This window comes from Amblyomma mixtum, chromosome 2 (assembly GCF_055824585.1).
Source record: "Amblyomma mixtum isolate Tamu chromosome 2, ASM5582458v1, whole genome shotgun sequence".
Lineage (NCBI taxonomy): Eukaryota > Metazoa > Arthropoda > Arachnida > Ixodida > Ixodidae > Amblyomma > Amblyomma mixtum.
The window spans coordinates 187554341-187626429 of record NC_143013.1 but is presented as its reverse complement, the minus strand read 5'-3'; positions in this window follow the sequence as shown (position 1 = coordinate 187626429).

Genomic DNA, 72089 nt, shown 5'->3' with positions numbered 1-72089 from the left:
GGCTATTCGTTAACCAAAGGTGGCAGAAAAGTCGCAGGACACGCACGCATGCAGATATCCGTGACTCACTGCTAGCCAGCCTTCCTGGATAAAGAAAACGTTATGAGGAGGTAGCAGCAATTGTAATCCTTATCTGACGTGACATTTTGGACATCCGATTTCCGGAAATCTTTCCGTGGTTCTCTTATTGGGCAAAACCGGACACACCCCTTTCCCTCATTCGCACTGAAAAACCGGGCGCGTTCCCTAACGCTCATTCGCTCTGGTGAAGGCCGTGGTGCTTGCTTTGCGTTTGTGCTGCTCCAGTGAACCACCATTTCCTAGCCATGGACGCCGACGCCCGCCAAGTCCTGGCTGCTTCCTGCAGGAAGCTGAACGGGATGCGATCGCGCCGAAGAGACGTGAGGCTCATCGTGGAGATTTTCGTTCAACTTATGGTGTGGAAAGCCGAGAGTCTTTAGAAGATGCAGTCCGGGGACGACTCCTGCAGTGATTCCGATGATGACGACATTGTTGTACTCGTGGGACAACGATACTGTGCGACCTCGCGAATATGCGCGGATGTAGCCTAGCAGCTATTGAGGGCGGATAAGAACACCGCTTCTTCTAGTAGAAGTACAGGTCCAGTTTGAATGCACTCCGTGGAACAGAGTGACACAAGGGCGAAATGACATGCAGCAGCGTCCATAGAAAGCTTTGTAACCACTCATGAAAACGAGTGCTTATACCGACACGCCATATTGTACAAAATTGAATAAACTAATAAATCATGAACGAAGGATTCATTTTTTTTATTCCAAATTCTCCGCCCGAAGATATCGCACCATATACAGAAATATCACGACACTGGAAATACAGGAGAATAGAAACAATTCAGGCAATTAGCATCCAACGCGGGGCAGATTGGGTGCCAAATGTTTCGGTCATTTGGAGACAGCTTTAAATAAACCAGAAATCTAGCTTAACGAATAGCGGAAACAGAATTATTAATCATAGGAACTTCACTAAAGCAGTCTAAACTTAAACGCTCCAAGACGAAGAAAACGAATAGGATCATCAAATAAAAACTAGGGAAAGGCACAAATATGTTCAAGATCATTTTAACAAATGCGAGGCCAAAAGGTAAAAAACAAATTGCAGATTGTACACTACTGAAATTTAAAATTAAAGCAACGCCGTCAAAGAGTTTTTGAAAACCATTAAGCCAAGGAAGGCAACCGTGGCGCGTTATGAACTGCAAACAACGTAGGTCAACTATATGGATTACTACTTGCGGGCATCTAAGTAGCGAGGTAACTTCGTGGACAATTTTGTATCCCGTAGCCAGAGGTTTGGATTTTATATTTCCCGCAGTCTGTTAATGCAGTGCAGTTTAAGAAAAGTATTTCATCATAATTATACATACTCTCAGTTTTTTTTGAAACCTTCAATTCTAATTGCTGGTGTCATTAATTTTTCGGAGTGCAGCGTGGCGCGTACGAGGTTTTTACATGCCAACGCAAAGCTCCTTAGCAGTCCCTGTCACGAATTCACCTCACCGAAATTTCCAGAAACCGCCTCACACAACCGGCTATTTCGTTAACCAAAGGTGGCAGAAAAGTCGCAGGACACGCACGCATGCAGATATCCGTGACTCAGTGCTAGCCAGCCTTCCTGGATAAGGAAAACGTTAACAGGAGGGTGCAGCAATTGTAATCCTTATCTGAGCTGACATTTTGGACATCCCATTTCCGGAAATCTTTCCGAGGTTCTCTTATTGGACAAAACCGGACACACCCCTTTCCCTCATTCGCACTGAAAAACCGGGCGCGTTCCCTAAAGCTCATTCGCTCTGGTGAAGGCCGTGGTGCTTGCTTTGCGTTTGTGCTGCTCCAGTGACCACCATTTCCTAGCCATGGACGCCGACGCCCACCAAGTCCTGGCTGCTTCCTGCAGGAAGCTGAACGGGATGCGATCGCGCCGAAGAGACTTGAGGCTCATCGTGGAGATTTTCGTTCAACTTATGGTGCGGAAAGCCGAGAGTCTTTTGAAAATGCAGTCCGGGGACGACTCCTGCAGGGATTCCGATGATGACGACATTGTTGTACTCGTGTGACAACGATACTGTGCGACCTCGCGAATATGCGCGGATGTAGCCTAGCAGCTATTGAGGGCGGATAAGAACACCGCTTCATCTAGTAGAAGTACAGGTCCAGTTTGAATGCACTCCGTGGAACAGAGTGACACAAGGGCGAAATGTCATGCTGCAGCGTCCATAGAAAGCTTTGTAACCACTCATGAAAAGGAGTGATTATACCGACACGCCATATTGTACAAAATTGAATAAACTAATAAATCACGAACGTAGGATTCATTTTTTTTTATTCCAAATTTTCCGCCCGAAGATATCGCACGCATATACACAAATATCACGACACTGGGAATACAGCAGATTAGAAACAATTGAGGCAATTGGCAACCAACGCGGGGCAGATTGGGTGCAAAATGTTTCGGTCATTTGGAGACAGCTTTAAATAAACCAGAAATCTAGCTTAACGAATAGCGGAAACTGAATTATTAATCATAGGAACTTCACTGAAGCAGTCTAAACTTAAACGCTCCAAGACGAAGAAAACGAATAGGATCATCAAATAAAAACTAGGGAAAGGCACAAATATGTTCAAGATCATTTAAACAAATGCGAAACCAAAAGGTAAAAAACAAATTGCATATAGCACACTACTGATATTTAAAATTAAAGCAACGCCGTCAAGGAGTTTTTGAAAACCATTAAGCCAAGGAAGGCAACCGTTGCGTCTTCTGAACTGCAAACAACGTAGGTCAACTATATGGATTACTACTTGCGGGCATCTAAGAAGCGAGGTAACTTCGTGGACAATTTTGTATCCCGTAGCCAGAGGTTTGGATTTTATATTTGACGCAGTCTGTTAATGCAGCGCAGTTTAAGAAAAGTATTTGATCATAACTATACATTCTCTCAGTTTTTTTTAAACCTTCAATTCTAATTGCTGGTGTCATTAATTTTTCGGAGTGCAGCGTGGCGCGTACGAGGCTTTTACGTGCCAACGCAAAGCTCCTTACCAGTCCCTGTCACGAATTCACCTCATCGAAATTTCCAGAAGCCGCCCCACACAACCGGCTATTCGTTAACCAAAGGTGGCAGAAAAGTCGCAGGACACGCACGCATGCAGATATCCGTGACTCACTGCTAGCCAGCCTTCCTGGATAAAGAAAACGTTATGAGGAGGTAGCAGCAATTGTAATCCTTATCTGACGTGACATTTTGGACATCCGATTTCCGGAAATCTTTCCGTGGTTCTCTTATTGGGCAAAACCGGACACACCCCTTTCCCTCATTCGCACTGAAAAACCGGGCGCGTTCCCTAACGCTCATTCGCTCTGGTGAAGGCCGTGGTGCTTGCTTTGCGTTTGTGCTGCTCCAGTGAACCACCATTTCCTAGCCATGGACGCCGACGCCCGCCAAGTCCTGGCTGCTTCCTGCAGGAAGCTGAACTGGATGCGATCGCGCCGAAGAGACGTGAGGCTCATCGTGGAGATTTTTGTTCAACTTATGGTGCGGAAAGCCGAGAGTCTTTTGAAGATGCAGTCCGGGGACGACTCCTGCAGTGATTCCGATGATGACGACATTGTTGTACTCGTGGGACAACGATACTGTGCGACCTCGCGAATATGCGCGGATGTAGCCTAGCGGCTATTGAGGGCGGATAAGAACACCGCTTCTTCTAGTAGAAGTACAGGTCCAGTTTGAATGCACTCCGTGGAACAGAGTGACACAAGGGCGAAATGACATGCAGCAGCGTCCATAGAAAGCTTTGTAACCACTCATGAAAACGAGTGCTTATACCGACACGCCATATTGTACAAAATTGAATAAACTAATAAATCATGAACGAAGGATTCATTTTTTTTATTCCAAATTCTCCGCCCGAAGATATCGCACGCATATACAAAAATATCACGACACTGGAAATACAGGAGAATAGAAACAATTCAGGCAATTAGCATCCAACGCGGGGCAGATTGGGTGCCAAATGTTTCGGTCATTTGGAGACAGCTTTAATTAAACCAGAAATCTAGCTGAACGATTAGCGGAAACAGAATTATTAATCATAGGAACTTCACTGAAGCAGTCTAAACTTAAACGCTCGAAGACGAAGATAACGAATAGGATCATCAAATAAAAACTAGGGAAAGGCACAAATATGTTCAAGACACGCACGCATGCAGATATCCGTGACTCACTGCTAGCCAGCCTTCCTGGATAAGGAAAACGTTATCAGGAGGGTGCAGCAATTGTAATCCTTATGTGACGTGACATTTTAGACATCCCATTTCTTGAAATCTTTCCGCAGTTCTCTTATTGGACAAAACCGGACACACCCCTTTCCCTCATTCGCACTGAAAAACCGGGCGCGTTCCCTGAAGCTCATTCGCTCTGGTGAAGGCCGTGGTGCTTGCTTTGCGTTTGTGCTGCTCCAGTGAACCACCACTTCCTAGCCATGGACGCCGACGCCCGCCAAGTCCTGGCTGCTTCCTGCAGGAAGCTGAACGGGATGCGATCGCGCCGAAGAGACGTGAGGCTCATCGTGAAGATTTTCGTTCAACTTATGGTGCGGAAAGCCGAGAATCTTTTCAAGATGCAGTCCGGGGACGACTCCTGCAGTGATTCCGATGATGACGACATTGTTGTACTCGTGTGACAACGATACTGTGCGACCTCGCGAATATGCGCGGATGTAGCCTAGCAGCTATTGAGGGCGGATAAGAACACCGCTTCTTCTAGTAGAAGTACAGGTCCACTTTGAATGCACTCCGTGGAACAAAGTGACACTAGGGCGAAATGACATGCAGCAGCGTCCATAGAAAGCTTTGTAACCACTCATGAAAACGAGTGCTTATACCGACACGCCATATTGTACAAAATTGAATAAACTATAAATCATGAACGTAGGATTCATTTTTTTATTCCAAATTTTCCGCCCGAAGATATCGCACCATATACAGAAATATCACGACACTGGAAATACAGGAGAATAGAAACAATTCAGGCAATTAGCATCCAACGCGGGGCAGATTGGGTGCCAAATGTTTCGGTCATTTGGAGACAGCTTTAAATAAACCAGAAATCTAGCTTAACGAATAGCGGAAACAGAATTATTAATCATAGGAACTTCACTAAAGCAGTCTAAACTTAAACGCTCCTAGACGAAGAAAACGAATAGGATCATCAAATAAAAACTAGGGAAAGGCACAAATATGTTCAAGATCATTTAAACAAATGCGAGGCCAAAGGTAAAAAACAAATTGCAGATTGTACACTACTGATATTTAAAATTAAAGCAACGCCGTCAAGGAGTTTTTGAAAACCATTAAGCCAAGGAAGGCAACCGTGGCGTGTTATGAACTGCAAACAACGTAGGTCAACTATATGGATTACTACTTGCGGGCATCTAAGTAGCGAGGTAACTTCGTGGACAATTTTGTATCCCGTAGCCAAAGGTATGGATTTTATTTTGCCGCAGTCTGTTAATGCAGCGCAGTTTAAGAAAAGTATTTCATCATAATTATACATACTCTCAGTTTTTTTTGAAACCTTCAATTCTAATTGCTGGTGTCATTAATTTTTCGGAGTGCAGCGTGGCGCGTACGAGGCTTTTACGTGCCAACGCAAAGCTCCTTAGCAGTCCCTGTCACGAATTCACCTCATCGAAATTTCCAGAAGCCGCCCCACACAACCAGCTATTCGTTAACCAAAGGTGGCAGAAAAGTCGCAGGACACGCACGCATGCAGATATCCGTGACTAACTGCTAGCCAGCCTTCCTGGATAAGGAAAACGTTATCAGGAGGGTGCAGCAATTGTAATCCTTATCTGACGTGACATTTTGGACATCCCATTTCCGGAAATCTTGCCGCGGTTCTCTTATTGGACAAAACCGGACACACCCCTTTCCCTCATTCGCACTGAAAAACCGGGCGCGTTCCCTAAAGCTCATTCGCTCTGGTGAAGGCCGTGGTGCTTGCTTTGCGTTTGTGCTGCTCCAGTGAACCACCATTTCCTGCCCTTGGACGCCGACGCCCGCCAAGTCCTGGCTGCTTCCTGCAGGAAGCTGAACGGGATGCGATCGCGCCGAAGAGACGTGAGGCTCATCGTGGAGATTTTCGTTCAACTTATGGTGTGGAAAGCCGAGAGTCTTTTGAAGATGCAGTCCGGGGACGACTCCTGCAGTGATTCCGATGATGACGACATTGTTGTACTCGTGTGACAACGATACTGTGCGACCTCGCGAATATGCGCGGATGTAGCCTAGCAGCTATTGAGGGCGGATAAGAACACCGCTTCTTCTAGTAGAAGTACAGGTCCAGTTTGAATGCACTCCGTGGAACAGAGTGACACAAGGGCGAAATGACATGCAGCAGCGTCCATAGAAAGCTTTGTAACCACTCATGAAAACGAGTGCTTATACCGAAACGCCATATTGTACAAAATTGAATAAACTAATAAATCATGAACGTAGAATTCATTTTTTTATTCCAAATTTTCCGCCCGAAGATATCGCCCCATATACAGAAATATCGCGACACTGGAAATACAGGAGAATAGAAACAATTCAGGCAATTAGCATCCAACGCGGGGCAGATTGGGTGCCAAATGTTTCGGTCATTTGGAGACAGCTTTAATTAAACCATAAATCTAGCTGAACGATTAGCGGAAACAGAATTAATTAATCAAAAGAACTTCACTGACGCAGTCTAAACTTAAACGCTCCAAGACGAAGAAAACGAATAGGATCATCAAATAAAAACTAGGGAAAGGCACAAATATGTTCAAGATCATTTTAACAAATGCGAGGCCAAAAGGTAAAAAACAAATTGCAGATTGTACACTACTGAAATTTAAAATTAAAGCAACGCCGTCAAAGAGTTTTTGAAAACCATTAAGCCAAGGAAGGCAACCGTGGCGCGTTATGAACTGCAAACAACGTAGGTCAACTATATGGATTACTACTTGCGGGCATCTAAGTAGCGAGGTAACTTCGTGGACAATTTTGTATCCCGTAGCCAGAGGTTTGGATTTTATATTTCCCGCAGTCTGTTAATGCAGTGCAGTTTAAGAAAAGTATTTCATCATAATTATACATACTCTCAGTTTTTTTTGAAACCTTCAATTCTAATTGCTGGTGTCATTAATTTTTCGGAGTGCAGCGTGGCGCGTACGAGGTTTTTACATGCCAACGCAAAGCTCCTTAGCAGTCCCTGTCACGAATTCACCTCACCGAAATTTCCAGAAACCGCCTCACACAACCGGCTATTTCGTTAACCAAAGGTGGCAGAAAAGTCGCAGGACACGCACGCATGCAGATATCCGTGACTCAGTGCTAGCCAGCCTTCCTGGATAAGGAAAACGTTAACAGGAGGGTGCAGCAATTGTAATCCTTATCTGAGCTGACATTTTGGACATCCCATTTCCGGAAATCTTTCCGAGGTTCTCTTATTGGACAAAACCGGACACACCCCTTTCCCTCATTCGCACTGAAAAACCGGGCGCGTTCCCTAAAGCTCATTCGCTCTGGTGAAGGCCGTGGTGCTTGCTTTGCGTTTGTGCTGCTCCAGTGACCACCATTTCCTAGCCATGGACGCCGACGCCCACCAAGTCCTGGCTGCTTCCTGCAGGAAGCTGAACGGGATGCGATCGCGCCGAAGAGACTTGAGGCTCATCGTGGAGATTTTCGTTCAACTTATGGTGCGGAAAGCCGAGAGTCTTTTGAAAATGCAGTCCGGGGACGACTCCTGCAGTGATTCCGATGATGACGACATTGTTGTACTCGTGTGACAACGATACTGTGCGACCTCGCGAATATGCGCGGATGTAGCCTAGCAGCTATTGAGGGCGGATAAGAACACCGCTTCATCTAGTAGAAGTACAGGTCCAGTTTGAATGCACTCCGTGGAACAGAGTGACACAAGGGCGAAATGTCATGCTGCAGCGTCCATAGAAAGCTTTGTAACCACTCATGAAAAGGAGTGATTATACCGACACGCCATATTGTACAAAATTGAATAAACTAATAAATCACGAACGTAGGATTCATTTTTTTTTTATTCCAAATTTTCCGCCCGAAGATATCGCACGCATATACACAAATATCACGACACTGGGAATACAGCAGATTAGAAACAATTGAGGCAATTGGCAACCAACGCGGGGCAGATTGGGTGCAAAATGTTTCGGTCATTTGGAGACAGCTTTAAATAAACCAGAAATCTAGCTTAACGAATAGCGGAAACTGAATTATTAATCATAGGAACTTCACTGAAGCAGTCTAAACTTAAACGCTCCAAGACGAAGAAAACGAATAGGATCATCAAATAAAAACTAGGGAAAGGCACAAATATGTTCAAGATCATTTAAACAAATGCGAAACCAAAAGGTAAAAAACAAATTGCATATAGCACACTACTGATATTTAAAATTAAAGCAACGCCGTCAAGGAGTTTTTGAAAACCATTAAGCCAAGGAAGGCAACCGTTGCGTCTTCTGAACTGCAAACAACGTAGGTCAACTATATGGATTACTACTTGCGGGCATCTAAGTAGCGAGGTAACTTCGTGGACAATTTTGTATCCCGTAGCCAGAGGTTTGGATTTTATATTTGACGCAGTCTGTTAATGCAGCGCAGTTTAAGAAAAGTATTTGATCATAACTATACATTCTCTCAGTTTTTTTTTAAACCTTCAATTCTAATTGCTGGTGTCATTAATTTTTCGGAGTGCAGCGTGGCGCGTACGAGGCTTTTACGTGCCAACGCAAAGCTCCTTACCAGTCCCTGTCACGAATTCACCTCATCGAAATTTCCAGAAGCCGCCCCACACAACCGGCTATTCGTTAACCAAAGGTGGCAGAAAAGTCGCAGGACACGCACGCATGCAGATATCCGTGACTCACTGCTAGCCAGCCTTCCTGGATAAAGAAAACGTTATGAGGAGGTAGCAGCAATTGTAATCCTTATCTGACGTGACATTTTGGACATCCGATTTCCGGAAATCTTTCCGTGGTTCTCTTATTGGGCAAAACCGGACACACCCCTTTCCCTCATTCGCACTGAAAAACCGGGCGCGTTCCCTAACGCTCATTCGCTCTGGTGAAGGCCGTGGTGCTTGCTTTGCGTTTGTGCTGCACCAGTAAACCACCATTTCCTAGCCATGGACGCCGACGCCCGCCAAGTCCTGGCTGCTTCCTGCAGGAAGCTGAACGGGATGCGATCGCGCCGAAGAGACGTGAGGCTCATCGTGGAGATTTTCGTTCAACTTATGGTGCGGAAAGCCGAGAGTCTTTTGAAGATGCAGTCCGGGGACGACTCCTGCACTGATTCCGATGATGACGACATTGTTGTACTCGTGGGACAACGATACTGTGCGACCTCGCGAATATGCGCGGATGTAGCCTAGCAGCTATTGAGGGCGGATAAGAACACCGCTTCTTCTAGTAGAAGTACAGGTCCAGTTTGAATGCACTCCGTGGAACAGAGTGACACAAGGGCGAAATGACATACAGCAGCGTCCATAGAAAGCTTTGTAACCACTCATGAAAACGAGTGCTTATACCGACACGCCATATTGTACAAAATTGAATAAACTAATAAATCATGAACGAAGGATTCATTTTTTTTATTCCAAATTCTCCGCCCGAAGATATCGCACGCATATACAAAAATATCACGACACTGGAAATACAGGAGAATAGAAACAATTCAGGCAATTAGCATCCAACGCGGGGCAGATTGGGTGCCAAATGTTTCGGTCATTTGGAGACAGCTTTAATTAAACCAGAAATCTAGCTGAACGATTAGCGGAAACAGAATTATTAATCATAGGAACTTCACTGAAGCAGTCTAAACTTAAACGCTCCAAGACGAAGATAACGAATAGGATCATCAAATAAAAACTAGGGAAAGGCACAAATATGTTCAAGACACGCACGCATGCAGATATCCGTGACTCACTGCTAGCCAGCCTTCCTGGATAAGGAAAACGTTATCAGGAGGGTGCAGCAATTGTAATCCTTATGTGACGTGACATTTTAGACATCCCATTTCTTGAAATCTTTCCGCAGTTCTCTTATTGGACAAAACCGGACACACCCCTTTCCCTCATTCGCACTGAAAAACCGGGCGCGTTCCCTGAAGCTCATTCGCTCTGGTGAAGGCCGTGGTGCTTGCTTTGCGTTTGTGCTGCTCCAGTGAACCACCACTTCCTAGCCATGGACGCCGACGCCCGCCAAGTCCTGGCTGCTTCCTGCAGGAAGCTGAACGGGATGCGATCGCGCCGAAGAGACGTGAGGCTCATCGTGAAGATTTTCGTTCAACTTATGGTGCGGAAAGCCGAGAATCTTTTCAAGATGCAGTCCGGGGACGACTCCTGCAGTGATTCCGATGATGACGACATTGTTGTACTCGTGTGACAACGATACTGTGCGACCTCGCGAATATGCGCGGATGTAGCCTAGCAGCTATTGAGGGCGGATAAGAACACCGCTTCTTCTAGTAGAAGTACAGGTCCAGTTTGAATGCACTCCGTGGAACAGAGTGACACTAGGGCGAAATGACATGCAGCAGCGTCCATAGAAAGCTTTGTAACCACTCATGAAAACGAGTGCTTATACCGACACGCCATATTGTACAAAATTGAATAAACTATAAATCATGAACGTAGGATTCATTTTTTTATTCCAAATTTTCCGCCCGAAGATATCGCCCCATATACAGAAATATCGCGACACTGGAAATACAGGAGAATAGAAACAATTCAGGCAATTAGCATCCAACGCGGGGCAGATTGGGTGCCAAATGTTTCGGTCATTTGGAGACAGCTTTAATTAAACCATAAATCTAGCTGAACGATTAGCGGAAACAGAATTAATTAATCAAAAGAACTTCACTGAAGCAGTCTAAACTTAAACGCTCCAAGACGAAGAAAACGAATAGGATCATCAAATAAAAACTAGGGAAAGGCACAAATATGTTCAAGATCATTTTAACAAATGCGAGGCCAAAAGGTAAAAAACAAATTGCAGATTGTACACTACTGAAATTTAAAATTAAAGCAACGCCGTCAAAGAGTTTTTGAAAACCATTAAGCCAAGGAAGGCAACCGTGGCGCGTTATGAACTGCAAACAACGTAGGTCAACTATATGGATTACTACTTGCGGGCATCTAAGTAGCGAGGTAACTTCGTGGACAATTTTGTATCCCGTAGCCAGAGGTTTGGATTTTATATTTCCCGCAGTCTGTTAATGCAGTGCAGTTTAAGAAAAGTATTTCATCATAATTATACATACTCTCAGTTTTTTTTGAAACCTTCAATTCTAATTGCTGGTGTCATTAATTTTTCGGAGTGCAGCGTGGCGCGTACGAGGTTTTTACATGCCAACGCAAAGCTCCTTAGCAGTCCCTGTCACGAATTCACCTCACCGAAATTTCCAGAAACCGCCTCACACAACCGGCTATTTCGTTAACCAAAGGTGGCAGAAAAGTCGCAGGACACGCACGCATGCAGATATCCGTGACTCAGTGCTAGCCAGCCTTCCTGGATAAGGAAAACGTTAACAGGAGGGTGCAGCAATTGTAATCCTTATCTGAGCTGACATTTTGGACATCCCATTTCCGGAAATCTTTCCGAGGTTCTCTTATTGGACAAAACCGGACACACCCCTTTCCCTCATTCGCACTGAAAAACCGGGCGCGTTCCCTAAAGCTCATTCGCTCTGGTGAAGGCCGTGGTGCTTGCTTTGCGTTTGTGCTGCTCCAGTGACCACCATTTCCTAGCCATGGACGCCGACGCCCACCAAGTCCTGGCTGCTTCCTGCAGGAAGCTGAACGGGATGCGATCGCGCCGAAGAGACTTGAGGCTCATCGTGGAGATTTTCGTTCAACTTATGGTGCGGAAAGCCGAGAGTCTTTTGAAAATGCAGTCCGGGGACGACTCCTGCAGTGATTCCGATGATGACGACATTGTTGTACTCGTGTGACAACGATACTGTGCGACCTCGCGAATATGCGCGGATGTAGCCTAGCAGCTATTGAGGGCGGATAAGAACACCGCTTCATCTAGTAGAAGTACAGGTCCAGTTTGAATGCACTCCGTGGAACAGAGTGACACAAGGGCGAAATGTCATGCTGCAGCGTCCATAGAAAGCTTTGTAACCACTCATGAAAAGGAGTGATTATACCGACACGCCATATTGTACAAAATTGAATAAACTAATAAATCACGAACGTAGGATTCATTTTTTTTTATTCCAAATTTTCCGCCCGAAGATATCGCACGCATATACACAAATATCACGACACTGGGAATACAGCAGATTAGAAACAATTGAGGCAATTGGCAACCAACGCGGGGCAGATTGGGTGCAAAATGTTTCGGTCATTTGGAGACAGCTTTAAATAAACCAGAAATCTAGCTTAACGAATAGCGGAAACTGAATTATTAATCATAGGAACTTCACTGAAGCAGTCTAAACTTAAACGCTCCAAGACGAAGAAAACGAATAGGATCATCAAATAAAAACTAGGGAAAGGCACAAATATGTTCAAGATCATTTAAACAAATGCGAAACCAAAAGGTAAAAAACAAATTGCATATAGCACACTACTGATATTTAAAATTAAAGCAACGCCGTCAAGGAGTTTTTGAAAACCATTAAGCCAAGGAAGGCAACCGTTGCGTCTTCTGAACTGCAAACAACGTAGGTCAACTATATGGATTACTACTTGCGGGCATCTAAGTAGCGAGGTAACTTCGTGGACAATTTTGTATCCCGTAGCCAGAGGTTTGGATTTTATATTTGACGCAGTCTGTTAATGCAGCGCAGTTTAAGAAAAGTATTTGATCATAACTATACATTCTCTCAGTTTTTTTTTAAACCTTCAATTCTAATTGCTGGTGTCATTAATTTTTCGGAGTGCAGCGTGGCGCGTACGAGGCTTTTACGTGCCAACGCAAAGCTCCTTACCAGTCCCTGTCACGAATTCACCTCATCGAAATTTCCAGAAGCCGCCCCACACAACCGGCTATTCGTTAACCAAAGGTGGCAGAAAAGTCGCAGGACACGCACGCATGCAGATATCCGTGACTCACTGCTAGCCAGCCTTCCTGGATAAAGAAAACGTTATGAGGAGGTAGCAGCAATTGTAATCCTTATCTGACGTGACATTTTGGACATCCGATTTCCGGAAATCTTTCCGTGGTTCTCTTATTGGGCAAAACCGGACACACCCCTTTCCCTCATTCGCACTGAAAAACCGGGCGCGTTCCCTAACGCTCATTCGCTCTGGTGAAGGCCGTGGTGCTTGCTTTGCGTTTGTGCTGCTCCAGTAAACCACCATTTCCTAGCCATGGACGCCGACGCCCGCCAAGTCCTGGCTGCTTCCTGCAGGAAGCTGAACGGGATGCGATCGCGCCGAAGAGACGTGAGGCTCATCGTGGAGATTTTCGTTCAACTTATGGTGCGGAAAGCCGAGAGTCTTTTGAAGATGCAGTCCGGGGACGACTCCTGCACTGATTCCGATGATGACGACATTGTTGTACTCGTGGGACAACGATACTGTGCGACCTCGCGAATATGCGCGGATGTAGCCTAGCAGCTATTGAGGGCGGATAAGAACACCGCTTCTTCTAGTAGAAGTACAGGTCCAGTTTGAATGCACTCCGTGGAACAGAGTGACACAAGGGCGAAATGACATACAGCAGCGTCCATAGAAAGCTTTGTAACCACTCATGAAAACGAGTGCTTATACCGACACGCCATATTGTACAAAATTGAATAAACTAATAAATCATGAACGAAGGATTCATTTTTTTTATTCCAAATTCTCCGCCCGAAGATATCGCACGCATATACAAAAATATCACGACACTGGAAATACAGGAGAATAGAAACAATTCAGGCAATTAGCATCCAACGCGGGGCAGATTGGGTGCCAAATGTTTCGGTCATTTGGAGACAGCTTTAATTAAACCAGAAATCTAGCTGAACGATTAGCGGAAACAGAATTATTAATCATAGGAACTTCACTGAAGCAGTCTAAACTTAAACGCTCCAAGACGAAGATAACGAATAGGATCATCAAATAAAAACTAGGGAAAGGCACAAATATGTTCAAGACACGCACGCATGCAGATATCCGTGACTCACTGCTAGCCAGCCTTCCTGGATAAGGAAAACGTTATCAGGAGGGTGCAGCAATTGTAATCCTTATGTGACGTGACATTTTAGACATCCCATTTCTTGAAATCTTTCCGCAGTTCTCTTATTGGACAAAACCGGACACACCCCTTTCCCTCATTCGCACTGAAAAACCGGGCGCGTTCCCTGAAGCTCATTCGCTCTGGTGAAGGCCGTGGTGCTTGCTTTGCGTTTGTGCTGCTCCAGTGAACCACCACTTCCTAGCCATGGACGCCGACGCCCGCCAAGTCCTGGCTGCTTCCTGCAGGAAGCTGAACGGGATGCGATCGCGCCGAAGAGACGTGAGGCTCATCGTGAAGATTTTCGTTCAACTTATGGTGCGGAAAGCCGAGAATCTTTTCAAGATGCAGTCCGGGGACGACTCCTGCAGTGATTCCGATGATGACGACATTGTTGTACTCGTGTGACAACGATACTGTGCGACCTCGCGAATATGCGCGGATGTAGCCTAGCAGCTATTGAGGGCGGATAAGAACACCGCTTCTTCTAGTAGAAGTACAGGTCCAGTTTGAATGCACTCCGTGGAACAGAGTGACACTAGGGCGAAATGACATGCAGCAGCGTCCATAGAAAGCTTTGTAACCACTCATGAAAACGAGTGCTTATACCGACACGCCATATTGTACAAAATTGAATAAACTATAAATCATGAACGTAGGATTCATTTTTTTATTCCAAATTTTCCGCCCGAAGATATCGCACCATATACAGAAATATCACGACACTGGAAATACAGGAGAATAGAAACAATTCAGGCAATTAGCATCCAACGCGGGGCAGATTGGGTGCCAAATGTTTCGGTCATTTGGAGACAGCTTTAAATAAACCAGAAATCTAGCTTAACGAATAGCGGAAACAGAATTATTAATCATAGGAACTTCACTAAAGCAGTCTAAACTTAAACGCTCCAAGACGAAGAAAACGAATAGGATCATCAAATAAAAACTAGGGAAAGGCACAAATATGTTCAAGATCATTTAAACAAATGCGAGGCCAAAGGTAAAAAACAAATTGCAGATTGTACACTACTGATATTTAAAATTAAAGCAACGCCGTCAAGGAGTTTTTGAAAACCATTAAGCCAAGGAAGGCAACCGTGGCGTGTTATGAACTGCAAACAACGTAGGTCAACTATATGGATTACTACTTGCGGGCATCTAAGTAGCGAGGTAACTTCGTGGACAATTTTGTATCCCGTAGCCAAAGGTATGGATTTTATTTTGCCGCAGTCTGTTAATGCAGCGCAGTTTAAGAAAAGTATTTCATCATAATTATACATACTCTCAGTTTTTTTTGAAACCTTCAATTCTAATTGCTGGTGTCATTAATTTTTCGGAGTGCAGCGTGGCGCGTACGAGGCTTTTACGTGCCAACGCAAAGCTCCTTAGCAGTCCCTGTCACGAATTCACCTCATCGAAATTTCCAGAAGCCGCCCCACACAACCAGCTATTCGTTAACCAAAGGTGGCAGAAAAGTCGCAGGACACGCACGCATGCAGATATCCGTGACTCACTGCTAGCCAGCCTTCCTGGATAAGGAAAACGTTATCAGGAGGGTGCAGCAATTGTAATCCTTATCTGACGTGACATTTTGGACATCCCATTTCCGGAAATCTTGCCGCGGTTCTCTTATTGGACAAAACCGGACACACCCCTTTCCCTCATTCGCACTGAAAAACCGGGCGCGTTCCCTAAAGCTCATTCGCTCTTGTGAAGGCCGTGGTGCTTGCTTTGCGTTTGTGCTGCTCCAGTGAACCACCATTTCCTGCCCTTGGACGCCGACGCCCGCCAAGTCCTGGCTGCTTCCTGCAGGAAGCTGAACGGGATGCGATCGCGCCGAAGAGACGTGAGGCTCATCGTGGAGATTTTCGTACAACTTATGGTGCGAAAAGCCGAGAGTCTTTTGAAGATGCAGTCCGGGGACGACTCCTGCAGTGATTCCGATGATGACGACATTGTTGTACTCGTGTGACAACGATACTGTGCGACCTCGCGAATATGCGCGGATGTAGCCTAGCAGCTATTGAGGGCGGATAAGAACACCGCTTCTTCTAGTAGAAGTACAGGTCCAGTTTGAATGCACTCCGTGGAACAGAGTGACACAAGGGCGAAATGACATGCAGCAGCGTCCATAGAAAGCTTTGTAACCACTCATGAAAACGAGTGCTTATACCGAAACGCCATATTGTACAAAATTGAATAAACTAATAAATCACGAACGTAGAATTCATTTTTTTATTCCAAATTTTCCGCCCGAAGATATCGCACCATATACAGAAATATCGCGACACTGGAAATACAGGAGAATAGAAACAATTCAGGCAATTAGCATCCAACGCGGGGCAGATTGGGTGCCAAATGTTTCGGTCATTTGGAGACAGCTTTAATTAAACCATAAATCTAGCTGAACGATTAGCGGAAACAGAATTAATTAATCAAAAGAACTTCACTGAAGCAGTCTAAACTTAAACGCTCCAAGACGAAGAAAACGAATAGGATCATCAAATAAAAACTAGGGAAAGGCACAAATATGTTCAAGATCATTTTAACAAATGCGAGGCCAAAAGGTAAAAAACAAATTGCATATAGCACACTACTGAAATTTAAAATTAAAGCAACGCCGTCAAAGAGTTTTTGAAAACCATTAAGCCAAGGAAGGCAACCGTGGCGCGTTATGAACAGCAAACAACGTAGGTCAACTATATGGATTACTACTTGCGGGCATCTAAGTAGCGAGGTAACTTCGTGGACAATTTTGTATCCCGTAGCCAGAGGTTTGGATTTTATATTTCCCGCAGTCTGTTAATGCAGTGCAGTTTAAGAAAAGTATTTCATCATAATTATACATACTCTCAGTTTTTTTTGAAACCTTCAATTCTAATTGCTGGTGTCATTAATTTTTCGGAGTGCAGCGTGTCGCGTACGAGGTTTTTACATGCCAACGCAAAGCTCCTTAGCAGTCCCTGTCACAAATTCACCTCACCGAAATTTCCAGAAACCGCCTCACACAACCGGCTATTTCGTTAACCAAAGGTGGCAGAAAAGTCGCAGGACACGCACGCATGCAGATATCCGTGACTCAGTGCTAGCCAGCCTTCCTGGATAAGGAAAACGTTAACAGGAGGGTGCAGCAATTGGAATCCTTATCTGAGCTGACATTTTGGACATCCCATTTCCGGAAATCTTTCCGAGGTTCTCTTATTGGACAAAACCGGACACACCCCTTTCCCTCATTCGCACTGAAAAACCGGGCGCGTTCCCTAAAGCTCATTCGCTCTGGTGAAGGCCGTGGTGCTTGCTTTGCGTTTGTGCTGCTCCAGTGACCACCATTTCCTAGCCATGGACGCCGACGCCCACCAAGTCCTGGCTGCTTCCTGCAGGAAGCTGAACGGGATGCGATCGCGCCGAAGAGACTTGAGGCTCATCGTGGAGATTTTCGTTCAACTTATGGTGCGAAAAGCCGAGAGTCTTTTGAAGATGCAGTCCGGGGACGACTCCTGCAGTGATTCCGATGATGACGACATTGTTGTACTCGTGTGACAACGATACTGTGCGACCTCGCGAATATGCGCGGATGTAGCCTAGTAGCTATTGAGGGCGGATAAGAACACCGCTTCTTCTAGTAGAAGTACAGGTCCAGTTTGAATGCACTGCGTGGAACAGAGTGACACAAGGGCGAAATGACATGCAGCAGCGTCCATAGAAAGCTTTGTAACCACTCATGAAAACGAGTGCTTATACCGACACGCCATAATGTACAAAATTGAATAAACTAATAAATCATGAACGTAGGATTCATTTCTTTATTCCACATTTTCCGCCCGAAGATATCGCACCATATACAGAAATATCACGACACTGGAAATACAGGAGAATAGAAACAATTCAGGCAATTAGCATCCAACGCGGGGCAGATTGGGTGCCAAATGTTTCGGTCATTTGGAGACAGCTTTAAATAAACCAGAAATCTAGCTTAACGAATAGCGGAAACAGAATTATTAATCATAGGAACTTCACTGAAGCAGTCTAAACTTAAACGCTCCAAGACGAAGAAAACGAATAGGATCATCATATAAAAACTAGGGAAAGGCACAAATATGTTCAAGATCATTTAAACAAATGCGAGGCCAAAAGGTAAAAAAGAAATTGCAGATTGTACTCTACTGAAATTTAAAATTAAAGCAACGCCGTCAAAGAGTTTTTGAAAACCATTAAGCCAAGGAAGGCAACCGTTGCGTCTTATGAACTGCAAACAACGTAGGTCAACTATATGGATTACTACTTGCGGGCATCTAAGTAGCGAGGTAACTTCGTGGACAATTTTGTATCCCGTAGCCAAAGGTATGGATTTTATATTTGCCGCAGTCTGTTAATGCAGCGCAGTTTAAGAAAAGTATTTCATCATATATATACATACTCTCAGTTTTTTTTTTAAACCTTCAATTCTAATTGCTGGTGTCATTAATTTTTCGGAGTGCAGCGTGGCGCGTACGAGGCTTTTACGTGCCCACACAAAGCTCCTTAGCAGTCCCTGTCACGAATTCAAATCATCGAAATTTCCAGAAGCCGCCCCACACAACCGGCTATTCGTTAACCAAAGGTGGCAGAAAAGTGGCAGGACACGCACGCATGCAGATATCCGTGACTCACTGCTAGCCAGCCTTCCTGGATAATGAAAACGTTATAAGGAGGGTGCAGCAATTGTAATCCTTATCTGACCTGACATTTTGGACATCCCATTTCCGGAAATCTTGCCGCGGTCCTCTTATTGGACAAAACCGGACACACCCCTTTCCCTCATTCGCACTGAAAAACCGGGCGCGTTCCCTAAAGCTCATTCGCTCTGGTGAAGGCCGTGGTGCTTGCTTTGCGGTTGTGCTGCTCCAGTGAACCACCATTTCCTAGCCATGGACGCCGACGCCCGCCAAGTCCTGGCTGCTTCCTGCAGGAAGCTGAACGGGATGCGATCGCGCCGAAGAGACGTGAGGCTCATCGTGGAGATTTTCGTACAACTTATGGTGCGAAAAGCCGAGAGTCTTTTGAAGATGCAGTCCGGGGACGACTCCTGCAGTGATTCCGATGATGACGACATTGTTGTACTCGTGTGACAACGATACTGTGCGACCTCGCGAATATGCGCGGATGTAGCCTAGCAGCTATTGAGGGCGGATAAGAACACCGCTTCTTCTAGTAGAAGTACAGGTCCAGTTTGAATGCACTGCGTGGAACAGAGTGACACAAGGGCGAAATGACATGCAGCAGCGTCCATAGAAAGCTTTGTAACCACTCATGAAAACGAGTGCTTATACCGACACGCCATATTGTACAAAATTGAATAAACTAATAAATCCTGAACGTAGGATTCATTTTTTTATTCCTAATTTTCCGCCCGACGATATCGCACCATATACACAAATATCACGACACTGGAAATACAGGAGAGTAGAAACAATTCAGGCAATTAGCATCCAACGCGGGGCAGATTCGGTGCCAAATGTTTCGGTCATTTGGAGACAGCTTTAAATAAACCAGAAATCTAGCTTAACGAATAGCGGAAACAGAATTATTAATCATAGGAACTTCACTGAAGCAGTCTATACTTAAACGCTCCAAGACGAAGAAAACGAATAAGATCATCAAATAAAAACTAGGGAAAGGCACAAATATGTTCAAGATCATTTAAAAAATGCGAGGCCAAAAGGTAAAAAACAAATTGCAGATTGTACACTACTGATATTTAAAATTAAAGCAACGCCGTCAAGGAGTTTTTGAAAACCATTAAGCCAAGGAAGGCAACCGTGGCGTGTTATGAACTGCAAACAACGTAGGTCAACTATGTGGATTACTACTTGCGGGCATCTAAGTAGCGAGGTAACTTCGTGGACAATTTTGTATCCCGTAGCCAGAGGTTTGGATTTTATATTTGCCGCAGTCTGTTAATGCAGTGCAGTTTAAGAAAAGTATTTCATCATAATTATACATACTCTCAGTATTTTTTGAAACCTTCAATTCTAATTGCTGGTGTCATTAATTTTTCGGAGTGCAGCGTGGCGCGTACGAGGCTTTTACGTGCCAACACAAAGCTCCGTAGCAGTCCCTGTCACGAATTCACCTCATCGAAATTTCCAGAAGCCGCACCACACAACCGGCTATTCGTTAACCAAAGGTGGCAGAAAAGTCGCAGGACACGCACGCATGCAGATATCCGTGACTCACTGCTAGCCAGCCTTCCTGAATAAGGAAAACGTTATCAGGAGGGTGCAGCAATTGTAATCCTTATCTGATGTGACATTTTGGACATCCCATTTCCGGAAATCTTGCCGCGGTTCTCTTATTGGACAAAACCGGACACACCCCTTTCCCTCATTCGCACTGAAAAACCGGGCGCGTTCCCTAAAGCTCATTCGCTCTGGTGAAGGCCGTGGTGCTTGCTTTGCGTTTGTGCTGCTCCAGTGAACCATCATTTCCTAGCCATGGACGCCGACGCCCGCCAAGTCCTGGCTGCTTAGTGCAGGAAGCTGAACGGGATGCGATCGCGCCGAAGAGACGTGAGGCTCATCGTGGAGATTTTCGTTCAACTTATGGTGCGGAAAGCCGAGAGTGTTTTGAAGATGCAGTCCGGGTACGACTCCTGCAGTAATTCCGAAGATGACGACATTGTTGTACTCGTGTGAGAACGATACTGTGGGACCTCGCGAATATGCGCGGATGTAGCCTAGCAGCTATTGAGGGCGGATAAGAACACCGCTTCATCTAGTATAAGTACAGCTCCAGTTTGAATGCACTCCGTGGAACAGAGTGACACAAGGGCGAAAAGACATGCAGCAGCGTCCATAGAAAGCTTTGTAACCACTCATGAAAACGAGTGCTTATACCGGCACGCCATATTGTACAAAATTGAATAAACTGTAACGGCCTTTATTGACAGTTGTGAAGGCCGGTTAGAGCGAGCAAGGACAGGTCCGGACCCGGAACAGTTCACGCTCTCGTCTCGCGCCTCGCCTCGGTTCTGCTGCTCTGACTGCTGATGATCTTCCTCTTTACATTTGGCCCCGGGGGAAAAAGAGCCATACTGGCGATTTAGGGGGTCAACACGACGCAGGGGTCGTAGTGCGGCTTCAAACGCGAAACGTGGACGGTCTCGCGCCCACGTCGTCGGAGATCGGGTGATGGCGTCACGGGCTCAACTACGTAAGTGACGGGCGAAGTGCGCTCAAGGACGCGGTAGGGTCCCTGGTAGTTCGGCTGGAACTTGCTAGAGAGACCTGGTGCAGCAGAAGGCACACGGAGCCAAACAAGGGATTGCGGCTGAAAAGTGTCGGTGCCATGGGAGTGGTCCAAGCGGTAGTTCTGGCGCCCTTGGTCGTCGGACGTGAATGACCGGGCGTGCTGGCGGCACTCTTCAGCGTGTCTGGAGGCTTCAGATACGGTTGTGGTTCCTGACGAATCAGGATGATAAGGAAGAATAGTGTCGAGCGGCGAGGATGGTTCACGGCCGTACAGAAGGAAGAATGGTGAGAAACCAGTAGTGCTCTGCGTAGCGGTGTTGTATGCATACATGACGAAGGGGAGGACGACGTCCCAGTTAGTATGGTCGGCCGCCACGTACATTGACAACATGTCACCTAATGTTCGATTGAAACGTTCAGTCAAGCCGTTCGTCTGGGGATGATAGGCAGTAGTGGTGCGGCGAGTAATGTTGCATTGCTGCAGGAGAGATGAAACGACGTCTGACAGAAACACCCGCCCACGGTCGCTCAACAGTTCACGCGGTGCTCCGTGCCGAAGTATGAAATGGTGCAAGAGGAAGGTGGCAACATCCCGCGCTGTAGCAGCTGGGAGGGCGACTGTTTCAGCGTACCGTGTCAGGTGGTCTACAGCGACGATAACCCAGCGGTTTCCTGCAGCAGTGTACGGAAGGTGTCCATACAGGTCAATGCCAACTCGGTCAAATGGCCTGGATGGGCAAGGCAAAGGCTGCAGAGGGCTGGTGGAATGATGATGACCGAGCTTGCGGCGCTGGCAATCGGGGCAGGAACGGACGAATTTTCGAACGTAGTTGTACATGCCGCGCCAGTAATAGCGGAGGCGAAGCCGGTTGTAGGTCTTGAAAGCACCGCCGTGACCAGCTTGCGGTTCGCTATGAAATGCTGCGCATATTTCTGAGCGTAATTGTCCAGGGATCACTAGGAGCCATTTGCGGCCATCAGGGAGATAATTTCGGCGGTACAAAATCCCATCATGAATAGTGAAGTGGGCAGCCTGACGGCGGATTGCACGCGGTACCGACACGACAGAACGGTCTGAAAGATGACGTACAAGAGAAGTGATCCACGGGTCCTTGGACTGCTCGTTGGGCATATCGTCCAATGACAAGGGGGCGCAGTCGATGGCGGGAGGAGAGGCACATTCATTGGCTAGAGGTGAACGAGACAAAGCGTCGGCGTCGTTATGCTTCCTGCCAGAGCGATAGATCACACGAATATCGTACTCCTGAAGGCGTAAGGCCCATCGGGCGAGGCGGCCATTTGGGTCTTTTAGGGAGGACAGCCAACATAGGGAATGATGGTCCGTGACGACCGCGAAAGGCCGGCCGTATACGTAAGGTCGAAATTTTCCGATTGCCCAAACGATTGCCAAGCACTCTTTTTCAGTGACGGAGTAGTTTTGCTCTGACTTCGTCAGGGTGCGGCTCGCGTATGCAACAACATACTCCGCACACCCCGGTTTCCGTTGAGCAAGAACAGCACCGATACCAACGCCACTGGCATCTGTGTGGATTTCAGTTGGAGAAGCAGGGTCAAAGTGGCGCAGTACGGGTGGAGAAGTAAGTAGACGGCGCAACGTGGTGAACGCTTCGTCACAGGCAGGACTCCAGCTTGATAAGTCGCTACTGCCACGAAGAAGGCCAGTCAGGGGTGCGATGATAGAAGCGAAATTTCGGATGAAGCGTCGGAAGTAAGAACATAAGCCGATGAAACTGCGAAGTTCCTTCATCGTAGAGGGCTGCGGGAACGCAGAGACAGCACGAAGCTTTGCTGGGTCAGGAAGAACACCCTGTTTTGACACGACGTGGCCCAAAATCGTCAACTGGCGAGCAGCAAAGCGACATTTCTTTAAATTGAGTTGAAGCCCGGCTGCCGCGAGGCATCTCAAAACGTGCTGTAGGCGAACGAGGTGCGTCTGGGAATCTGGGGAGAAAACAACGATATCGTCCAAGTAACATAAGCAGGTTTTCCATTTCAGGCCGCGCAGTATGGTGTCCATCATTCGCTCAAAAGTGGCAGGGGCATTGCATAGTCCGAAGGGCATGACGTTGAATTCATACAGCCCGTCAGGCGTCACAAAGGCTGTCTTAGGGCGGTCATCGTCGGCCATCGGGACTTGCCAATACCCCGAACGGAGATCTAACGATGAAAAGAATTCAGCTCCCTGCAGGCAGTCAAGTGCGTCGTCAATGCGGGGCAGCGGATAGACGTCTTTTCGGGTGATTTTGTTGAGGCGCCGGTAGTCAACGCAAAAGCGGATAGAGCCGTCTTTCTTGGTGACAAGGACGACGGGGGAAGCCCAAAGACTGTGTGATGGTTGTATGACGCCACGCTGCAGCATATCATTCACCTGAGCGTCGATAACCTGGCGTTCGGTGGCCGAGACCGGATATGGGCGTTGGCGAATGGGCGCCTGTGTCGATCCGAGGGGTAACAGCTGAAGTTCGGCCCAAACGGTGGTGAGAGAAGTCAAACGATGACCGAAACTTATCTAGCAGGGTCGCAAGCTGGGTCTTCTCCGGTGGCGAAAGATTCGCGTCGATTGAGCCCGCGAAGACGGCCTCGGGAGCGGGATCAGGAGACGGTGGGGAAGAAGTAAGTGACGACACTTGCGGGCGGCAGGAGTCGCCCTCAGGAAGGTCCCAGGTGACGACGGAGGCGAAGGGCTGAACATATCCCAAGCATTCACCGCGAAGAAGAGTGGAGGGGCACAGGAATGGATTCGTCAGGGGCAAGGCGCTGCAGCCGGCTGAGACGGTAAGCACGGCGAATGGCAGGGGTAGACAGTGGCGAGAAGCGAAGGAGTCGGACGGGATGAAGATGACAGGGCCGTTGGATGCAGAGTCGCAATGAACAGAGACGAGCACAGCAGAGCACGGCGGGATCATGACGTCATCAGCCACAGTCAGCTTGGAGCACAAGTTAGTGGAAGCGTTCACCGAGTCGTCGCCGAATGGAAGAAGGGCGACTTCGGAACGAGTGCAGTCGATGACAGCGTCATGTTGGGAGAGAAAGTCCCAGCCTAAGATGACGTCGTGAGACGGCGATGGGAAGACGATGAATTCAACAATATACTGAACGTCCTGAATAGTAACTCGGGCTGTACATGCCCCCAAAGGCGCGATAAGTTGCGAATTAGCGGCGCGAAGCATAAAACCATATAGCGGAGTCATCACTTTTCGTAACTGGCGGCACAATTTCTCACTGAGTACAGATACAGCAGCACCGGTGTCAACAAGTGCGAAAGCATCGGTGCCCTCCACAGAAACCGCGATCAAATTTGTCGGAGAAAGTCGAGGTCTTGAGCTTGGCGACGAGCACGCAGTTCTTGCCTCCGGAACTGCGGGCACTAGTTTTCCGAAGGGGAAGAGGGACGACGGCGCATCGGGGAAACCGAGCGGCGACGCGGAGATGGAGAACGGCGGCGAATAGATGGGTTGAGTTCGGAGGAAGCACTGGTCTCAGAAGGCATAGTGCGGTGAAAACGCTGGGGAGGGGCGTAGGCGTAACCTCGAGGGTCGGGATCGGCAGCAGGGGACAACACTTGGCGGCGGCAGTGACGCATCACGTGACCAGGAATGCCACAGGCATAACAAATGGGTAAGTTGTCTGGTGTCCGCCATGGACGGAAACGTTGCGGTGGTGGCCGGGCAGGACGAAATGGTGTCGACTGCGGTGGATGCTGGTACGAAACGAACGTTTCTGGCCGGGGACGCCTGACGGCTTCGGCGTAGGTAAGTGGCGCAGCGACGGGAGGCGAAGAGGAAACCGATGGCAGGGCTTCGGACACTTGCTCCCGAATGACGTGCTGAAGTGTCGGAGTTAGGTTAGAAGGACTCGGAACAGCAGGAAGAAGCGACAGCTGCCGCGCAACCTCCTCACGGACAAACTGCTTGATCTGGAGCAGTAGCGAGCTCTCTTCTGTCGTCATGCTGAGGCTAGTAACTGTGTCTGTCTGTGGAGACGGCTGCCGAGTGAAAACGCGCTGTCGGCGAAGCTCATCGTAGCTTTGGCAGTGGTCGAATATATCGGCAACAAAGGTGACGTTCTTGCCCACAAGCATATTGAAAGCGTCGTCTTCGATTCCTTCAAGGACGTGTTTAACTTTATCGGCCTCTGCCAAGGACGCATTGACACGCTTGCAGAGATTGACGACGTCTTCGATGTAGCTAGTGTATGATTCACCGCTCTGCTGGGCACGAACGCGAAGACGCTGCTCGGCGCGAAGGTTGCGTACGGCCGGACGGCCGAAGATGTCAGAGAAGCTGGTTTTGAATGCGGTCCAAGTGGTGAAGTCCGATTCGTGGTTTTGGAACCAAAGGTGGGCAACGCCGGTCAGGTAGAAGATTACGTTGGTAAGCTTCATACTGTCGTCCCATCGGTTATGAGCGCTCACCCTGTCGTAAGATGACAGCCAGTCCTCCACGTCGTTGTCGTCCGTGCCGCTGAAGACGGCCGGGTCGCGCTGGCGGAGCGCACCAGGGCAAGCAACGGGTGCCGGCGAAGAGCCGGCTGGCTGGTTGGCGTTGGCAGGCATGGGGGTAGCGATGGTCCGGTTGCGGAGCTCCAGGACGGAATCCCGCACCTCCACCAAGATGTAACGGCCTTTATTGACAGTTGTGAAGGCCGGTTAGAGCGAGCAAGGACAGGTCCGGACCCGGAACAGTTCACGCTCTCGTCTCGCGCCGCGCGTCGGCTCTGCTGCTTCAGCTGCCGATCGTCGTCTTCTCGTCTCGCGCCTCGCCTCGGTTCTGCTGCTCTGACTGCTGATGATCTTCCTCTTTACAAAACTAATAAATCATGAGCGTAGGATTCATTTTTTTATTCCAAATTTTCCGCCCGAAGATATCGCACCATATACACAAATATCTTGACACTGGAAATACAGGAGAATAGAAGCAATTCAGGCAATTAGCATCCAACGCGGGGCAGATTGGGTGCCAAATGTTTCGGTCATTTGGAGACAGCTTTAATTAAACCAGAAATCTAGCTGAACGATTAGCGGAAAAAGAATTAATTAATCAAAGGAACTTCACTGAAGCAGTCTAAACTTAAACGCCCCAAGACGAAGAAAACGAATAGGATCATCAAATAAAAACTAGGGAAAGGCACAAATATGTCCAAGATCATTTTAACAAATGCGAAGCCAAAAGGTAAAAAAAATGCAGATTGTACTCTACTGAAATTTAAAATTAAAGCAACGCCGTCAAGGAGTTTTTGAAAACCATTAAGCCAAGGAAGGCAACCGTGGCGTGTTATGAACTGCAAACAACGTAGGTCAACTATATGGATCACTACTTGCGGGTATCTAAGTAGCGAGGTAACTTCGTGGACAATTTTGTATCCCGTAGCCAGAGGTTTGGATTTTATATTTGCCGCAGTCTGTTAATGCAGCGCAGTTTAGGAAAAGTATTTCATCATAATTAAACATACTCTCAGTTTTTTTTTAAACCTTCAATTCTAATTGCTGGTGTCATTAATTTTTCGGAGTGCAGCGTGGCGCGTACGATGCTTTTACGTGCCAACGCAAAGCTCCTTAGCAGTCCCTGTCACGAATTCACCTCACCGAAATTTCCAGAAACCGCCTCACACAACGGGCTATTTCGTTAACCAAAGGTGGCAGAAAAGTCGCAGGACACGCACGCATGCAGATATCCGTGACTCACTGCTAGCCAGCCTTCCTGGATAAGGAAAACGTTATCAGGAGGGTGCAGCAATTGTAATCCTTATCTGACGTGACATTTTGGACATCCCATTTCCGGAAATCTTTCCGCGGTTCTCTTATTGGACAAAACCGGACACACCCCTTTCCCTCATTCACACTGAAAAACCGGGCGCGTTCCCTAAAGCTCATTCGCTCTGGTGAAGGCCGTGGTGCTTGCTTTGCGTTTGTGCTGCTCCAGTGAACCACCATTTCCTAGCCATGGACGCCGACGCCCGCCAAGTCCTGGCTGCTTCCCGCAGGAAGCTGAACGGGATGCGATCGCGCCGAAGAGACGTGAGGCACATCGTGGAGATTTTCGTACAACTTATGGTGCGAAAAGCCGAGAGTCTTTTGAAGATACAGTCCGGGGACGACTCCTGCAGTGATTCCGATGATGACGACATTGTTATACTCGTGTGACAACGATACTGTGCGACCTCGCGAAAATGCGCGGATGTAGCCTAGCAGCTATTGAGGGCGGATAAGAACACCGCTTCTTCTAGTAGAAGTACAGGTCCACTTTGAATACACTGCGTGGAACAGAGTGATACAAGGGCGAAGTGACATGCAGCAGCGTCCATAGAAAGCTTTGTAACCACTCATAAAAACGAGTGCTTATACCGACACGCCATATTGTACAAAATTGAATAAACTAAAAAATCACGAACGTAGGATTCATTTTTTTTATTCCAAATTTTGCGCCCGAAGATATCGCACGCATATACACAAATATCACGACACTGGGAATACAGGAGATTAGAAACAATTGAGGCAATTAGCAACCAACACGGGGCAGATTGGGTGCCAAATGTTTCGGTCATTTGGAGACAGCTTTAATTAAACCATAAATCTAGCTGAACGATTAGCGGAAACAGAATTATTTAATCAAAAGAACTTCACTGAAGCAGTCTAAACTTAAACGCCCCAAGACGAAGAAAACGAATAGGATCATCAAATAAAAACTAGGGAAAGGCACAAATATGTTCAAGATTATTTAAACAAATGCGAAACCAAAAGGTAAAAAACAAATTGCAGATTGTACTCTACTGCAATTTAAAATTAAAGCAACGCCGTCAAAGAGTTTTTGAAAACCATTAAGCCAAGGAAGGCAACCGTGGCGTGTTATGAACTGCAAACAACGTAGGTCAACTATATGGATTACTACTTGCGGGCATCTAAGTAGCGAGGTAACTTCGTGGACAATTTTGTATCCCGTAGCCAGAGGTTTGGATTTTGTATTTGCCGCAGTCTGTTAATGCAGTGAAGGTTAAGAAAAGTATTTCATCATAATTATACATACTCTCAGTTTTTTTTAAACCTTCAATTCTAATTGCTGGTATCATTAATTTTTCGGAGTGCAGCGTGGCGCGTACGAGGCTTTTACGTGCCAACGCAAAGCTCCTTAGCAGTCCCTGTCACGAATTCACCTCATCGAAATTTCCAGAAGCCGCCCCACACAACCCGCTATTCGTTAACCAAAGGTGGCAGAAAAGTCGCAGGACACGCACGCATGCAGATATCCGTGACTCACTGCTAGCCAGCCTACCTGGATAAGGAAAACGTTATCAGGAGGGTGCAGCAATTGTAATCCTTATCTGAGGTGACATTTTGGACATCCCATTTCCTGAAATCTTGCCGCGGTTCTCTTATTGGACAAAACCGGACACACCCCTTTCCCTCATTCGCACTGAAAAACCGGGCGCGTTCCCTAAAGCTCACTCGCTCTGGTGAAGGCCGTGGTGCTTGCTTTGCGTTTGTGCTGCTCCAGTGAACCACCATTTCCTAGCCATGGACGCCGACGCCCGCCAAGTCCTGGCTGCTTCCTGCAGGAAGCTGAACGGGATGCGATCGCGCCGAAGGGACGTTAGTCTCATCGTGGAGATTTTCGTTCAACTTATGGTGCTGAAAGCCGAGAGTCTTTTGAAGATGCAGTCCGGGGACGACTCCTGCAGTGATTCCGATGCTGACGACATTGTTGTACTCGTGTGACAACGATACTGTGCGACCTCGCGAATATGCGCGGATGTAGCCTAGCAGCTATTGAGGGCGGATAAGAACACCGCTTCATCTAGTAGAAGTACAGGTCCAGTTTGAATGCACTCCGTGGAACAGAGTGATACAAGGGCGAAATGAATTGCAGCAACGTCCATAGAAAGCTTTGTAACCACTCATGAAATCGAGTGCTTATTCCGACACGCCATATTGTACAAAATTGAATAAACTAATAAATCATGAACATAGGATTCATTTTTTCATTCCAAATTTTCCGCCCGAAGATATCGCACCATATACACAAATATCACGACACTGGAAATACAGGAGAATAGAAACAATTCAGGCAATTAGCATCCAACGCGGGGCAGATTGGGTGCCAAATGTTTCGGTCATTTGGTGACAGCTTTAATTAAACCAGAAATCTAGCTGAACGATTAGCGGAAACAGAATTATTAATCAAAGTAACTTCACTGAAGCAGTCTAAACTTAAACGCTCCAAGACGAAGAAAACGAATAGGATCATCAAATAAAAACTAGGGAAAGGCACAAATATGTTCAAGATCATTTAAACAAATGCGAGGCCAAAAGGTAAAAAACAAATTGCAGATTATACACTACTGATATTTAAAATTAAAGCAACGCCGTCAAGGAATTTTTGAAAACCCTTAAGCCAAGGAAGGCAACCGTGGCGTGTTATGAACTGCAAACAACGTAGGTCAACTATATGGATTACTACTTGCGGGCATCTAAGTAGCGGGGTAACTTCGTGGACAATTTTGTATTTCGTAGCCAAAGGTATGGATTTTATATTTCCCGCAGTCTGTTAATGCAGTGCAGTTTAAGAAAAGTATTTCATCATAATTGTACATACTCTCAGTTTTTTTTTGAAACCTTCAATTCTAATTGCTGGTGTCATTAATTTTTCGGAGTGCAGCGTGGAGCGTACGAGGCTTTTACGTGCCAACGCAAAGCTCCTTAGCAGTCCCTGTCACGAATTCACCTCATCGAAATTTCCAGAAGCCGCCCCACACAACCGGCTATTCGTTAACCAAAGGTGGCAGAAAAGTCGCAGGACACGCACGCATGCAGATATCCGTGACTCACTGCTAGCCAGCCTTCCTGGATAAAGAAAACGTTATGAGGAGGTAGCAGCAATTGTAATCCTTATCTGACGTGACATTTTGGACATCCGATTTCCGGAAATCTTTCCGTGGTTCTCTTATTGGGCAAAACCGGACACACCCCTTTCCCTCATTCGCACTGAAAAACCGGGCGCGTTCCCTAAAGCTCATTCGCTCTGGTGAAGGCCGTGGTGCTTGCTTTGCGTTTGTGCTGCTCCAGTGAACCACCATTTCCTAGCCATGGACGCCGACGCCCGCCAAGTCCTGGCTGCTTCCCGCAGGAAGCTGAACGGGATGCGATCGCGCCGAAGAGACGTGAGGCACATCGTGGAGATTTTCGTACAACTTATGGTGCGAAAAGCCGAGAGTCTTTTGAAGATACAGTCCGGGGACGACTCCTGCAGTGATTCCGATGATGACGACATTGTTATACTCGTGTGACAACGATACTGTGCGACCTCGCGAAAATGCGCGGATGTAGCCTAGCAGCTATTGAGGGCGGATAAGAACACCGCTTCTTCTAGTAGAAGTACAGGTCCACTTTGAATACACTGCGTGGAACAGAGTGATACAAGGGCGAAGTGACATGCAGCAGCGTCCATAGAAAGCTTTGTAACCACTCATAAAAACGAGTGCTTATACCGACACGCCATATTGTACAAAATTGAATAAACTAAAAAATCACGAACGTAGGATTCATTTTTTTTATTCCAAATTTTGCGCCCGAAGATATCGCACGCATATACACAAATATCACGACACTGGGAATACAGGAGATTAGAAACAATTGAGGCAATTAGCAACCAACACGGGGCAGATTGGGTGCCAAATGTTTCGGTCATTTGGAGACAGCTTTAATTAAACCATAAATCTAGCTGAACGATTAGCGGAAACAGAATTATTTAATCAAAAGAACTTCACTGAAGCAGTCTAAACTTAAACGCCCCAAGACGAAGAAAACGAATAGGATCATCAAATAAAAACTAGGGAAAGGCACAAATATGTTCAAGATTATTTAAACAAATGCGAAACCAAAAGGTAAAAAACAAATTGCAGATTGTACTCTACTGCAATTTAAAATTAAAGCAACGCCGTCAAAGAGTTTTTGAAAACCATTAAGCCAAGGAAGGCAACCGTGGCGTGTTATGAACTGCAAACAACGTAGGTCAACTATATGGATTACTACTTGCGGGCATCTAAGTAGCGAGGTAACTTCGTGGACAATTTTGTATCCCGTAGCCAGAGGTTTGGATTTTGTATTTGCCGCAGTCTGTTAATGCAGTGAAGGTTAAGAAAAGTATTTCATCATAATTATACATACTCTCAGTTTTTTTTAAACCTTCAATTCTAATTGCTGGTATCATTAATTTTTCGGAGTGCAGCGTGGCGCGTACGAGGCTTTTACGTGCCAACGCAAAGCTCCTTAGCAGTCCCTGTCACGAATTCACCTCATCGAAATTTCCAGAAGCCGCCCCACACAACCCGCTATTCGTTAACCAAAGGTGGCAGAAAAGTCGCAGGACACGCACGCATGCAGATATCCGTGACTCACTGCTAGCCAGCCTACCTGGATAAGGAAAACGTTATCAGGAGGGTGCAGCAATTGTAATCCTTATCTGAGGTGACATTTTGGACATCCCATTTCCTGAAATCTTGCCGCGGTTCTCTTATTGGACAAAACCGGACACACCCCTTTCCCTCATTCGCACTGAAAAACCGGGCGCGTTCCCTAAAGCTCACTCGCTCTGGTGAAGGCCGTGGTGCTTGCTTTGCGTTTGTGCTGCTCCAGTGAACCACCATTTCCTAGCCATGGACGCCGACGCCCGCCAAGTCCTGGCTGCTTCCTGCAGGAAGCTGAACGGGATGCGATCGCGCCGAAGGGACGTTAGTCTCATCGTGGAGATTTTCGTTCAACTTATGGTGCTGAAAGCCGAGAGTCTTTTGAAGATGCAGTCCGGGGACGACTCCTGCAGTGATTCCGATGCTGACGACATTGTTGTACTCGTGTGACAACGATACTGTGCGACCTCGCGAATATGCGCGGATGTAGCCTAGCAGCTATTGAGGGCGGATAAGAACACCGCTTCATCTAGTAGAAGTACAGGTCCAGTTTGAATGCACTCCGTGGAACAGAGTGATACAAGGGCGAAATGAATTGCAGCAACGTCCATAGAAAGCTTTGTAACCACTCATGAAATCGAGTGCTTATTCCGACACGCCATATTGTACAAAATTGAATAAACTAATAAATCATGAACATAGGATTCATTTTTTCATTCCAAATTTTCCGCCCGAAGATATCGCACCATATACACAAATATCACGACACTGGAAATACAGGAGAATAGAAACAATTCAGGCAATTAGCATCCAACGCGGGGCAGATTGGGTGCCAAATGTTTCGGTCATTTGGTGACAGCTTTAATTAAACCAGAAATCTAGCTGAACGATTAGCGGAAACAGAATTATTAATCAAAGTAACTTCACTGAAGCAGTCTAAACTTAAACGCTCCAAGACGAAGAAAACGAATAGGATCATCAAATAAAAACTAGGGAAAGGCACAAATATGTTCAAGATCATTTAAACAAATGCGAGGCCAAAAGGTAAAAAACAAATTGCAGATTATACACTACTGATATTTAAAATTAAAGCAACGCCGTCAAGGAATTTTTGAAAACCCTTAAGCCAAGGAAGGCAACCGTGGCGTGTTATGAACTGCAAACAACGTAGGTCAACTATATGGATTACTACTTGCGGGCATCTAAGTAGCGGGGTAACTTCGTGGACAATTTTGTATTTCGTAGCCAAAGGTATGGATTTTATATTTCCCGCAGTCTGTTAATGCAGTGCAGTTTAAGAAAAGTATTTCATCATAATTGTACATACTCTCAGTTTTTTTTTGAAACCTTCAATTCTAATTGCTGGTGTCATTAATTTTTCGGAGTGCAGCGTGGAGCGTACGAGGCTTTTACGTGCCAACGCAAAGCTCCTTAGCAGTCCCTGTCACGAATTCACCTCATCGAAATTTCCAGAAGCCGCCCCACACAACCGGCTATTCGTTAACCAAAGGTGGCAGAAAAGTCGCAGGACACGCACGCATGCAGATATCCGTGACTCACTGCTAGCCAGCCTTCCTGGATAAAGAAAACGTTATGAGGAGGTAGCAGCAATTGTAATCCTTATCTGACGTGACATTTTGGACATCCGATTTCCGGAAATCTTTCCGTGGTTCTCTTATTGGGCAAAACCGGACACACCCCTTTCCCTCATTCGCACTGAAAAACCGGGCGCGTTCCCTAACGCTCATTCGCTCTGGTGAAGGCCGTGGTGCTTGCTTTGCGTTTGTGCTGCTCCAGTGAACCACCATTTCCTAGCCATGGACGCCGACGCCCGCCAAGTCCTGGCTGCTTCCTGCAGGAAGCTGAACGGGATGCGATCGCGCCGAAGAGACGTGAGGCTCATCGTGGAGATTTTCGTTCAACTTATGGTGCGGAAAGCCGAGAGTCTTTTGAAGATGCAGTCCGGAGACGACTCCTGCAGTGATTCCGATGATGACGACATTGTTGTACTCGTGGGACAACGATACTGTGCGACCTCGCGAATATGCGCGGATGTAGCCTAGCAGCTATTGAGGGCGGATAAGAACACCGCTTCTTCTAGTAGAAGTACAGGTCCAGTTTGAATGCACTCCGTGGAACAGAGTGACACAAGGGCGAATTGACATGCAGCAGCGTCCATAGAAAGCTTTGTAACCACTCATGAAAACGAGTGCTTATACCGACACGCCATATTGTACAAAATTGAATAAACTAATAAATCATGAACGTAGGATTCATTTTTTTTATTCCAAATTCTCCGCCCGAAGATATCGCACGCATATACAAAAATATCACGACACTGGAATTACAGGAGAATAGAAACAATTCAGGCAATTAGCATCCAACGCGGGGCAGATTGGGTGCCAAATGTTTCGGTCATTTGGAGACAGCTTTAATTAAACCAGAAATCTAGCTGAACGATTAGCGGAAATAGAATTAATTAATCAAAGGAACTTCACTGAAGCAGTCTAAACTTAAACGCCCCAAGACGAAGAAAACGAATAGGATCATCAAATAAAAACTAGGGAAAGGCACAAATATGTTCAAGATCATTTAAACAAATGCGAAACCAAAAGGTAAAAAACAAATTGCAGATTGCACTCTACTGAAATTTAAAATTAAAGCAACGCCGTCAAAGAGTTTTTGAAAACCATTAAGCCAAGGAAGGCAACCGTTGCGTCTCATGACCTGCAAACAACGTAGGTCAACTATATGGATTACTACTTGCGGGCATCTAAGTAGCGATGTAACTTCGTGGACAATTTTGTATCCCGTAGCCAGAGGTTTGGATTTTATATTTGCCGCAGTCTGTTAATGCAGTGCAGTTTAAGAAAAGTATTTCATCATAATTATACATACTCTCAGTTTTTTTTGAAACCTTCAATTCTAATTGCTGGTGTCATTAATTTTTCGGAGTGCAGCGTGGCGCGTACGAGGCTTTTACGTGCCAACGAAAAGCTCCTTAGCAGTCCCTGTCACGAATTCACCTCATCGAAATTTCCAGAAGCCGCACCACACAACCGGCTATTCGTTAATCAAAGGTGGCAGAAAAGTCGCAGGACATGCACGCATGCAGATATCCGTGACTCACTGCTAGCCAGCTTTCCTGGATAAGGATACCGTTATCAGGAGGGTGCAGCAATTGCAATCCTTATCTGACGTGACAATTTGGACTTCCCATTTCCGGAAATCTTGCCGCGGTTCTCTTATTGGACAAAACCGGACACACCCCTTTCCCTCATTCGCACTGAAAAACCGGGCGCGTTCCCTAAAGCTCATTCGCTCTGGTGAAGGCCGTGGTGCTTGCTTTGCGTTTGTGCTGCTCCAGTGAACCACCATTTCCTAGCCATGGACGCCGACGCCCGCCAAGTCCTGGCTGCTTCCTGCAGGAAGCTGCACGGATGCGATCGCGCCAAAGAGACGTGAGGCTCATCGTGGAGATTTTCGTTCAACTTATGGTGCGGAAAGCCGAGAGTCTTTTCAAGATGCAGTCCGGAGACGACCCCTGCAGTGATTCCGATGATGACGACATTGTTGTACTCGTGTCACAACGATACTGTGCGACCTCGCGAATATGCGCGGATGTAGCCTAGCAGCTATTGAGGGCGGATAAGAACACCGCTTCTTCTAGTAGAAGTACAGGTCCAGTTTGAATGCACTCCGTGGAACAGAGTGAGACAAGGGCGAAATGACATGCAGCAGCGTCCATAGAAAGCTTTGTAACCACTTATAGCGCCCGGCGACGCTATAAAGCGCCGGCGCTAAGATCGGCGTTACAGCGCGCGCTAGAAAGAGAATAAAGATGGACCGCGCGTGCTCGGGGCGCACGCCCGGCACGGGCAGTTCGGAACTAGAAGCCTGCCACGCTGGTCGTCCCTCTCTGGTGCTCCGCTGCGACCCCGCAAATCCTCAACAGTGGTGACTCCGGCCTAAGACATGACCGACCCCAGCAACATACCGCCCTCAGGCGGCCTTCCGCCTGACGCTACCTTGCGCCCACGGGACGTCGCAGCTCTCCAGCTCCGCCTACCAACATTCTGGCCCAAGTGTCCGCAGACCTGGTTCGCCCAAGTGGAAGCCGTCTTCCATCTGCACCACGTCACCTCGGAGGCATCTCGGTATCGTCATTTACTTTCCAACCTGCCTTCTGAGGTGGCTCAATAGGTAGCGGACATCATCGCTGCACCCTTGGGCGATACCCCGTACCAGCGACTAATGCAGGGCATCCTGGCCCGCACCACGGCGTCAGAGAGTGCGCGCCTCCAGCAGCTGCTCACCTACGAAGAGCTTGGAGACCGCCGCCCCTCCCAGTTACTCAATAGTATGCGGCAGCTCCTGGGCGAAACCAATGCAGACCCGAATGGCGCACTGTTGCGGCAGCTCTTCCTGCAACGCTTGCCGCAGTCGACCCGCATCGTCTTGGCTGCTGCGGGCGACTTGACCCTTGACCGCCTCGCCCAGCTCGCTGATCGAGTCCACGACGCCACTTCTCCTTCCGTCGCCGCCCTCTCTTCTCAACCGGAGACCGCCGTCATTTCACGGTTAGAGGCCCGGATCGATCAGCTGGCCGCTTCTATCGATGCCCTTCGGACGTCCTCTCATGCCCCGCACGGTTTATCCTCAACACCTCGCCGCCGTTCGTCTTCCCCGAGTGGTCCGCACTCGTCCAGTCCTCGCCGTCCGCGTCTCTGCTGGTATCACCGAACTTTCCAGCACAACGCTCGCCGCTGCACTCCACCATGCAACTGGTCGGGAAACGCGCAGCGAGATCACTGACGGCGGCGTGTGACCTCGCTCTTCAACCTGGCGGCCTTTTCGTCGTCATGGATCGCATTTCTGGCCTGCGCTTCCTCATCGACACTGGTGCCGAAGTCAGCGTACTGCCGGCCTCCAAAGCAGACCGTGCTTCCAAGTCACATGGACCTACTCTTCGTGCGGCCAACTCAACCTCCATCGCAACGTATGGTCTCCGATCCCTCACTCTGGACATTGGCCTACGGCGCACGTTTCGATGGGTCTTCATCGTCGCCGATGTACATCAACCCATCCTCGGTTCCGACTTCCTGACGCATTTTGATCTGGACGTCAGCATGCGTCACCATCGTCTCATCGACAGCAAGACGCGCCTTTCCATCACTGGCGTTATATCAGCTGTCGTTTCCACTGGAATCCGAACTCTGCTTCCGTCATGCCCATATGCTCAAGTCCTCGCAGACTTTCCCGAGGTCACGAAGCCTTGTAATTTACATCAGCCACCCAAGCACGGTATCACCCACCACATTGTCACGCGTGGTCCACCTGTCGCAGCTCGCCCGCGCCGCCTCTTCGGTGAGCGTCTGGCTATTGCAAAACGGGAATTCGACCACATGCTAAAGTTGGGTATTATTCGCCCTTCATCCAGTAGTTGGGCTTCACCACTCCATCTGGTGCCCAAGAAAGATCCGGGTGACTGGCGTCCGTGCGGCGACTACCGGGCTCCCAGCGCTAACACGGTCCACGACAGCTATCCCCTTCCACACATCCAAGACTTCACTGGACATCTGGATGGCTGCAAGATCTTTAGTAAAGTGGACCTTGTCAAGGCGTACCACCAAATCCCTGTTGAGCCGGCCGATACTCCGAACACGGCCATCACTACACCCTTCGGACTGTTTGAGTACGTGCGCATGCCTTTTGGGCTACGCAACGCAGCTCAAACTTTCCAAAGATTCATCGCTGAAGTGACGCGTGGTCTCCCGGAGGTATTCGCCTACATCGATGACATCCTCGTCGCGAGTCGTACTCCACAGGACCACGAGCGTCACCTCCGGGAACTCTTTCAACGCCTCCAAGAGTTTGGCTTGGTCGTCAATGCCCAGAAATGTGTCTTCGGCTCTTCTGAGCTCGAGTTCTTGGGCCACCACATCTCGGCGCTGGGAATTCGTCCATTGCCTTCTCATGTCCAGGCCGTTAAGGACTTCCCAGCTCCAACTACCCTACGCAAGCTCCGTGAGTTCCTGGGCCTAGTGAATTTTTCACGGCGCTTTATCCCACACTGCGCCGAGCTTCTTCACCCCTTGACTGACCTTCTCCGCACCACGAAGTCCTCATCCTCTGCGATTTCCTGGTCTCCCGAAGCTCAGGCCGCTTTCACGGCTGCCAAACAAGCCCTCGCCGATTCAGTCGTCCTCATCCACCCTAGGACTTCCGCGCCCACTCGCATCATGGTGGATGCTTCCAGCGTGGCCATTGGCGCGGTTCTCCAGCAGCAGATTGACTCCGAGTGGCACCCACTGGGTTTCTTCTCTCGGAAGCTCCAGCCTGCTGAGACTCGCTACAGCGTATTTGGCCGTGAGCTGCTTGCTATCTACTCCACGATCCAGCACTATCGCCACTTCTTGGAGGGCCAGCCGTTTTACGTTCTCACGGACCATAAGCCTCTGGTGTATGTGTTCCGTACGAACTCTTCGAGGTACGTCGCCCGTGAACTTCGTCAGCTGGCCTACATATCGGAGTTCACAACCGATATTCGACATATCAAGGGCACCGACAACGAGGCAGCTGATGCACTTTCACGCATTTCCACCATCGGCGTGTCTCCACCTGCTGTGGACTGGCCCTCCCTGGCGCGGGCACAGCTTGAAGACCCTGAGCTGCACGCCCTGCGTGACCACCCTCGAGCACTCCGTCTGCAGCTCGTGCCTCATCCGTTTGTGCCCGGATCACTCTGGTGCGACATATCATCGGCTCTACCGCGACCGTTCATCCCGGAGGCCTTTCGTCGTGCCATTTTCCATTCCCTTCACGACATCTGCCATCCTAGCATTCGGGCCACGCAGCGCCTCGTTACCCAGCGGTACGTCTGGCCGAACATTAACACCGACGTTCGCCAGTGGGCCCGCTCGTGCCTTGCTTGCCAGTCCACCAAAGTGACACGCCATACCAAGACTCCCCCTCAGTCTTTCCTGCCGCCTGGATCACGCTTTGACCATATCCATCTCGACCTGGTTGGACCGCTTCCCCCCTCTCAGGGCTACAAGTATATTCTGACGATGGTCGACCGCTTCACCCGTTGGCCCGAGGCCGTGCCCATTCCGGACATTACTGCGGAAACAGTTGCCAGAGCCTTCGTTTCGACGTGGGTTTCCCGCTTCGGCTGTCCCGGCATTGTTACCACGGATCGCGGCCGCCAGTTCGAATGCGCCCTCTTCACTTCGCTCACCCGGCTACTCGGCACTAAACACTGCCGCACCACATCATACCATTCCTGTGGCAACGGCATGGTCGAGCGGTTCCATCGCCAGCTCAAGGCTGCCCTTACTGCGCGCCTGGATCGCGAGCACTGGGTAGACCACCTCCCTATGGTGCTCCTAGGCCTACGCGCCGTCCTGCGTCGTGACCTTGGCTGTTCGGCGGCCGAACTCGTCTTCGGTACCTCCCTGCGGCTTCCCGGCGACTTGTTCGTACCTTCGGCTCCCTCGTCCCAACCCCTGCAATACCTTCACCGCCTACACGACTGTCTCCAGCACCTGCGCCCAGTGCCGCCTCGCTCAACTGCCCATCAAGTCTTTGTGCACCCGGACCTTGCTTCCTCGACGCACGTTTTTCTCAGGCGAGACGCTGTAAAGGCGCCTCTTACCCCTTCATACGATGGCCCGTACCGCGTCCTCACCCGGACGACAAAGTCAGCGACAATCCTGCTCGATGGTCGTCAAGAGGTCGTCTCCCTCGACCGACTCAAACCAGCGTACCTCGAGACACCTCCCCAGGAGCTCCGCTCAGATGTTGCCGGCCCACCTGCAGACCTGCTTGCCGCTGTGGCTAATCCATCTCTGCCCCGTCGGCGGGTACATTTCGCCGTTCCGTCTAGGCGGGGGGCCCTATAGCGCCCGGCGACGCTATAAAGCGCCGGCGCTAAGATCGGCGTTACAGCGCGCGCTAGAAAGAGAATAAAGATGGACCGCGCGTGCTCGGGGCGCAGGCCCGGCACGGGCAGTTCGGAACTAGAAGCCTGCCACGCTGGTCGTCTCTCTCTGGTGCTCCGCTGCGACCCCGCAAATCCTCAACACACTCATGAAAACGAGTGCTTATACCGACACGCCATATTGTACAAAATTGAATAAACTAATAAATCATGAGCGTAGGATTCATTTTTTATTCCAAATTTTCCGCCCGAAGATATCGCACCATATACACAAATATCACGACACTGGAAATACAGGAGAATAGAAACAATTCAGGCAATTAGCATCCAACGCGGGGCAGATTGGGTGCCAAATGTTTCGGTCATTTGGAGACAGCTTTAATTAAACCAGAAATCTAGCTGAACGATTAGCGGAAATAGAATTAATTAATGAAAGGAACTTCACTGAAGCAATCTAAACTTAAACGCCTAAAGACGAAGAAAACGAATAGGATGATCAAATAAAAACTAGTGAAAGGCACAAATATGTTCAAGATCATTTAAACAAATGCGAAACCAAACGGTAAAAAACAAATTGCAGATTGTACTCTACTGAAATTTAAAATTAAAGCAACGCCGTCAAAGAGTTTTTGAAAACCATTAAGCCAAGGAAGGCAACCGTTGCGTCTTATGAACTGCAAACAACGTAGGTCAACTATATGGATTACTACTTGCGGGCATCTAAGTAGCGAGGTAACTTCGTGGACAATTTTGTATCCCGTAGCCAAAGGTATGGATTTTATATTTGCCGCAGTCTGTTAATGCAGCGCAGTTTAAGAAAAGTATTTTATCATAACTATACATTCTCTCAGTTTTTTTTTAAACCTTCAATTCTAATTGCTGGTGTCATTAATTTTTCGGAGTGCAGCGTGGCGCGTACGAGGCTTTTACGTGCCAACGCAAAGCTCCTTAGCAGTCCCTGTCACGAATTCACCTCATCGAAATTTCCAGAAGCCGCCCCACACAACCGGCTATTCGTTAACCAAAGGTGGCAGAAAAGTCGCAGGACACGCACGCATGCAGATATCCGTGACTCACTGCTAGCCAGCCTTCCTGGATAAGGAAAACGTTATCAGGAGGGTGCAGCAATTGTAATCCTTATCTGATGTGACAATTTGGACTTCCCATTTCCGGAAATCTTGCGGCGGTTCTCTTATTGGACAAAACCGGACACACCCCTTTCCCTCATTCGCACTGAAAAACCGGGCGCGTTCCCTAAAGCTCATTCGCTCTGCTGAAGGCCGTGGTGCTTGCTTTGCGTTTGTGCTGCTCCAGTGAACCACCATTTCCTAGCCATGGATGCCGACGCCCGCCAAGTCCTGGCTGCTTCCTGCAGGAAGCTGAACGGGATGCGATCGCGCCGAAGAGACGTGAGGCTCATCGTGGAGATTTTCGTTCAACTTATGGTGCGGAAAGCCGAGAGTCTTTTGAAGATGCAGTTCGGGGACGACTCCTGCAGTGATTCCGATGATAACGACATTGTTGTACTCGTGTGACAACGATACTGTGCGACCTCGCGAATATGCGCGGATGTGGCCTAGCAGCTATTGAGGGCGGATAAGAACACCGCTTCTTCTAATAGAAGTACAGGTCCAGTTTGAATGCACTCCGTGGAACAGAGTGACACAAGGGCGAAATGACATGCAGCAGCGTCCATAGAAAGCTTTGTAACCACTCATGAAAACGAGTGCTTATACCGACACGCCATATTGTACAAAATTGTATAAACTAATAAATCATCAACGTAGGATTCATTTTTTTATTCCAAATTTTCCGCCCGAAGATATCGCACCATATACACAAATATCACGACACTGGAAATACAGGAGAATAGAAACAATTCAGGCAATTAGCATCTAATGCGGGGCAGATTGGGTGCCAAATGTTTCGGTCATTTGGAGACAGCTTTAATTAAACCATAAATCTAGCTGAACTATTAGCGGAAACAGAATTAATTAATCAAAAGAACTTCACTGAAGCAGTCTAAACTTAAACGCCCCAAGACGAAGAAAACGAATAGGGTCATCAAATAAAAACTAGGGAAAGGCACAAATATGTTCAAGATCATTTAAACAAATGCGAAACCAAAAGGTAAAAAACAAATTGCAGATGGTACTCTACTGAAATTTAAAATTAAAGCAACGCCGTCAAAGAGTTTTTGAAAACCATTAAGCCAAGAAAGGCAACCGTTGCGTCTTATGAACTGCAAACAACGTAGGTCAACTATATGGATTACTACTTGCGGGCATCTAAGTAGCGAGGTAACTTCGTGGCCAATTTTGTATCCCGTAGCCAAAGGTATGGATTTTATATTTCCCGCAGTCTGTTAATGCAGCGCAGTTTAAGAAAAGTATTTCATCATAATTATACATACTCTCAGTTTTTTTTTGAAACCTTCAATTCTAATTGCTGGTGTCATTAATTTTTTGGAGTGCAGCGTGGCGCGTACGAGGTTTTTACGTGCCAACGCAAAGCTCCTTAGCAGTCACTGTCACGAATTCACCTCACCGAAATTTCCAGAAGCCGCCCCACACAATCGGCTATTTCGTTAACCAAAGGTGGCAGAAAAGTCGCAGGACACGCACGCATGCAGATTTCCGTGACTCACTGCTAGCCAGCCTTCCTGGATAAGGAAAACGTTATCAGGAGGGTGCAGCAATTGTAATCCTTATCTGACGTGACATTTTGGACATCCCATTTCCGGAAATCTTTCCGCGGTTCTCTTATTGGACAAAACCGGACACACCCCTTTCCCTCATTCGCACTGAAAAACCGGGCGCGTTCTCTAAAGCTCATTCACTCTGGTGAAGGCCGTGGTGCTTGCTTTGCGTTTGTGCTGCTCCAGTGAACCACCATTTCCAAGCCATGGACGCCGACGCCCGCCAAGTCCTGGCTGCTTCCTGCAGGAAGCTGAACGGGATGCGATCGCGCCGACGAGACGTGAGGCTCATCGTGGAGATTTTCGTTCAACTTATGGTGCGGAAAGCCGACAGTCTTTTGAAGATGCAGTCCGGGGACGACTCCTGCAGTGATTCCGATGATGACGGCATTGTTGTACTCGTGTGACAACGATACTTTGCGACCTCGCGAATATGCGCGGATGTAGCCTAGCAGCTATTGAGGGCGGATAAGAACACCGCTTCTTCTAGTAGAAGTACAGGTCCAGTTTGAATGCACTCCGTGGAACAGAGTGACACAAGGGCGAAATGACATGCAGCAGCGTCCATAGAAAGCTTTGTAACCACTCATGAAAACGAGTGCTTATACCGACACGCCATATTGTACAAAATTGAATAAACTAATAAATCATGAACGTAGGATTCATTTTTTATTCCAAATTTTCCGCCCGAAGATATCGTACCATATACACAAATATCACGACAATGGAAATACAGGAGAATAGAAACAATTCAGGCAATTAGCATCCAACGCGGGGCAGATTGGGTGCCAAATGTTTCGGTCATTTGGAGACAGCTTTAATTAAACCAGAAATCTAGCTGAACGATTAGCCGAAATAGATTTAATTAATCAAAGGAACTTCACTGAAGCAATCTAAACTTAAACGCCCCAAGACGAAGAAAACGAATAGGATGATCAAATAAAAACTAGGGAAAGGCACAAATATGTTCAAGATCATTTAAACAAATGCGAAACCAAAAGGTAAAAAACAAATTGCAGATTGTACTCTACTGAAATTTAAAATTAAAGCAACGCCGTCAAAGAAATTTTGAAAACCATTAAGCCAAGGAAGGCAACCGTTGCGTCTTATGAACTGCAAACAACGTAGGTCAACTATATGGATTACTACTTGCGGGCATCTAAGTAGCGAGGTAACTTCGTGGACAATTTTGTATCCCGCAGCCAGAGGTTTGGATTTTATATTTCCCGCAGTCTGTTAATGCAGTGCAGTTTAAGAAAAGTATTTCATCATAATTATACATACTCTCAGTTTTTTTTTAAACCTTCAATTCTAATTGCTGGTGTCATTAATTTTTCGGAGTGCAGCGTGGCGCGTACGAGGTTTTTACATGCCAAGGCAAAGCTCCTTAGCAGTCCCTGTCACGAATTCACCTCACCGAAATTTCCAGAAACCGCCTCACACAACCGGCTATTTCGTTAACCAAAGGTGGCAGAAAAGTCGCAGGACACGCACGCATGCAGATATCCGTGACTTACTGCTAGCCAGCCTTCCTGGATAAGGAAAACGTTATCAGGAGGGTGCAGCAATTGTAATCCTTATCTGACCTGACATTTTGCACATCCCATTTCCGGAAATCTTTCCGCGGTTCTCTTATTAGACAAAACCGGACACACCCCTTTCCCTCATTCGCACTGAAAAACCGGGCGCGTTCCCTAAAGCTCATTCGCTCTGGTGAAGGCCGTGGTGCTTGCTTTGCGTTTGTGCTGCTCCAGTGAACCACCATTTCCTAGCCATGGACGCCGACGCCCGCCAAGTCCTGGCTGCTTCCTGCAGGAAGCTGAACGGGCTGCGATCGCGCCGAAGAGACGTGAGGCTCATCGTGGAGATTTTCGTTCAACTTATGGTGCGGAAAGCCGAGAGTCTTTTGAAGATGCAGTCCGGGGACGACTCCTGCAGTGATTCCGATGATGACGACATTGTTGTACTCGTGTGACAACGATACTGTGCGACCTCGCGAATATGCGCGGATGTGGCCTAGCAGCTATTGAGGGCGGATAAGAACACCGCTTCTTCTAGTAGAAGTACAGGTCCAGTTTGAATACACTGCGTGGAACAGAGTGATACAAGGGCGAAGTGACATGCAGCAGCGTCCATAGAAAGCTTTGTAACCACTCATAAAAACGAGTGCTTATACCGACACGCCATATTGTACAAAACAGAATAAACTAATAAATCACGAACGTAGGATTCATTTTTTTATTCCAAATTTTCCGCCTAAAGATATCGCACGCATATACACAAATATCACGACACTGGGAATACAGGAGATTAGAAACAATTGAGGCAATTAGCAACGAACGCGGGGCAGATTGGGTGCCAAATGTTTCGGTCATTTGGAGACAGCTTTATTTAAACCATAAATCTAGCTGAACGATTAGCGGAAACAGAATTAATTAATCAAAAGAACTTCACTGAAGCAGTCTAAACTTAAACGCCCTAAGACGAAGAAAACGAATAGGATCATCAAATAAAAACTAGGGAAAGGCACAAATATGTTCAAGATCATTTAAACAAATGCGAAACCAAAAGGTAAAAAACAAATTGCAGATGGTACTCTACTGAAATTTAAAATTAAAGCAACGCCGTCAAAGAGTTTTTGAAAACCATTAAGCCAAGAAAGGCAACCGTTGCGTCTTATGAACTGCAAACAACGTAGGTCAACTATATGGATTACTACTTGCGGGCATCTAAGTAGCGAGGTAACTTCGTGGCCAATTTTGTATCCCGTAGCCAAAGGTATGGATTTTATATTTCCCGCAGTCTGTTAATGCAGCGCAGTTTAAGAAAAGTATTTCATCATAATTATACATACTCTCAGTTTTTTTTTGAAACCTTCAATTCTAATTGCTGGTGTCATTAATTTTTTGGAGTGCAGCGTGGCGCGTACGAGGTTTTTACGTGCCAACGCAAAGCTCCTTAGCAGTCACTGTCACGAATTCACCTCACCGAAATTTCCAGAAGCCGCCTCACACAATCGGCTATTTCGTTAACCAAAGGTGGCAGAAAAGTCGCAGGACACGCACGCATGCAGATTTCCGTGACTCACTGCTAGCCAGCCTTCCTGGATAAGGAAAACGTTATCAGGAGGGTGCAGCAATTGTAATCCTTATCTGACGTGACATTTTGGACATCCCATTTCCGGAAATCTTTCCGCGGTTCTCTTATTGGACAAAACCGGACACACCCCTTTCCCTCATTCGCACTGAAAAACCGGGCGCGTTCTCTAAAGCTCATTCACTCTGGTGAAGGCCGTGGTGCTTGCTTTGCGTTTGTGCTGCTCCAGTGAACCACCATTTCCAAGCCATGGACGCCGACGCCCGCCAAGTCCTGGCTGCTTCCTGCAGGAAGCTGAACGGGACGCGATCGCGCCGAAGAGACGTGAGGCTCATCGTGGAGATTTTCGTTCAACTTATGGTGCGGAAAGCCGACAGTCTTTTGAAGATGCAGTCCGGGGACGACTCCTGCAGTGATTCCGATGATGACGGCATTGTTGTACTCGTGTGACAACGATACTGTGCGACCTCGCGAATATGCGCGGATGTAGCCTAGCAGCTATTGAGGGCGGATAAGAACACCGCTTCTTCTAGTAGAAGTACAGGTCCAGTTTGAATGCACTCCGTGGAACAGAGTGACACAAGGGCGAAATGACATGCAGCAGCGTCCATAGAAAGCTTTGTAACCACTCATGAAAACGAGTGCTTATACCGACACGCCATATTGTACAAAATTGAATAAACTAATAAATCATGAACGTAGGATTCATTTTTTATTCCAAATTTTCCGCCCGAAGATATCGTACCATATACACAAATATCACGACAATGGAAATACAGGAGAATAGAAACAATTCAGGCAATTAGCATCCAACGCGGGGCAGATTGGGTGCCAAATGTTTCGGTCATTTGGAGACAGCTTTAATTAAACCAGAAATCTAGCTGAACGATTAGCCGAAATAGATTTAATTAATCAAAGGAACTTCACTGAAGCAATCTAAACTTAAACGCCCCAAGACGAAGAAAACGAATAGGATGATCAAATAAAAACTAGGGAAAGGCACAAATATGTTCAAGATCATTTAAACAAATGCGAAACCAAAAGGTAAAAAACAAATTGCAGATTGTACTCTACTGAAATTTAAAATTAAAGCAACGCCGTCAAAGAAATTTTGAAAACCATTAAGCCAAGGAAGGCAACCGTTGCGTCTTATGAACTGCAAACAACGTAGGTCAACTATATGGATTACTACTTGCGGGCATCTAAGTAGCGAGGTAACTTCGTGGACAATTTTGTATCCCGCAGCCAGAGGTTTGGATTTTATATTTCCCGCAGTCTGTTAATGCAGTGCAGTTTAAGAAAAGTATTTCATCATAATTATACATACTCTCAGTTTTTTTTTAAACCTTCAATTCTAATTGCTGGTGTCATTAATTTTTCGGAGTGCAGCGTGGCGCGTACGAGGTTTTTACATGCCAAGGCAAAGCTCCTTAGCAGTCCCTGTCACGAATTCACCTCACCGAAATTTCCAGAAACCGCCTCACACAACCGGCTATTTCGTTAACCAAAGGTGGCAGAAAAGTCGCAGGACACGCACGCATGCAGATATCCGTGACTTACTGCTAGCCAGCCTTCCTGGATAAGGAAAACGTTATCAGGAGGGTGCAGCAATTGTAATCCTTATCTGACGTGACATTTTGCACATCCCATTTCCGGAAATCTTTCCGCGGTTCTCTTATTAGACAAAACCGGACACACCCCTTTCCCTCATTCGCACTGAAAAACCGGGCGCGTTCCCTAAAGCTCATTCGCTCTGGTGAAGGCCGTGGTGCTTGCATTGCGTTTGTGCTGCTCCAGTGAACCACCATTTCCTAGCCATGGACGCCGACGCCCGCCAAGTCCTGGCTGCTTCCTGCAGGAAGCTGAACGGGCTGCGATCGCGCCGAAGAGACGTGAGGCTCATCGTGGAGATTTTCGTTCAACTTATGGTGCGGAAAGCCGAGAGTCTTTTGAAGATGCAGTCCGGGGACGACTCCTGCAGTGATTCCGATGATGACGACATTGTTGTACTCGTGTGACAACGATACTGTGCGACCTCGCGAATATGCGCGGATGTGGCCTAGCAGCTATTGAGGGCGGATAAGAACACCGCTTCTTCTAGTAGAAGTACAGGTCCAGTTTGAATACACTGCGTGGAACAGAGTGATACAAGGGCGAAGTGACATGCAGCAGCGTCCATAGAAAGCTTTGTAACCACTCATAAAAACGAGTGCTTATACCGACACGCCATATTGTACAAAACAGAATAAACTAATAAATCACGAACGTAGGATTCATTTTTTTATTCCAAATTTTCCGCCTAAAGATATCGCACGCATATACACAAATATCACGACACTGGGAATACAGGAGATTAGAAACAATTGAGGCAATTAGCAACGAACGCGGGGCAGATTGGGTGCCAAATGTTTCGGTCATTTGGAGACAGCTTTATTTAAACCATAAATCTAGCTGAACGATTAGCGGAAACAGAATTAATTAATCAAAAGAACTTCACTGAAGCAGTCTAAACTTAAACGCCCTAAGACGAAGAAAACGAATAGGATCATCAAATAAAAACTAGGGAAAGGCACAAATATGTTCAAGATCATTTAAACAAATGCGAAACCAAAAGGTAAAAAACAAATTGCAGAATGTACTGTACTGAAATTTAAAATTAAAGCAACGCCGTCAAAGAGTTTTTGAAAACCATTAAGCCAAGGAAGGCAACCGTTGCGTCTTATGAACTGCAAACAACGTAGGTCAACTATATGGATTACTACTTGCGGGCATCTAAGTAGCGAGGTAACTTCGTGGACAATTTTGTATCCCATAGCCAGAGGTTTGGATTTTATATTTCCCGCAGTCTGTTAATGCAGTGCAGTTTAAGAAAAATATTTCATCATAATTATACATACTCTGAGTTTTTTTTGAAACCTTCAATTCTAATTGCTGGTGTCATTAATTTTTCGGAGTGCAGCGTGGCGCGTACGAGGTTTTTACATGCCAACGCAAAGCTCCTTAGCAGTCCCTGTCACGAATTCACCTCACCGAAATTTCCAGAAACCGCCTCACACAACCGGCTATTTCGTTAACCAAAGGTGGCAGAAAAGTCGCAGGACACGCACGCATGGAGATATCCGTGACTCACTGCTAGCCAGCCTTCCTGGATAAGGAAAACGTTATCAGGAGGGTGCAGCAATTGTAATCCTTATCTGATGTGACAATTTGGACTTCCCATTTCCGGAAATCTTGCCGCGGTTCTCTTATTGGACAAAACCGGACACACCCCTTTCCCTCATTCGCACTGAAAAACCGGGCGCGTTCCCTAAAGCTCATTCGCTCTGGTGAAGGCCGTGGTGCTTGCTTTGCGTTTGTGCTGCTCCAGTGAACCACCATTTCCTAGCCATGGACGCCGACGCCCGCCAAGTCCTGGCTGCTTCCTGCAGGAAGCTGAACGGGATGCGATCGCGCCGACGAGACGTGAGGCTCATCGTGGAGATTTTCGTTCAACTTATGGTGCGGAAAGCCGAGAGTCTTTCGAAGATGCAGTTCGGGGACGACTCCTGCAGTGATTCCGATGATAACGACATTGTTGTACTCGTGTGACAACGATACTGTGCGACCTCGCGAATATGCGCGGATGTAGCCTAGCAGCTATTGAGGGCGGATAAGAACACCGCTTCTTCTAGTAGAAGTACAGGTCCAGTTTGAATGCACTCCGTGGAACAAAGTGACACAAGGGCGAAATGACATGCAGCAGCGTCCATAGAAAGCTTTGTAACCACTCATGGAAACGAGTGCTTATACCGACACGCCATATTGTACAAAATTCAATAAACTAATAAATCATGAACGTAGGATTCATTTTTTTATTCCAAATTTTCCGCCCGAAGATATCGCACCATCAACACAAATATCACGACATTGGAAATACAGGAGAATAGAAACAATTCAGGCAATTAGCATCCCACGCGCGGCAGACTGGGTGCCAATTGTTTCGGTCATTTGGAGACAGCTTTAAATAAACCAGAAATCTAGCTTAATGAACAGCGGAAACAGCATTATTAATCAAAGGAACTTCACTCAAGCAATCTAAACTTAAACGCCCCAAGACGAAGAAAACGAATAGCATGATCAAATAAAAACTAGGGAAAGGCACAAATATGTTCAAGATCATTTAAACAAATGCGAAACCAAAAGGTAAAAAACAAATTGCAGATTGTACTCTACTGAAATTTAAAATTAAAGCAACGCCGTCAAAGAGTTTTCGAAAACCCTTAAGCCAAGGAAGGCAACCGTTGCGTCTTATGAACTGCAAACAACGTAGGTCACCTATACGGATTAATACTTGCGGGCATCTAAGTAGCGAGGTAACTTCGTGGACAATTTTGTATCCCGTAGCCAAAGGTATGGATTTTATATTTGCCGCAGTCTGTTAATGCAGCGCAGTTTAAGAAAAGTATTTCATCATAATTATACATACTCTCAGTTTTTTTTGAAACCTTCAATTCTAATTGCTGGTGTCATTAATTTTTCGGAGTGCAGCGTGGCGCGTACGAGGTTTTTACTTGCCAAGGCAAAGCTCCTTAGCAGTCCCTGTCACGAATTCACCTCACCGAAATTTCCAGAAACCGCCTCACACAACCGGCTATTTCGTTAACCAAAGGTGGCAGAAAAGTCGCAGGACACGCACGCATGCAGATATCCGTGACTCACTGCTAGCCAGCCTTCCTGGATAAGGAAAACGTTATCAGGAGGGTGCAGCAATTGTAATCCTTATCTGACGTGACATTTTGGACATCCCATTTCCGGAAATCTTTCCGCGGTTCTCTTATTGGACAAACCCGGACACACCCCTTTCCCTCATTCGCACTGAAAAACCGGGCGCGTTCCCTAAAGCTCATTCGCTCTGGTGAAGGCCGTGGTGCTTGCTTTGCGTTTGTGCTGCTCCAGTGAACCACCATTTCCTAGCCATGGACGCCGACGCCCGCCAAGTCCTGGCGGCTTCCTGCAGGAAGCTGAACGGGATGCGATCGCGCCGAAGAGAAGTGAGGCTCATCGTGGAGATTTTCGTTCAACTTATGGTGCGAAAGCCGAGAGTCTTTTGAAGATGCAGTCCGGGGACGACTCCTGCAGTGATTCCGATGATGACGACATTGTTGTACTCGTGTAACAACGATACTGTGCGACCTCGCGAATATGCGCTGATGTAGCCTAGCAGCTATTGATGGCGGATAAGAACACCGCTTCTTCTAGTAGAAGTACAGGTCCAGTTTGAATGCACTCCGTGGAACAGAGTGACACAAGGGCGAAATGACATGCAGCAGCGTCCATAGAAAGCTTTGTAACCACTCATGAAAACGAGTGCTTATACCGACACGCCATATTGTACAAAACTGAATAAACTAATAAATCATGAACGTAGGATTCATTTTTTTATTCCAAATTTTCCGCCCGAAGATATCGCACCATCAACACAAATATCACGACACTGGAAATACAGGAGAATAGAAACAATTCAGGCAATTAGCATCCAACGCGGGGCAGACTGGGTGCCAAATGTTTCGGTCATTTGGAGACAGCTTTAAATAAACCAGAAATCTAGCTTAACGAACAGCGGAAACAGAATTATTAATCATAGGAACTACACTGAAGCAGTCTAAACTTAAACGCTCCAAGACGAAGAAAACGAATAGGATCATCAAATAAAAACTAGGGAAAGGCACAAATATGTTCAAGACACGCACGCATGCAGATATCCGTGACTCACTGCTAGCGAGCCTTCCTGGATAACGAAAACGTTATCAGGAGGGTGCAGCAATTGTAATCCTTATCTGAGGTGACATTTTGGACATCCCATTTCTGGAAATCTTGCCGCGGTTCTCTTATTGGAGAAAACCGGACACACCCCTTTCCCTCATTCGCACTGAAAAACCGGGCGCGTTCCCTAAAGCTCATTCGCTCTGGTGAAGGCCGTGGTGCTTGCTTTGCGTTTGTGCTGCTCCAGTGAACCACCATTTCCTAGCCATGGACGCCGACGCCCGCCAAGTCCTGGCTGCTTCCTGCAGGAAGCTGAACGGGATGCGATCGCGCCGAAGAGACGTGAGGCTCATCGTGGAGATTTTCGTACAACTTATGGTGCGAAAAGCCGAGAGTCTTTTGAAGATGCAGTCCGGGGATGACTCCTGCAGTGATTCCGATGATGACGACAGTAAATTTTCACAGGTTCTTTTCTTCCCTTGCACCAGGTGTGCCCCCGCCAGAGACGGTTGATAACTGGAAGACTGAAGCTTATTTCTTCGCACCAGGGGTGCCCCGTCAGAGACTGTCTCTCGATGAGTTCACAGGCAGGGATGAAAAAGGCAATAACTGAAGATTTATATACAAATATACACAGAATATACAAGTTAGATACAACGGCAGAAGTATACAAAACAACAAACAGGGTGGAACTGGCTAATACTAGGGGAGGCCCCTACTCGGCGTTGCCGAAGATGCGTAGCATCTCACCTTAGCGCAGAACCCCGCTTCCGGCTCCGGGGCCCAGTTTTAAAGACTTAAAGGCCCGGCCCACATTTGGTGGCTTCCAATCATGTTACGATGTTCACATGATTGGATTATCGAGAGCCTGGCCAGCCCTCCAGCTTCCGTAGGGCAAAACGCCCTTTCCACAAACCCAAACGCACGGTCGTGTCAAATGAAAATAAACACAAATATACATTCGTGCTCGGTACCGCGTGTCGGGTGGACACCCGTACTTCCCGGCGCGTTCGCGAGCGGCCGCGTTCCAAGAAAGGAGACGCTCCGCTTTGAGTGCCCCCAGCCGCGTTCCGATGACCCCCGCGAACGCTACCGATACCTTACACGCCCTTCCCAAGATTCTACAAAGGGCTCAAATGGCACTTTTAGAATTACAAACAAAAGGGATCGGTGTCTGACACGAAACTACCCTTCGGGTGACATAACATAAACAAAACGTACACATTCAAATGCGCGTTTCACACCTGTAAAACCAGCGCATTCACCGAAGTCCAAGCTGTCGCGCTGCGACCAGTTGCACCAAAAAAACCGAAAACAACAAAATGCACACGGGCACCAACACAACATCACGCAAAATGCACACTTAAATACATACAGTGGCATGCCTGCCGTGCGCCGTAACACAGCGTCCAAGTTGGTGCGTTGCACCCAGTTCACCAGCATGCACACCCGCGTCCTGCTCGACACACACACCGACACTCGCAACTAGAGCGTTCAGTAGCACTCGCACGACATCCGTAAGTGGCCACGTGAGCCTCCTTAGTCGCACCGAGCGTCCTTGTGTGCGTTCGAGCCACTACGCGTCTCAACACAATTAACGCCTAACTGCCACTCGGCTCATTAGGCTGGTGCCACAGCAGGGCAAGAATTCAAAAATTGCTGCCCTCCAGGATCGAAAACGTCCTGGTCATCGATAGGTGAAAATCTCTGACCATGCGACGCACTTGAGAGCACTCTCTCTCCGGCGCACCAGTACGACACGCGTGGTGCGTAAAGAGCATAGCCCCTGGCCCGTCCAAATATAGCAGTACAGTCAGTCTTACTACACTTGATATGCCGACCTCTAGCACGGAACATACTGTTCCTCGCGTCGACTTTCAGCGTGGAAGCCATGCACCTGCCTCTCTCTACTTTGCCTCTCTTCGAGCCATTTGCCCTGTTCCTGCTCAGGTAAACACTGGAATTGCCGCAACCTACTTTATAGGAGCTTGCCGGCTCCGTAGCATTGTTTAACTCTGGGGCTGCATGAGCCCCCTCACAGTCATTCGGCCTGGATTTGTCTTGTGGCAAGCCGCCACACATTTCCCTGTCCTCAGATGACCTGATCGGACGCACATCGGGCGCGTTCGACAACTGGACGGCGCTGCGTTCCATCCCGATACTTTTTCCACCAGAGATTCCAGTTTCGCGGAAAGCTGGCTCTCTTTTTACTTCTTCCTGGCTATTTTTCGTTCGCTCTTTTGGCGTGTTGGAGGTCACAACCTCCGTCACCGAGCCTGCAGGAATTTGACCGTTGTCCTGTTGGTTATCGGACACCTTGGTCTCAATTGGGCCTGGATCATGAGAATTGGGCTGCTCCTGTTCTTTGCTAGCCGCCCGCGGTGGCGGAAAAGCTGTGGTATTTCCGCGTCCTTCAGGAATCCTGTTTTCACTTCCTGAACCTTTCGCGGCGTTTCCTAACAAAGATGCGTTCCCGCATACCAGCTGATTGCTTTCAGCGTCCTCACTGCTGTTTCCCTGACCTGTGCATGACAAGCATAATCCCTTGTCTTCCAGCACAGGCTGCCTCACCTCTCGGGACTCGGAGCAGTTCTCCCTGGTTAGTTCACTAGCTTTCCTAGACGCCTTGAGCTCAGCGAGCTCCAGCGCTAGCTGCTGGCGCTTTGCTTCTAATTCATCCAAGACGCACTTAACATCCTGAGGTTTCTCCTCGCACAGCGGCGCCTTTCCTCTATTCACTTTCGCAAGTTCAGCCTGAAAGTACGCTAAGCGCGCCTTCGCTAATTCCACTTCGTACCTCACATCGAGTGAGGGCCGGCATGGATAACTCTCCATACCGCCGTCTGTATCCCTCAACTGTCCTACCGGCTCGAACACATGCACAGGGACGCTAACAATGCGACGAAGGAAACTCACAGCTTCGATGCGTCGATCCTCATTGCCAGCTCCTCGGCGTCGCAGTCCACCGCCACTTTCACCGGACGCTGCGATGAGCTGTCGCACGCCGCTGGGCCGCCGCCGGTGACCGTCAAGTTATCGACGCGCTGCTTTTCTGGACCGTATGCAGTCCCGCGTCGCTGGACTACTGCCGTGGTCCTTGCATCCTTGCCGCCGTCTCTCCGCAGGTCCTTTCTCGAACGCTGCTGTTGCCTGATCGTCGCCTTTCTCCCTGCGTTCAATTTCTTCTTCCTGCGCCGTCTTCCGATGGCCGCAGGATCCTGTCGGCTGCGCCAGTAAATTTTCACAGGTTCTTTTCTTCCCTTGCACCAGGGGTGCCCCCGCCAGAGACGGTTGATAACTCGAAGACTGAAGCTTATTTCTTCGCACCAGGGGTGCCCCGTGAGAGACGGTCTCTCGATGAGTTCACAGGCAGGGATGAAAAAGGCAATAACTGAAGATTTATATACAAATATACACAGAATATACAAGTTAGATACAACGGCAGAAGTATACAAAACAACAAACAGGGTGGAACTGGCTAATACTAGGGGAGGCCCCTACTCGGCGTTGCCGAAGATGCGTAGCATCTCACCTTAGCGCAGAACCCCGCTTCCGGCTCCGGGGCCCAGTTTTAAAGACTTAAAGGCCCGGCCCACAATTGGTGGCTTCCAATCATGTTACGATGTTCACATGATTGGATTATCGAGAGCCTGGCCAGCCCTCCAGCTTCCGTAGGGCAAAACGCCCTTTCCACAAACCCAAACGCACGGTCGTGTCAAATGAAAATAAACACAAATATACATTCGTGCTCGGTACCGCGTGTCGGGTGGACACCCGTACTTCCCGGCGCGTTCGCGAGCGGCCGCGTTCCAAGAAAGGAGACGCTCCGCTTTGAGTGCCCCCAGCCGCGTTCCGATGACCCCCGCGAACGCTACCGATACCTTACAACGACATTGTTGTACTCGTGTGACAACGATACTGTGCGACCTCGCGAATATGCGCGGATGTAGCCTAGCAGCTATTGAGGGCGGATAAGAACACCGCTTCTTCTAGTAGAAGTACAGGTCCAGTTTGAATGCACTCCGTGGAACAGAGTGACACAAGGGCGAAATGAGATGCAGCAGCGTCCATAGAAAGCTTTGTAACCACTCATGAAAACGAGTGCTTATACCGACACGCCATATTGTACAAAATTGAATAAACTAATAAATCATGAACGTAGGATTCATTTTTTTATTCCAAATTTTCCGCCCGAAGATATCGCATCATCAACACAAATATCACGACACTGGAAATACAGGAGAATAGAAACAATTCAGGCAATTAGCATCCAACGCGGGGCAGATTGGGTGCCAAATGTTTCGGTCATTTGGAGACAGCTTTAATTAAACCAGAAATCTAGCTGAACGATTAGCGGAAATAAAATAAATAATAAAAGGAACTTCACTGAAGCAGTCTAAACTTAAACGCCCCAAGACGAAGAAAACGAATAGGATCATCAAATAAAAACTAGGGAAAGGCAGAAGTATGTTCAAGATCATTTAAACAAATGCGAAGCCAAAAGTTAAAAAAAATGCAGATTGTACTCTACTGAAATTTAAAATTAAAACAACGCCGTCAAGGAGTTTTTGAAAACCATTAAGCCAAGGAAGGCAACCGTGGCGTGTTATGAACTGCAAACAACGTAGGTCAACTATATGAATTACTACTTGCGGGCATCTAAGTAGCGAGGTAACTTCGTGGACAATTTTGTATCCCATAGCCAAAGGTATGGATTTTATATTTCCCGCAGTCTGTTAATGCAGCGCAGTTTAAGAAAAGTATTTCATCATAATTATACATACTCTCAGTTTTTTTGAAACCTTCAATTCTAATTGCTGGTGTCATTAATTTTTCGGAGTGCAGCGTGGCGCGTACGAGGTTTTTGCATGCCAACGCAAAGCTCCTTAGCAGTCCCTGTCACGAATTCACCTCACCGAAATTTCCAGAAACCGCCTCACACAACCGGCTATTTCGCTAACCAAAGGTGGCAGAAAAGTCGCAGGACACGTACACATGCAGATATCCGTGACTCACTGCTAGCCAGCCTTCCTGGATAAGGAAAACGTTATCAGGAGGGTGCAGCAATTGTAATCCTTATCTGACATGACATTTTGGACATCCCATTTCCGGAAATCTTGCCGCGGTTCTCTTAATGGACAAAACCGGACACACCCCTTTCCCTCATTCGCACTGAAAAACCAGGCGCGTTCACTAAAGCTCATTCGCTCTGGTGAAGGCCGTGGTGCTTGCTTTGCGTTTGTGCTGCTCCAGTGAACCACCATTTCCTAGCCATGGACGTCGACGCCGGCCAAGTCCTGGCTGCTTCCTGCAGGAAGCTGAACGGGATGCGATCGCGCCGAAGAGACGTGAGGCTCATCGTGGAGATTTTCGTTCAACTTATGGTGCGGAAAGCCGAGAGTCTTTTGAAGATGCAGTCCGGGGACGACTCCTGCAGTGATTCCGATGATGACGACATTGTTGTACTCGTGTGACAACGATACTGTGCGAATTCGCGAATATGCGCGGATGTAGCCTAGCAGCTATTGAGGGCGGATAAGAACACCGCTTCTTCTAGTAGAAGTATAGAACCAGTTTGAATGCACTCCGTGGAACAGAGTGACACAAGGGCGAAATGACATGCAGCAGCGTCCATAGAAAGCTTTGTAACCACTCATGAAAACGAGTGCTTATACCGACACGCCATATTGTACAAAATTCAATAAACTAATAAATCATGAACGTAGGATTCATTTTTTTATTCCAAATTTTCTGCCCGAAGATATCGCACCATATACACAAATATCACGACACTGGAAATACAGGAGAATAGAAACAATTCAGGCAATTAGCATCCAACGCGGGGCAGATTGGGTGCCAAATGTTTCGGTCATTTGGAGACAGCTTTAATTAAACCAGAAATCTAGCTGAACGATTAGCGGAAATAAAATAAATAATAAAAGGAACTTCACTGAAGCAGTCTAAACTTAAACGCCCCAAGACGAAGAAAACGAATAGGATCATCAAATAAAAACTAGGGAAAGGCAGAAGTATGTTCAAGATCATTTAAACAAATGCGAAGCCAAAAGTTAAAAAAAATGCAGATTGTACTCTACTGAAATTTAAAATTAAAACAACGCCGTCAAGGAGTTTTTGAAAACCATTAAGCCAAGGAAGGCAACCGTGGCGTGTTATGAACTGCAAACAACGTAGGTCAACTATATGAATTACTACTTGCGGGCATCTAAGTAGCGAGGTAACTTCGTGGACAATTTTGTATCCCATAGCCAAAGGTATGGATTTTATATTTCCCGCAGTCTGTTAATGCAGCGCAGTTTAAGAAAAGTATTTCATCATAATTATACATACTCTCAGTTTTTTTGAAACCTTCAATTCTAATTGCTGGTGTCATTAATTTTTCGGAGTGCAGCGTGGCGCGTACGAGGTTTTTGCATGCCAACGCAAAGCTCCTTAGCAGTCCCTGTCACGAATTCACCTCACCGAAATTTCCAGAAACCGCCTCACACAACCGGCTATTTCGCTAACCAAAGGTGGCAGAAAAGTCGCAGGACACATACGCATGCAGATATCCGTGACTCACTGCTAGCCAGCCTTCCTGGATAAGGAAAACGTTATCAGGAGGGTGCAGCAATTGTAATCCTTATCTGACATGACATTTTGGACATCCCATTTCCGGAAATCTTGCCGCGGTTCTCTTAATGGACAAAACCGGACACACCCCTTTCCCTCATTCGCACTGAAAAACCAGGCGCGTTCACTAAAGCTCATTCGCTCTGGTGAAGGCCGTGGTGCTTGCTTTGCGTTTGTGCTGCTCCAGTGAACCACCATTTCCTAGCCATGGACGTCGACGCCGGCCAAGTCCTGGCTGCTTCCTGCAGGAAGCTGAACGGGATGCGATCGCGCCGAAGAGACGTGAGGCTCATCGTGGAGATTTTCGTTCAACTTATGGTGCGGAAAGCCGAGAGTCTTTTGAAGATGCAGTCCGGGGACGACTCCTGCAGTGATTCCGATGATGACGACATTGTTGTACTCGTGTGACAACGATACTGTGCGAATTCGCGAATATGCGCGGATGTAGCCTAGCAGCTATTGAGGGCGGATAAGAACACCGCTTCTTCTAGTAGAAGTATAGAACCAGTTTGAATGCACTCCGTGGAACAGAGTGACACAAGGGCGAAATGACATGCAGCAGCGTCCATAGAAAGCTTTGTAACCACTCATGAAAACGAGTGCTTATACCGACACGCCATATTGTACAAAATTCAATAAACTAATAAATCATGAACGTAGGATTCATTTTTTTATTCCAAATTTTCTGCCCGAAGATATCGCACCATATACACAAATATCACGACACTGGAAATACAGGAGAATAGAAACAATTCAGGCAATTAGCATCCAACGCGGGGCAGATTGGGTGCCAAATGTTTCGGTCATTTGGAGACAGCTTTAATTAAACCAGAAATCTAGCTGAACGATTAGCGGAAATAAAATAAATAATAAAAGGAACTTCACTGAAGCAGTCTAAACTTAAACGCCCCAAGACGAAGAAAACGAATAGGATCATCAAATAAAAACTAGGGAAAGGCAGAAGTATGTTCAAGATCATTTAAACAAATGCGAAGCCAAAAGTTAAAAAAAATGCAGATTGTACTCTACTGAAATTTAAAATTAAAACAACGCCGTCAAGGAGTTTTTGAAAACCATTAAGCCAAGGAAGGCAACCGTGGCGTGTTATGAACTGCAAACAACGTAGGTCAACTATATGAATTACTACTTGCGGGCATCTAAGTAGCGAGGTAACTTCGTGGACAATTTTGTATCCCATAGCCAAAGGTATGGATTTTATATTTCCCGCAGTCTGTTAATGCAGCGCAGTTTAAGAAAAGTATTTCATCATAATTATACATACTCTCAGTTTTTTTGAAACCTTCAATTCTAATTGCTGGTGTCATTAATTTTTCGGAGTGCAGCGTGGCGCGTACGAGGTTTTTGCATGCCAACGCAAAGCTCCTTAGCAGTCCCTGTCACGAATTCACCTCACCGAAATTTCCAGAAACCGCCTCACACAACCGGCTATTTCGCTAACCAAAGGTGGCAGAAAAGTCGCAGGACACGTACGCATGCAGATATCCGTGACTCACTGCTAGCCAGCCTTCCTGGATAAGGAAAACGTTATCAGGAGGGTGCAGCAATTGTAATCCTTATCTGACATGACATTTTGGACATCCCATTTCCGGAAATCTTGCCGCGGTTCTCTTAATGGACAAAACCGGACACACCCCTTTCCCTCATTCGCACTGAAAAACCAGGCGCGTTCACTAAAGCTCATTCGCTCTGGTGAAGGCCGTGGTGCTTGCTTTGCGTTTGTGCTGCTCCAGTGAACCACCATTTCCTAGCCATGGACGTCGACGCCGGCCAAGTCCTGGCTGCTTCCTGCAGGAAGCTGAACGGGATGCGATCGCGCCGAAGAGACGTGAGGCTCATCGTTTAGATTTTCGTTCAACTTATGGTGCGGAAAGCCGAGAGTCTTTTGAAGATGCAGTCCGGGGACGACTCCTGCAGTGATTCCGATGATGACGACATTGTTGTACTCGTGTGACAACGATACTGTGCGACCTCGCGAATATGCGCGGATGTAGCCTAGCAGCTATTGAGGGCGGATAAGAACACCGCTTCTTCTAGTAGAAGTATAGAACCAGTTTGAATGCACTCCGTGGAACAGAGTGACACAAGGGCGAAATGACATGCAGCAGCGTCCATAGAAAGCTTTGTAACCACTCATGAAAACGAGTGCTTATACCGACACGCCATATTGTACAAAATTCAATAAACTAATAAATCATGAACGTAGGATTCATTTTTTTATTCCAAATTTTCTGCCCGAAGATATCGCACCATATACACAAATATCACGACACTGGAAATACAGGAGAATAGAAACAATTCAGGCAATTAGCATCCAACGCGGGGCAGATTGGGTGCCAAATGTTTCGGTCATTTGGAGACAGCTTTAATTAAACCGGAAATCTAGCTGAACGATTAGCGGAAATAGAATTAATTAATCATAGGAACTTCACTGAAGCAGTCTAAACTTAAACGCCCCAAGACGAAGAAAACGAATAGGATCATCAAATAGAAACTAGGGAAAGGCACAAATATGTTCAAGATCATTTAAACAAATGCGAAACCAAAAGGTAAAAAACAAATTGCAGATTGTACTCTACTGAAATTTAAAATTAAAGCAACGCCGTCAAAGAGTTTTTGAAAACCATTAAGCCAAGGAAGGCAACCGTTGCGTCTTATGAACTGCAAACAACGTAGGTCAACTATATGGATTACTACTTGCGGGCATCTAAGTAGCGAGGTAACTTCGTGGACAATTTTGTATCCCGTAGCCAGAGGTTTGGATTTTCTATTTGCCGCAGTCTGTTAATGCAGTGCAGTTTAAGAAAAGTATTTCATCATAATTATACATACTCTCAGTTTTTTTTTGAAACCTTCAATTCTAATTGCTGGTGTCATTAATTTTTCGGAGTTCAGCGTGGCGCGTACGAGGCTTTTACGTGCCAACGCAAAGTTCCTTAGCAGTCCCTGTCACGAATTTAACCTCACGAAATTTCCAGAAACCGCCCCACACAACCGGCTATTTCGTTAACCACAGGTGGCAGAAAAGTCGCAGGACACGCACGCATGCAGATATCCGTGACTCACTGCTAGCCAGCCTTCCTGGATAAGGAAAACGCTATCAGGAGGGTGCAACAATTGTAATCCTTATCTGACTTGACATTTTGGACATCCCATTTCCGGAAATCTTGCCGTGGTTCTCTTATTGGACAAAACCGGACACACCCCTTTCCCTCATTCGCACTGAAAAACCGGGCGCGTTCCCTAAAGCTCATTCGCTCTGGTGAAGGCCGTGGTGCTTGCTTTGCGTTTGTGCTGCTCCAGTGAACCACCATTTCCTAGCCATGGACGCCGACGCCCGCCAAGTCCTGGCTGCTTCCTGCAGGAAGCTGAACGGGCTGCGATCGCGCCGAAGAGACGTGAGGCTCATCGTGGAGATTTTCGTTCAACTTATGGTGCGGAAAGCCGAGAGTCTTTTGAAGATACAGTCCGGGGACGACTCCTGCAGTGATTCCGATGATGACGACATTGTTGTACTCGTGTGACAACGATACTGTGCGACCTCGCGAATATGCGCGGATGTGGCCTAGCAGCTATTGAGGGCGGATAAGAACACCGCTTCTTCTAGTAGAAGTACAGGTCCAGTTTGAATACACTGCGTGGAACAGAGTGATACAAGGGCGAAGTGACATGCAGCAGCGTCCATAGAAAGCTTTGTAACCACTCATAAAAACGAGTGCTTATACCGACACGCCATATTGTACAAAACTGAATAAAATAATAAATCACGAACGTAGGATTCATTTTTTTATTCCAAATTTTCCGCCTAAAGATATCGCACGCATATACACAAATATCACGACACTGGGAATACAGGAGATTAGAAACAATTGAGGCAATTAACAACGAACGCGGGGCAGATTGGGTGCCAAATGTTTCGGTCATTTGGAGACAGCTTTATTTAAACCATAAATCTAGCTGAACGATTAGCGGAAACAGAATTAATTAATCAAAAGAACTTCACTGAAGCAGTCTAAACTTAAACGCCCTAAGACGAAGAAAACGAATAGGATCATCAAATAAAAACTAGGGAAAGGCACAAATATGTTCAAGATCATTTAAACAAATGCGAAACCAAAAGGTAAAAAACAAATTGCAGAATGTACTGTACTGAAATTTAAAATTAAAGCAACGCCGTCAAAGAGTTTTTGAAAACCATTAAGCCAAGGAAGGCAACCGTTGCGTCTTATGAACTGCAAACAACGTAGGTCAACTATATGGATTACTACTTGCGGGCATCTAAGTAGCGAGGTAACTTCGTGGACAATTTTGTATCCCATAGCCAGAGGTTTGGATTTTATATTTCCCGCAGTCTGTTAATGCAGTGCAGTTTAAGAAAAATATTTCATCATAATTATACATACTCTGAGTTTTTTTTGAAACCTTCAATTCTAATTGCTGGTGTCATTAATTTTTCGGAGTGCAGCGTGGCGCGTACGAGGTTTTTACGTGCCAACGCACAGCTCCTTAGCAGTCACTGTCACGAATTCACCTCATCGAAATTTCCAGAAGCCGCCCCACACAACCGGCTATTCGTTAACCAAAGGTGGCAGAAAAATCGCAGGACACGCACGCATGCAGATATCCGTGACTCACTGCTAGCCAGCCTTCCTGGATAAGGAAAACGTTATCAGGAGGGTGCAGCAATTGTAATCCTTATCAGATGTGACAATTTGGACTTCCCATTTCCGGAAATCTTGCCGCGGTTCTCGTATTGGACAAAACCGGACACACCCCTTTCCCTCATTCGCACTGAAAAACCGGGCGCGTTCCCTAAAGCTCATTCGCTCTGGTGAAGGCCGTGGTGCTTGCTTTGCGTTTGTGCTGCTCCAGTGAACCACCATTTCCTAGCCATGGATGCCAACGCCCGCCAAGTCCTGGCTGCTTCCTGCAGGAAGCTGAACGGGATGCGATCGCGCCGACGAGACGTGAGGCTCATCGTGGAGATTTTCGTTCAACTTATGGTGCGGAAAGCCGAGAGTCTTTCGAAGATGCAGTTCGGGGACGACTCCTGCAGTGATTCCGATGATAACGACATTGTTGTACTCGTGTGACAACGATACTGTGCGACCTCGCGAATATGCGCGGATGTAGCCTAGCAGCTATTGAAGGCGGATAAGAACACCGCTTCTTCTAGTAGAAGTACAGGTCCAGTTTGAATGCACTCCGTGGAACAAAGTGACACAAGGGCGAAATGACATGCAGCAGCGTCCATAGAAAGCTTTGTAACCACTCATGGAAACGAGTGCTTATACCGACACGCCATATTGTACAAAATTGAATAAACTAATAAATCATGAACGTAGGATTCATTTTTTATTCCAAATTTTCCGCCCGAAGATATCGCACCATCAACACAAATATCACGACACTGGAAATACAGGAGAATAGAAACAATTAAGGCAATTAGCATCCAACGCGGGGCAGACTGGGTGCCAATTGTTTCGGTCATTTGGAGACAGCTTTAAATAAACCAGAAATCTAGCTTAATGAACAGCGGAAACAGAATTATTAATCAAAGGAACTTCACTCAAGCAATCTAAACTTAAACGCCCCAAGACGAAGAAAACGAATAGCATGATCAAATAAAAACTAGGGAAAGGCACAAATATGTTCAAGATCATTTAAACAAATGCGAAACCAAAAGGTAAAAAACAAATTGCAGATTGTACTCTACTGAAATTTAAAATTAAAGCAACGCCGTCAAAGAGTTTTCGAAAACCCTTAAGCCAAGGAAGGCAACCGTTGCGTCTTATGAACTGCAAACAACGTAGGTCACCTATACGGATTAATACTTGCGGGCATCTAAGTAGCGAGGTAACTTCGTGGACAATTTTGTATCCCGTAGCCAAAGGTATGGATTTTATATTTGCCGCAGTCTGTTAATGCAGCGCAGTTTAAGAAAAGTATTTCATCATAATTATACATACTCTCAGTTTTTTTTGAAACCTTCAATTCTAATTGCTGGTGTCATTAATTTTTCGGAGTGCAGCGTGGCGCGTACGAGGTTTTTACTTGCCAAGGCAAAGCTCCTTAGCAGTCCCTGTCACGAATTCACCTCACCGAAATTTCCAGAAACCGCCTCACACAACCGGCTATTTCGTTAACCAAAGGTGGCAGAAAAGTCGCAGGACACGCACGCATGCAGATATCCGTGACTCACTGCTAGCCAGCCTTCCTGGATAAGGAAAACGTTATCAGGAGGGTGCAGCAATTGTAATCCTTATCTGACGTGACATTTTGGACATCCCATTTCTGGAAATCTTTCCGCGGTTCTCTTATTGGACAAAACCGGACACACCCCTTTCCCTCATTCGCACTGAAAAACCGGGCGCGTTCCCTAAAGCTCATTCGCTCTGGTGAAGGCCGTGGTGCTTGCTTTGCGTTTGTGCTGCTCCAGTGAACCACCATTTCCTAGCCATGGACACCGACGCCCGCCAAGTCCTGGCGGCTTCCTGCAGGAAGCTGAACGGGATGCGATCGCGCCGAAGAGAAGTGAGGCTCATCGTGGAGATTTTCGTTCAACTTATGGTGCGAAAGCCGAGAGTCTTTTGAAGATGCAGTCCGGGGACGACTCCTGCAGTGATTCCGATGATGACGACATTGTTGTACTCGTGTAACAACGATACTGTGCGACCTCGCGAATATGCGCTGATGTAGCCTAGCAGCTATTGATGGCGGATAAGAACACCGCTTCTTCTAGTAGAAGTACAGGTCCAGTTTGAATGCACTCCGTGGAACAGAGTGACACAAGGGCGAAATGACATGCAGCAGCGTCCATAGAAAGCTTTGTAACCACTCATGAAAACGAGTGCTTATACCGACACGCCATATTGTACAAAATTGAATAAACTAATAAATCATGAACGTAGGATTCATTTTTTTATTCAAAATTTTCCGCCCGAAGATATCGCACCATCAACACAAATATCACGACACTGGAAATACAGGAGAATAGAAACAATTCAGGCAATTAGCATCCAACGCGGGGCAGACTGGGTGCCAAATGTTTCGGTCATTTGGAGACAGCTTTAAATAAACCAGAAATCTAGCTTAACGAACAGCGGAAACAGAATTATTAATCATAGGAACTACACTGAAGCAGTCTAAACTTAAACGCTCCAAGACGAAGAAAACGAATAGGATCATCAAATAAAAACTAGGGAAAGGCACAAATATGTTCAAGACACGCACGCATGCAGATATCCGTGACTCACTGCTAGCGAGCCTTCCTGGATAACGAAAACGTTATCAGGAGGGTGCAGCAATTGTAATCCTTATCTGAGGTGACATTTTGGACATCCCATTTCTGGAAATCTTGCCGCGGTTCTCTTATTGGAGAAAACCGGACACACCCCTTTCCCTCATTCGCACTGAAAAACCGGGCGCGTTCCCTAAAGCTCATTCGCTCTGGTGAAGGCCGTCGTGCTTGCTTTGCGTTTGTGCTGCTCCAGTGAACCACCATTTCCTAGCCATGGACGCCGACGCCCGCCAAGTCCTGGCTGCTTCCTGCAGGAAGCTGAACGGGATGCGATCGCGCCGAAGAGACGTGAGGCTCATCGTGGAGATTTTCGTACAACTTATGGTGCGAAAAGCCGAGAGTCTTTTGAAGATGCAGTCCGGGGATGACTCCTGCAGTGATTCCGATGATGACGACAGTAAATTTTCACAGGTTCTTTTCTTCCCTTGCACCAGGGGTGCCCCCGCCAGAGACGGTTGATAACTGGAAGACTGAAGCTTATTTCTTCGCACCAGGGGTGCCCCGTCAGAGACGGTCTCTCGATGAGTTCACAGGCAGGGATGAAAAAGGCAATAACTGAAGATTTATATACAAATATACACAGAATATACAAGTTAGATACAACGGCAGAAGTATACAAAACAACAAACAGGGTGGAACTGGCTAATACTAGGGGAGGCCCCTACTCGGCGTTGCCGAAGATGCGTAGCATCTCACCTTAGCGCAGAACCCCGCTTCCGGCTCCGGGGCCCAGTTTTAAAGACTTAAAGGCCCGGCCCACATTTGGTGGCTTCCAATCATGTTACGATGTTCACATGATTGGATTATCGAGAGCCTGGCCAGCCCTCCAGCTTCCGTAGGGCAAAACGCCCTTTCCACAAACCCAAACGCACGGTCGTGTCAAATGAAAATAAACACAAATATACATTCGTGCTCGGTACCGCGTGTCGGGTGGACACCCGTACTTCCCGGCGCGTTCGCGAGCGGCCGCGTTCCAAGAAAGGAGACGCTCCGCTTTGAGTGCCCCCAGCCGCGTTCCGATGACCCCCGCGAACGCTACCGATACCTTACACGCCCTTCCCAAGATTCTACAAAGGGCTCAAATGGCACTTTTAGAATTACAAACAAAAGGGATCGGTGTCTGACACGAAACTACCCTTCGGGTGACATAACATAAACAAAACGTACACATTCAAATGCGCGTTTCACACCTGTAAAACCAGCGCATTCACCGAAGTCCAAGCTGTCGCGCTGCGACCAGTTGCACCAAAAAAACCGAAAACAACAAAATGCACACGGGCACCAACACAACATCACGCAAAATGCACACTTAAATACATACAGTGGCATGCCTGCCGTGCGCCGTAACACAGCGTCCAAGTTGGTGCGTTGCACCCAGTTCACCAGCATGCACACCCGCGTCCTGCTCGAAACACACACCGACACTCGCAACTAGAGCGTTCAGTAGCACTCGCACGACATCCGTAAGTGGCCACGTGAGCCTCCTTAGTCGCACCGAGCGTCCTTGTGTGCGTTCGAGCCACTACGCGTCTCAACACAATTAACGCCTAACTGCCACTCGGCTCATTAGGCTGGTGCCACAGCAGGGCAAGAATTCAAAAATTGCTGCCCTCCAGGATCGAAAACGTCCTGGTCATCGATAGGTGAAAATCTCTGACCATGCGACGCACTTGAGAGCACTCTCTCTCCGGCGCACCAGTACGACACGCGTGGTGCGTAAAGAGCATAGCCCCTGGCCCGTCCAAATATAGCAGTACAGTCAGTCTTACTACACTTGATATGCCGACCTCTAGCACGGAACATACTGTTCCTCGCGTCGACTTTCAGCGTGGAAGCCATGCACCTGCCTCTCTCTACTTTGCCTCTCTTCGAGCCATTTGCCCTGTTCCTGCTCAGGTAAACACTGGAATTGCCGCAACCTACTTTATAGGAGCTTGCCGGCTCCGTAGCATTGTTTAACTCTGGGGCTGCAGCCCCCTCACAGTCATTCGGCCTGGATTTGTCTTGTGGCAAGCCGCCACACATTTCCCTGTCCTCAGATGACCTGATCGGACGCACATCGGGCGCGTTCGACAACTGGACGGCGCTGCGTTCCATCCCGATACTTTTTCCACCAGAGATTCCAGTTTCGCGGAAAGCTGGCTCTCTTTTTACTTCTTCCTGGCTATTTTTCGTTCGCTCTTTTGGCGTGTTGGAGGTCACAACCTCCGTCACCGAGCCTGCAGGAATTTGACCGTTGTCCTGTTGGTTATCGGACACCTTGGTCTCAATTGGGCCTGGATCATGAGAATTGGGCTGCTCCTGTTCTTTGCTAGCCGCCCGCGGTGGCGGAAAAGCTGTGGTATTTCCGCGTCCTTCAGGAATCCTGTTTTCACTTCCTGAACCTTTCGCGGCGTTTCCTAACAAAGATGCGTTCCCGCATACCAGCTGATTGCTTTCAGCGTCCTCACTGCTGTTTCCCTGACCTGTGCATGACAAGCATAATCCCTTGTCTTCCAGCACAGGCTGCCTCACCTCTCGGGACTCGGAGCAGTTCTCCCTGGTTAGTTCACTAGCTTTCCTAGACGCCTTGAGCTCAGCGAGCTCCAGCGCTAGCTGCTGGCGCTTTGCTTCTAATTCATCCAAGACGCACTTAACATCCTGAGGTTTCTCCTCGCACAGCGGCGCCTTTCCTCCATTCACTTTCGCAAGTTCAGCCTGAAAGTACGCTAAGCGCGCCTTCGCTAATTCCACTTCGTACCTCACATCGAGTGAGGGCCGGCATGGATAACTCTCCATACCGCCGTCTGTATCCCTCAACTGTCCTACCGGCTCGAACACATGCACAGGGACGCTAACAATGCGACGAAGGAAACTCACAGCTTCGATGCGTCGATCCTCATTGCCAGCTCCTCGGCGTCGCAGTCCACCGCCACTTTCACCGGACGCTGCGATGAGCTGTCGCACGCCGCTGGTCCGCCGCCGGTGACCGTCAAGTTATCGACGCGCTGCTTTTCTGGACCGTATGCAGTCCCGCGTCGCTGGACTACTGCCGTGGTCCTTGCATCCTTGCCGCCGTCTCTCCGCAGGTCCTTTCTCGAACGCTGCTGTTGCCTGATCGTCGCCTTTCTCCCTGCGTTCAATTTCTTCTTCCTGCGCCGTCTTCCGATGGCCGCAGGATCCTGTCGGCTGCGCCAGTAAATTTTCACAGGTTCTTTTCTTCCCTTGCACCAGGGGTGCCCCCGCCAGAGACGGTTGATAACTCGAAGACTGAAGCTTATTTCTTCGCACCAGGGGTGCCCCGTGAGAGACGGTCTCTCGATGAGTTCACAGGCAGGGATGAAAAAGGCAATAACTGAAGATTTATATACAAATATACACAGAATATACAAGTTAGATACAACGGCAGAAGTATACAAAACAACAAACAGGGTGGAACTGGCTAATACTAGGGGAGGCCCCTACTCGGCGTTGCCGAAGATGCGCAGCATCTCACCTTAGCGCAGAACCCCGCTTCCGGCTCCGGGGCCCAGTTTTAAAGACTTAAAGGCCCGGCCCACATTTGGTGGCTTCCAATCATGTTACGATGTTCACATGATTGGATTATCGAGAGCCTGGCCAGCCCTCCAGCTTCCGTAGGGCAAAACGCCCTTTCCACAAACCCAAACGCACGGTCGTGTCAAATGAAAATAAACACAAATATACATTCGTGCTCGGTACCGCGTGTCGGGTGGACACCCGTACTTCCCGGCGCGTTCGCGAGCGGCCGCGATCCAAGAAAGGAGACGCTCCGCTTTGAGTGCCCCCAGCCGCGTTCCGATGACCCCCGCGAACGCTACCGATACCTTACAACGACATTGTTGTACTCGTGTGACAACGATACTGTGCGACCTCGCGAATATGCGCGGATGTAGCCTAGCAGCTATTGAGGGCGGATAAGAACACCGCTTCTTCTAGTAGAAGTACAGGTCCAGTTTGAATGCACTCCGTGGAACAGAGTGACACAAGGGCGAAATGAGATGCAGCAGCGTCCATAGAAAGCTTTGTAACCACTCATGAAAACGAGTGCTTATACCGACACGCCATATTGTACAAAATTGAATAAACTAATAAATCATGAACGTAGGATTCATTTTTTTATTCCAAATTTTCCGCCCGAAGATATCGCATCATCAACACAAATATCACGACACTGGAAATACAGGAGAATAGAAACAATTCAGGCAATTAGCATCCAACGCGGGGCAGATTGGGTGCCAAATGTTTCGGTCGTTTGGAGACAGCTTTAATTAAACCAGAAATCTAGCTGAACGATTAGCGGAAACAGAAATATTTAATCAAAAGAAGTTCGCTGAAGCAGTCTAAACTTAAACGCCCCAAGACGAAGAAAACGAATAGGATCATCAAATAAAAACTAGGGAAAGGCAGAAGTATGTTCAAGATCATTTAAACAAATGCGAAGCCAAAAGTTAAAAAAAAATGCAGATTGTACTCTACTGAAATTTAAAATTAAAACAACGCCGTCAAGGAGTTTTTGAAAACCATTAAGCCAAGGAAGGCAACCGTGGCGTGTTATGAACTGCAAACAACGTAGGTCAACTATATGAATTACTACTTGCGGGCATCTAAGTAGCGAGGTAACTTCGTGGACAATTTTGTATCCCATAGCCAAAGGTATGGATTTTATATTTCCCGCAGTCTGTTAATGCAGCGCAGTTTAAGAAAAGTATTTCATCATAATTATACATACTCTCAGTTTTTTTGAAACCTTCAATTCTAATTGCTGGTGTCATTAATTTTTCGGAGTGCAGCGTGGCGCGTACGAGGTTTTTGCATGCCAACGCAAAGCTCCTTAGCAGTCCCTGTCACGAATTCACCTCACCGAAATTTCCAGAAACCGCCTCACACAACCGGCTATTTCGCTAACCAAAGGTGGCAGAAAAGTCGCAGGACACGTACGCATGCAGATATCCGTGACTCACTGCTAGCCAGCCTTCCTGGATAAGGAAAACGCTATCAGGAGGGTGCAACAATTGTAATCCTTATCTGACTTGACATTTTGGACATCCCATTTCCGGAAATCTTGCCGTGGTTCTCTTATTGGACGAAACCGGACACACCCCTTTCCCTCATTCGCACTGAAAAACCGGGCGCGTTCCCTAAAGCTCATTCGCTCTGGTGAAGGCCGTGGTGCTTGCTTTGCGTTTGTGCTGCTCCAGTGAACCACCATTTCCTAGCCATGGACGCCGACGCCCGCCAAGTCCTGGCTGCTTCCTGCAGGAAGCTGAACGGGATGCGATCGCGCCGAAGAGACGTGAGGCTCATCGTGGAGATTTTCGTACAACTTATGGTGCGGAAAGCCGAGAGTCTTTTGAAGATGCAGTCCGGGGACGACTCCTGCAGTGATTCCGATGATGACGACATTATTGTACTCGTGTGACAATGATACTGTGCGACCTCGCGATTATGCGCGGATGTAGCCTAGCAGCTATTGAGGGCGGATAAGAACACCGCTTCTTCTAGTAGAAGTGCAGGTCCAGTTTGAATGCACTGCGTGGAACAGAGTGACACAAGGGCGAAATGACATGCAGCAGCGTCCATAGAAAGCTTTGTAACCACTCATAAAAACGACTGCTTATACAGACACGCCATACTGTACAAAATTGAATAAACTAATAAATCATGAACGTAGGATTCATTTTTTTTTATTCCAAATTCTCCGCCCGAAGATATCGCACGCATAAACACAAATATCACGACACTGGGAATACAGGAGAATAGAAACAATTCAGGCAATTAGCAACCAACGCGGGGCAGATTGGGTGCAAAATGTTTCGGTCATTTGGAGACAGCTTTAATTAAACCAGAAATCTAGGTGAACGATTAGCGGAAATAGAATTAATTAATCAAAGGAACTTCACTGAAGCAGTCTAAACTTAAACGCCCCAAGACGAAGAAAACGAATAGGATCATCAAATAGAAACTAGGGAAAGGCACAAATATGTTCAAGATCATTTAAACAAATGCGAAACCAAAAGGTAAAAAACAAATTGCAGATTGTACTCTACTGAAATTTAAAATTAAAGCAACGCCGTCAAAGAGTTTTTGAAAACCATTAAGCCAAGGAAGGCAACCGTTGCGTCTTATGAACTGCAAACAACGTAGGTCAACTATATGGATTACTACTTGCGGGCATCTAAGTAGCGAGGTAACTTCGTGGACAATTTTGTATCCCGTAGCCAGAGGTTTGGATTTTATATTTGCCGCAGTCTGTTAATGCAGCGCAGTTTAAGAAAAGTATTTCATCATAATTATACAAACTCTCAGTTTCTTTTGAAACCTTCAATTCTAATTGCTGGTGTCATTAATTTTTCGGAGTGCAGCGTGGCGCGTACGAGGCTTTTACGTGCCAACTCAAAGCTCCTTAGCAGTCCCTGTCACGAATTCACCTCATCGAAATTTCCAGAAGCCGCCCCACACAACCGGCTATTCGTTAACCAAAGGTGGCAGAAAAGTCGCAAGACACGCACGCATGCATATATCCGTGACTCACTGCTAGCCAGCCTTCCTGGTTAAGGAAAACGTTATCAGGAGGGTGCAGCAATTGTAATCCTTATCTGACGTGACATTTTGGACATCCCATTTCCGGAAATCTTGCCGCGGTTCTCTTATTGCACAAAACCGGACACACCCCTTTGCCTCATTCGCACTGAAAAACCGGGCGCTTTCCCTAAAGCTCATTCGCTCTGGTGAAGGCCGTGGTGCTTGC